General features: G+C 57.8%; 1 protein-coding gene and 1 long non-coding RNA gene across 3 annotated transcripts; one reads left to right on the top strand and one right to left on the bottom strand.

Annotated features, from left to right (window-relative positions):
- Positions 1-9,116: 9,116 nt before the first annotated feature.
- On the bottom strand, positions 9,117-37,716 carry WNT4 (Wnt family member 4). 2 transcript variants are annotated; one of them, XM_084875065.1, is made up of 5 exons: positions 37,413-37,716; positions 22,748-22,983; positions 13,138-13,227; positions 12,911-13,053; positions 9,117-12,089 (listed from the first exon to the last, which is right to left on the bottom strand). In XM_084875065.1, exons 1-5 carry the CDS (start codon positions 37,487-37,489, stop codon positions 11,622-11,624), a joined length of 1,014 nt encoding a protein of 337 aa, XP_084731191.1. In that variant the 5' UTR covers positions 37,490-37,716; the 3' UTR covers positions 9,117-11,621. The 2 variants fall into 2 exon arrangements, with proteins under 2 accessions (XP_084731191.1, XP_084731190.1); XM_084875064.1 differs by having other exon boundaries at positions 13,138-13,269; positions 37,413-37,714.
- Positions 37,717-38,656: 940 nt separating this feature from the next.
- On the top strand, positions 38,657-40,474 carry LOC311618281. The gene is made up of 3 exons (XR_014794285.1): positions 38,657-38,742; positions 39,246-39,590; positions 39,864-40,474. It is a non-coding gene; the product is annotated as an uncharacterized lncRNA (long non-coding RNA).
- Positions 40,475-61,136: the final 20,662 nt, after the last annotated feature.

Genomic DNA, 61,136 nt, shown 5'->3' with positions numbered 1-61,136 from the left:
TTTTGTTGCAGTGGTAAATGGGATTGTTTGTCCAGTTTCTCTTTCTAATAATTCATTATTAGTGTATAAAAAGGCCATAGAGCCCTGGCAGGTTTGGCTCAGTGCATAGAGCGTTGGCCTGCAGACCTAGAGGATCCCGGGTTTGATTTAGGTTAAGGGCATGTACTTTGGTTGCAGGTTCCTCCCCGGCCCAGGCCCGGGGCTGCATACAGGAGGCAACCAATCATGTGTTTCTCTCACATCGATATTTCTGTCTTTCCCTTTTTCTTCCACTCTCTCTAAGAATCAAAGGAAAAATATCCCCAAGTAAGGATTAAAAAAAAAAAAGCCATAGATTTTTGGATGTTGATTTTGTATCCTGCTACATTGCCAAGTTCATTTATTAAAGCAAGTGGTTTTTTTTAGTGGAGTCTTTAATGTTTTCTATGTACAATATCATGTCATCTGCAAATAATGAGAGTTTTAATTCCTCCTTTTCAATTTGGATGCCTTTTATTGCTTCTTGTCGGATTGCTGTGACTAGGACTTCCAGTACTATCTATAATAATAAAAGCATAATATGCTAATTAGGCAGGACAGCCGAACGACCTTCTGGACATCATTCTGGATGTCCTTCTGGACAAAGCCCCTGCAGTGGGGGCTGAGGCAGAGGCGGTTAAGGGTGATCAGGTAGTCAGGCGAGCAATGAGGCAGGCAGGCAGAATGGTTAGGGGTGATCAGACAGGCAGGCAGAGTAGTTAGGGGTGATCAGACAGGCAGGCAGTGTGGTTAGGGGCAATCAGGCAGGCAGGTGAGCAGTTAGGGGTAATCAGGCAGGCAGGTAGAGTGGTTAGGGGTAGTGAGGCAGGCAGGCGAGTTGTTAGGGGTGATAAGGCAGACAGGCAGGCAAGTGGTTAGGAGCCAGCTGTCCCAGATTTCGAGAGGGATGTCTGACTGCCGGTTTAGGCTCAATCCCACAGGGGGCCTGGATTGCAAGAGGGTGCAAGCACGAATTTTGTGCACCAGGTCTCTAGTATTGAATAGAATGGTGAAAGTGGACATCCCTGTCTTATTCCTGTTCTTAAGGGAGATGGTTTTAGTTTTTGCCCATTGAGTATAATGTTTGATGTAGGATTGCCATGTATGGCCTTTATAATGTTGAGATATGCTCCCTCTATTCCCACTTTGCTAAGAGTTTTTATAAAAAATGGGTGTTGGGGCCGAAACCGGTTTGGCTCAGTGGATAGAGCGTTGGCCTACGGACTGAAGGGTCCCAGGTTCGATTCTGGTCAAGGGCATGTGCTTTGGTTGCAGGCACATTCCCGGTGGGGAGTGTGCAGGAGGCGGCTGATCGATGATTCTCTCTCATTGATGTTTCTAACTCTCTATCCCTCTCTTCCTCTCTGTAAAAAAAAAATCAATAAAATATATTTTAAAAAAAATGGGTGCTGGGGCCCGGCAGGCATGATTCAGTGATTGAGCATCCACTTATGAACCAAGAGGTCACGGTTTGATTCCTTGTGTGTGCACATGATTGGGTTGCGGGCTTGATCCCCAATGTGGAGGCAGCTGATCACTGATTCTCTCTCATCATTGATCTCTCTCTCTCTCTCTCTCTCTCTCTCTCTCTCTCTCTCTCTCTCGATCACCCTCTCTGAAATAAATAAAAACTATATATTTTAAAAGAGAGATGGTAGAGTTTGTTAGAATTACTGTGGAAGTTGCAGGCTTTGGAGTAAAACATCTAGGCTTCAGACCATCCCTGCCATCGAGTATCCGTGACTTTGGACAAGTTCGTTAACTTCCCTCAGCTCCAGTTTAATTCCTAAAATTATAGTTCCCATGTTAGAGGGTTGGTGAGAATTAGAGAGGCGTGCCCAGAGGGGAGGGCATGTGCCCGAGTGAGTGCTCCACATCTGGTTGCTCGCAGTCTCTCCTGTATGCTGCCTGGGGATGGACCCCTGACTGCCTCTGCTCTGGTGAGCCAGCGCAGGAATCCCAGGCCTGGTCTTGGGAAGCTCACCCCAGGGGCTATAGAATCTGATGCATCTGTACTTTCCCAGGAGAAGGGGGAGGATCTCTTTAAACTTCTTGCTGGCTGCTGGGCCCTGGGACAAAGGGGAGACAAGCCCCAGGGCTGAGACAATCATGTCTTTATTATCTCAGATGTCTCAGGCCTGTCCCCCGCCTGGAGATATATGGCCGGGAAGACTAGCTCCATGGCCTCGGCGGGATTCCAGGTCCTAGGAATGTCTGGCTGTTTTATAGCAAACAGAATCACGCACAACAGCCCAGCATCCAGGCATCTCCACCCCAGCAAGCTCTCTCTCTCTCTGCCAACTTGTAAAACAGTGGGACCTACAGCAGTGTGACACAGGCCCCATGCCTCTTGGGGTCTCAGCAGCTGGCATAGAGCAGCAATCCTGGGCAACGGCGAATCCATCCAAGGCTCTGGGCACAGGGCCAGCAGTGCAGACCTGGCCACACCCAGGGACCATCTTTCAGACCAGGCTTTGCCTGGCTCAGTTCTCCAAGCCATGGGCTGCCCGGATTCTAGTCTGTTTCTCTCCCTTTGGCCCCTTGGGAACCACCGAGAAGGCTTGTTTACAGATGCACTTGGCACGGGATGGGGAGACCAGCAGCGATGAGTCCTTGAGTTCCAACTTCCAGCTGCTCCCAGGTGCTGGGGAGCCTTCCGCTCTGGGCCCCGAAGAAATGAGGCCACACTGTTGTCTTTGGCTGAGCCTCCAGGAACTTGAGGATGAGACCGGGAGACAGTGGGTCAGATGGCTGTCCAGGGCATCATTTATAACAAAGCCGTGTGGGCTGGCCCTCCAGGGGCCCTGCACAGGGACCAGGGGTTGCAGACCCAGGCTGAGGCTTTTCTCTGGGGCCCTAAAGGGGGAATGGGGTCCTGCAATCCAGGATACTAGTGGGTGGAAGTCATTTTACCTCTTCCCCTGACTCCTTCATTCTGAAGGAGTTCAGAAAGCCAGCCTGGTGCTGTAGCCTTTTAGAGCTTCCAGGGACGTGAGCCCATCCTGTGCTGCCCTCACCAGGCTGGCCGTCCACCTGGCCTCCAGTGCCAGCAGATGACTGCACCGCCTCCCTTTCTAGAGTGCATGCCTCAGTTCATTTGGCATTTGTTCACTGCTTCCTGACGCCCTCCCCTCATAAAGCAGTAGGTCCAGATCGCACCCTGAAAGAGCCCTCGGTTCGAGGAGGGAGGGTGGAATGTGTAAAAAATAGTGTGTATGGCACAAGGTCTGTGTAAGGGCACCCGCCCATTTTTCTCTGAAGTGTCCTCTGCTCAGCTGAAGTCCCGGGAGCCCACACTGGCACGTCTGGCTCTGTGAGTCTCAGGATCACATTCTCCAATGTGAACGGCAGCAGTAACAATAGCTGGTGGCTGAGCAGCGGCTGGGTGACAGGCAGTGTGCGAAGTGCTTTACCTTCTCTATCTTCGCCGTAGTTCTCTTTATAACTGAGGAAACGGGTTAAAGACTTACCGAAGGCACATAGCTAGGACTCAGTGGAGCTGGAGTTATTTGACTGCAGAGTGTTTAACTACTAGGCTTCTCTTGTTGAGGGGGGAGAATATTAGAATAGCCAGTTGACAAATGGTGTATGTAATTTGAAATGCATATTTTAATCACAAGATTTATTTTGAAATGTCAGAACTAACAGAGCAAGAGCTTTTGTCTCTCAGAGGCAGGGGCCATAGGTTAAAGGTTGAGAACTTCATTTAAAAAAAAACCAAAAACATTTTATTGATTTTTTTACAGAGAGGAAGAGAGAGGGATAAAGAGTTAGAAACATCAATGAGAGAGAAACAACGATCAACTGCCTCTTGCACACCCTCTACTGGGGATGTGCCCGCAACCAAGGTACATGTCCTTGACTGGAATTGAACCCGGGACCTTTCAGTCTGCAGGCTGACGCTCTATCCCCTAAGCCAAACCGGTTAGGATGAGAACTTCATTTTTGCTAATGAGGTGATGCCTCTGCTGGGTGAGCTGGACTGAGCTCTGACCCTTGAGGGCAAGTCTCTTCTCACCATACTGGGGTCTTCCTGTCAAACTGAAGCTTGCTGGCTTCTGGGCTGCCTGGCAACCAGGAATCATGCCATTTTTGAAAGTACCCTAGGTGCTGAGAGGAGACATTTGGGGTAGAGTGTATGCAGTGCCATCACCAAACATGGCAATGGCAACTAGCCAGGTGGGAAGGGGAGAGTGCGTGTCCTAGGCCAGAAGTGAGTGGCATGGCACAGGGAATTATTTATGGTCACCTATCTACATTATGGCTCAGTTCCTGTAGTAGCCTTTGAGATGATTCAGATGGGGAAGCTGAGTCTCATAGGGGTTAACTTATCTGAGGTCACCCAGCTAGTGAGAGGCACAGAAGAGGTTCAGTCCCAGATCTGTGCGATTTCAGCCCTCAGACTTCTTCCCCCACACCATGCCTGTCCTTTTGAGGAATGAGTCTCAAGTCCCCTCTCCTCATTCCTCTCTGATTTGAATGATTGAACTGCCCTCTCTCAGCCTCTTTCCTGACTGAAACAGTCTGAATTCATAGCAGCAGCCCTGCATCCTCTGGGTCAGTTCTCTGGATCCACTCCAGTTCTGTGATGAATCAGAGGGGCAGCAACTCGCCCTGTCCTGGCTCTGATAACCATCAGCCATTCCTGAAGCTTCACAGGTGGCTCCAGCCGCTGTCCAAGCAGGGGATGAGGAGGAGGCCCAGGCTGCAGGAGGTGCCGGGGAGGGAGAAGAAGGGGTGGGAAGATCCCAGGAGAAGAGAGACCCAGCACATTCAAGTGTCATCTCAACCTGATGGGACCAGAGGATCTCCACTTCTCCCACACACGCTTTCCCTCCCACTTAAAGGAAGAGCCAGGGTGCTGGCTGAGAACGACCATCAATATCCCTCACAGCCCTTCCCGGTCCACGAAGCACTTCCTGGTTCAGGGTTTCCCTCGGTCCTCCAACAGCCATAATGTCATGGGCGGGAGGCTTTCCAATTAGGACCGGATCTGGTCCTGGCTCTACCATTATCAGCATCTCTTTAACAGCTGAGCTTTAGAGTTGACTGACTTGCTTCAGATTTCACAGGCTGGCGGTCGGGGAGCTAGAATATGCCCCTGTCTAGAAGGAGGTAGGCAGATGCAGTGTCTGCAGGGTTCCGGTTAGGCACTGGTTAAAGGCCTGCCCAGGAATCTGCTTGTTTCTGTGTACTTAGGGTCTGTTTGTTTTTCTTCAGTTTCCTAGTAAAAGACTTTTTCGAAAAATACCTCCTTTTTTGGCTGCACTGAAGGGGAACAAGACTCATCTACTCATCTATACCTTGGTCCAGGCTAGATATTCTAGGGCCAGGTGTGGGAGCAGCCCAACGAGGGTTCAGACTGGATTGTCAGCTCCTTCCTGCTTTGGGCAGGGACCTGACAGCCTATCTGGCGGGCTTGGAAGTGGACTTGAAGTCTCCAGCCAGCAGGGGGTGGTGGGCAGAGCTGCTGTTTCCAGCTGTGGTGTTGTCAGCTCTAGCAGTGTGATTCCAGCCTTTCTCACCCTCTCCCCTACAGAAAGCTGCCTACAATGTATAGGTCCCCAGCAGAGCAACAGAGTGGAGCTTAGCTCAGCCAGAGACAATCAATGCTGTTTTGTGGGGAAAGGGTGGGCTCAAGGCACCGAGGCCTGTTGGCCCAGGAAGCATTGGGTCTAGGCCAGCATGGGGTGAGGGAAATGGAGAGGTGTGTGCGACTGGCGGAGGGGCCTAGTGACACATACACACACACACACACACACACACACACACACACACACACTGGCCACCATAGGCAAGTCTCTGCCGTGAGCCTTGGTCTCCTTATCTGTAAAGTGGGGATAAACCGTACACCTGCCTCTCAGTTGGCTTATCCAACAGCATATATTCATGCCCCATTATTTGCTTGTGTCTCTGACATGGGATAAAGCTAGTGGTGGTATTCAGTGTGGGCCTGGCCTTCTGGTGATAGGTGCTCAGTAAACGGTAGCTGTGCTGCATATCAATGATCAGCGCAGTTTCCCTGAGGGGCCTGGTCCATTCAAGGAGGCCATATCCCTTTCCCCAGTAGAAGCTCCCAGGAGGCTGCAGTTTCTGATGCTGCAGCAAAGTCCAGGCACCTATGTAGGTGAGGAACCATGTTGCAGGTAGAGGGTTAACCTCAGAGGAGATCTCCCTAGTCAAGAGCTGAGGAAAGTGGAATTGGGCTGGCATGAAGAAGTGGAGGCGCAGGAGTAGGGCCTTGCCTGCTCTCCCAGTGGTTGCTGGGTTGTGTGAAGGAGTTACTGGTCCAGGACCAGTCTGTGCCAAAGTTGGTTCTGATCCCCTCCTGTCCTCTTGGCACCATCTCCCCATTTAGCTATCTGTGGGCCTCTGTTTCTTCTCCTGGACCCCTTTGCCTTCTCGGTTGTGGGGGTCCCACCTGGGGGGACAGGTAGTTGCTGATGGGAGTGGAGTCTGGCCCTGCTCCAGGGTTGTACATGGCCTGTTCCCTTGCTGGACCGTGAACCTTGGAGGGCAGGGTCCAGGTCTGAATTGCCTCTGGGCTCCCGTGTCCAACATGGAGCCTGTAATCCTTGGGTTCTAACCAGAGGGCTCAGGCCCTTCTGGCCTCAATTCCTGGGCTGGTCAAGGCAACACAAGCCTGAGTTGGCCCTTCTCCCTCACAGGTGGCATGGGTGGGGGTAGGGGTGGGTACTGAATTAGAGTATATGGCTCCTTGTGTCCAGCTTCCTCTTCCTGGCTGGCCCAAGGCTTGGGAACAGTGGCTGCCTTTCTGGGGCAGTCAGGGCGCCTGGCCAGAGTATGCCTGTCGGGCATGGTCAGCTCTTCAGCAAGCCTCGGTCCTCCTCTTAACCCAGAGAAGGCCCCGGGTTATTGGTGTTGTTCTTGGCGGACCACCGGGCCCCTCAGCAAACAGGCAGGCGAGTGTGCACCCGGCCTGGGCCTGTTTGTGTTGGCCTCGCCAGGCGGGGGATTAGCTCAGCTGGGCTGCTAATTGCCTCCGAAGTGCCGGCCGGGATACTGACAAGGGCTGGGCCTCTAGGCCCCTCCTTCCCAGCAGGCACTATGCCAGGCTAGGGGGCCTGGCCCAGGAGGGCCCCTTTTCTCCCCTGTCAGCGCCTGCTTGGCCTAGACCCTTGAGATGCGGGCAGGGGGTCACTAGGGCTGGCGGCTCAGGAAGGAGTGGGGGGAGATGCTTATGAAGTCATCGCCTGGGCCAGGCCACACTCCTTCCCCCCACATCCCTTAGACATCCCCTCATGCCCCCCTTCTTGAGTCAGACGCCTTCTCCTGAAGCTCAGCACTTTCTCCTCTTACTAGGAAGCTGCTGGGCTCTTCTGCCCAGATGCCCTCCGGCTCCTCAGTGCCTTCCTCCCTTCTCATGCCTTTCTCTCCCTCTGTTCCTGTGTCTGTGCTCCCACCCTCTCTGCTTCCTCACTCCATTTCTCAGCCTGTCTTACTTAGCTCCTCTCAATTGCCTAGACCCTATACTTCCTTTTATACCTTGCTGCGATCTCTGGCCCTTCCTTGGCCCAAGATCTGCCTTGAACCTGGTCTTGGGTCTTCCCAGACTTCCCTTGGACCACTGGCTGCCAAGAAGGGGCTGAGAAGGAGGTCTGCTTTATCACCCAGACCTCGGCCCTGAGCTCTGAGGGCAGCTGTCAAAGATGGATCTGCACGTAGTCTCTGAGCTGACCCACCCCACTTGGCAGTTCTGAAAGCCATTGTCTTTACAGGCGGAGCCTGGCCCCACTGCATATGCTTCCTACAGCTCTGGCTCCCACTCCACTTCTGACTGGGCCCTCCTTGTCCCCTGCTCCCTATCCTAGCCCTGCTTCTTGCCCATTGGACCTCGGTCCAGCTTTTCTTCTTGGTGCCAGGGGCAGCTTTGCCTTGCTTTCTGCTGCCTGGGTATCCCACCCTGGGATTCTCTGTCCCTGTTTCCAGCCTAGGATCTCTGCCCCGAGATATCTGTCTGCTTCTGATTTCTATGATGAGGCCAAAGGAGGACCATAGCCTTGAGGTACCTGCCTTCAACTCTTACCCAATTCCCCACTGTCTCTGCCTTCCTCGTTCTGGCCCTTCCATCTTAGAGCTATTTTAACCGCCTCCTGCACTCCTGGAAAGAGGATAATACTAATACTTCCAATAATAGCTGCCATTTGTTAAGCTTTATAAGTGTTATTTTATTTAACATCCCCAATGAATAGGTTCTGTTATTATTTAGCCCCATTTGGAACTGGGGCAAAGGGGTAGCACTATATTATTAATGAAGAAAGTGAGTCCCAGCTAGGGACAGTGAGTTGTCCAAGATTCCATATGTGAAGGGATGGCAGCCCCCGTCCATCTGATTGCAAGGCTTGGCTCCTTTTCACAGTTCTAAACAGTGGTTGGATGGACACCTTCATTTCCTCGCTCTGCCATCGTGGACTCAATTACTGGTCTCTCCTGCCCCCGCCCACCCCCCCCCTCCCCCCCGCCCAACCTGGACCCTGATTTGAGGAAAGAGTGTTCTTTTCTATCCATCTGTCGTCTAAATCCCACCCCTTCCCTCCGTACATTATTCCCCAGCTTCCTGAAAGTACTTTGCATCAGCCCTCTGCTATCTCACTAAACCGTCGGAAAGCCGATCAGTTCCCAGCCGGGGGTGAATTGGCTGCAGTGGGGTGGTGTGTGGGGCGACAGGCCTGCCCGCCCTGCTGAGGATGGGGATTTCACTGGAGTGAGGTGTCCCCATCAGCAGTGACTTGAGTTATAGGGCATTTTCTATCCAGACGCCTCATTTTGGCTCGGCTCCAATCATGGCGTTTACTTCGAGCCACAGGCTTTGAACCCCTGTTGTCCTTGACAGGAACTAAGTTCTTGTCCATTTGTCCCCTGTCTCCATTGGCACCCACTTCACTAGAACCTTCTCTGGCATTGTGTTAGTCCTTCTCCTCATCACACTCAAGAAGCTGACCCTGGCTCAGTGAGATGCAGATATGGCTTCTGTGTTAAAAGCGACGTGCAGAGAGCCTGCCGGTGGGTGCCACCAACCCAGTTATTCAGGAGGAAAGAGGGCAAACCCTCTTTCCTCCTGAATAACTGAAAAAGGGGTGCCCATTTCTAGAGATTGCTACCCTTTGCTTTTCTCTTTCCTTTCCCAAGTCCCTCTTCTACAAAAAAGTCACTACCACAATTGCAGGATAAAGAAATAATCATTTTATCGTGCATCAGACTATTTCATGGGGATGTCACAACGGCACGGAGCCTCGTATAAAAATCGGAGGATGGGACAGGGCAGCAGAGGGGCAGCAGCATCCAGAGCCAGGGCCTCTCCAGCCCGGGGCCGAGGAGGACATCCCCTTTGCCTGTGGCAAGATTAGTGGAGAAGGTTTTGGGCAGGACTTGGACCCTCTGGCCAGCTTCCAGAGTGGGTGGGCTGTCAGGCCTGTGCTGGCTCTTCCTCCCTCTGGGACAGTTTGGAGAAGGGTGTGTCTGAGGAAGCTCCATTTGCCTGTGGCTGAGGCTCCCTTTGGCATTTGGGGGCTGGTGGTGGTGGTGGTAGGCCTGGGAAGAGGTTACACCCTTCAGAACCCCAGCTTTGAGGAGCCCCCTGGCAGGCAGGAAGGTGAAGCCCGTGACTGGGCACAGACCCTCTCCCTTCTTCCTGGGGGCAGTGCCCATCACCAGCATTCAACCTGGACCTACTGTTCCCCTGGCTCTGGGGACTGGGGAGAGTGGCTCAGCCCTATCTCTGGAAGGGGAGGGGTCCCTGTGGCTCCCTTTGTCTGGGCCTGCCTCTGCCAGTGAGGGATGGTATTTTGCCTGGCGCTGAGCATCTGGCTGCCCAGAGCCCGCCCGAGGAGCAGCGAGCCCCGCTGGGCAGCTGTGGGCACAACACAGTCGGCTCAGCTTTCATCCACATCAGAGCCTGCCCGCCCCAAGATTATCCCCACATTCGAATGTGGCTCCAGCATCTCACTTGGTTTTGGCCTCCTCAGATGGACACTGAGCAGAGAGCTTGGCTGGAGGCCAGGAGTGTTGACCTCTTCGCGAGGGAGCCGACACCAGGAGGCACAAACCACAGGCCTGGAGAGCTTCTGCAGGCCAGGGCCTGCATTCTGGATCTGGGACTTTGATTTAAGCGTTGAACCCTGGAGCCAAGGGCTTGGGTCTGAGAACCTCCAAAGGGGATCCCAGAGCTCAAGACCTCAGACCAGAAGCCTAGAGCCCCAATGTGGGGGAAGCCTGGAGCTTGGGCTGGCAGCGAGTCCCTTTGGTGGTTGGGAGCCCACCCCAGAGGCAGGTGGGTCAGGCCAGGTCTTGCTGTGTGCTTGTCTTGCTCACAGAAGTTCGGACTGGTCTCCTGACGGTGTGGCGGCTGGTGCTGTCCGGGGTCCCCAGGGGCAGGGTGCCTTCCCGCTGTCTGCCTTGTCCCTCAGAGCTCTGCCCTCAGGAACTGAGGGGGCTCTCGCTCAGCCCGTGGTCTGTGCCTTCAACTGCCTCACGGCCCCCTCTTCCTCCAGCAGAGCCCCCTCCCCAAGGCTCAGACCCAGGAAGACCTGCTGGTTCTGGGCCTTCAGGAGCCCCGAGGAGCCTTGGCTGGAGGGTTCTCGTGGCTCTGCCTCTGCATCTTGCTCGCTCTGGGACCCTCTGGGCATTGCCCCCTCTGCTGCAAAGTGGGCATGAGCATCCCTGTCTTCTCCATCATCCAGTGAGATGGCCCAGCATAGGGCCTAGCACGTAGTATTTACTCAGTAAATTCGGGTGCGTGAGCTGGTTGGGAGTGGGCTTTCTTACATGGCCCTTTCCTCTGTGTGTGGGAGCCATTTCCGTTGTTAGTCTCACAGAAGCGGCTCTGTGAGGAGGAGGCTCCCACGGGGCGTCACCGCAGAGGCCCCGCTGGGATCGCCGGTCCAGGCCGGCCGGCTGCACTCCTGCCTGGAAGGGACCAGGGAGGGGGTTTCCCTCTCTGAGGGGGAGGCCAGGCAGGCTGGGCTCTGGGGTGGGACTGCCCTCGCCTCACCTGCTCCTCCTGCCTGGAAGGTCCCACAGAGGTTGGACCTCCAGCTGCTCATGGAGGGCTGAAATGAACCCTCTGCTCCCGGCCTTGTATCTGCCCGTTCCCTTTCCGGTGGCCTTGAGAGGACAAGGCTGCCAGGGGTCCGCGTGCATGTGTGGGGGCGCAACTTCCAGCAAAATGGCACTGAATCCCCCCACCACAGGGCCACCTCTTTCCTTAGATGGCAGGGTTAGTAGGCACGTGGCTGCAACGCTCCTGCTACCCACTTGGGAGTCTACAAGTAGAAAAACGGACGCAGATAACGGCCGAGCGGCCGGCAGCAGCCACGCGTGGACAGCCGGAAGTGCGAGCAAGGTCCCTTTGGTCAGTGGCAGCCACGGAGGCCCGAGCTTCAGGGAGACCCCGGCTGGTGCCCTTGGGGTCGCCCGCCTGGTTTCGGTAATAAATAACATGAGGACCCAAAAACCAAACCAAAACAAAAAATAGAACCAGTATCTTTTGGGGTGGGTGGTGGGGGACTGTTTAAATTACGGGCCTTCCCCGGGCCGCGCGGCGGTGCTGGGCGCGGGCGGGCGGGCGGGCGGGCGGGCGGCAGTCACCGGCACGTGTGCAGCTCCACCAGCCGCTGGCACTGCCGGCACTTGACGAAGCAGCACCAGTGGAACTTGCAGCTGCAGCGCTCGGCCAGCTCCACCTGTGCCGTGTGGAAGCCGCGGCCGCAGCACAGCAGCTCACAGCCGTCGATGGCCTTGGAGGTCTTGTTGCACGTGCGGCCCCGCGTGCCCAGCACCCCGCTGCGCACGTCCTGCTCGCAGAAGTCCGGGCTGGGCTCCAGGTACACCAGGTCCTCGTCGGTGTGCGGTTTGAACTGCGCGTTGCGCGGCACCAGCGCCCGGGAGGAGCCCACGCGCCGCGGCTCCACCTCGGTGGCGCCATCGAACTTCTCCTTCAGCGCGTGGCCCACCTGGCGGAAGGGCGGCACGGCGCGCCAGCAGGTCTTCACCTCGCAGGAGCCCGACACCCCGTGGCACTTGCACTCCACCCGCATGTGCGTCAGGATGGCCTGCAGGGCGGCAGCAGGGGAGAGAGCAGAGACAGATGTTAGGGGAGGCTGAGGAGGGGTCGGAGGAGGCCTGGCTGCAGAATCGGAGAAAGACGCATTGCCAGGCTCCTTCTGTATTAAGCACCTACTGTGTGTGTGTGTGGTGGGCTGGTAAGCTGTGCTGGGGACAGTTAAATGATATACTGGCCCTGCTCTTGGGGCACTTACAGTTTCAGGGGAGAGACATTTTATTTTTTAAAATATGTTTTCATTGATTTTTAGGGAGAGAGCCCCCTACTGGGGGTTGAGCCTCCTGCATGCCCCCTACTGGGGGTTGAGCCTGAAACCTGGGCATGTGCCCTGACCGTGCCCTGACTGGGAATCTTTATGGGTTGATGCTCACACCGGCCAGGCAAGGGAGAGACATTTTAAAGGGCAGTGTCATATGAAACAGCAAGTGGCAGGTGGCATGATGGGGAAGAACACACTTGCATTGAATCTGCACAGGAACCTTGAGTAGGTATTGGGAAGGCAAGGGTATCCGAGAGAAGCAATGACCTTTGCTATGACACAGGATTCAAATCCTAGCGTGCTCCCTGTTAGGGGTGTGCGTGTGGCAGAGGGATGGGACACACTCCTGTGCACATCCATACGTGGTGGGATGTGTGTGCTGTGCAGGGGGCCACTCTCTGCTCCTGCTCCCCTGCCTTCCCGGGAGGGCCTGGGCTGGTGAGAGCCTGAGCAGATGTTTTCTGGGTGGCATGTGGGGGGGAGAGTGCTTCAGGGACCTTCCTGAGTCCGCCCTGCCCCAGGGTGATGGGGACAGAAGAAGTGCCAGCTACCTTCCTGCCGGCCTCGTTGTTGTGGAGGTTCATGAGGGCCCGGCTGGACGAGGCCCCCTTGCTCCTCTCCCGCACGTCCACGAACGACTGTGAGAAGGCCACGCCGTAGGCGATGTTGTCCGAGCATCCCGACCACTGGAAGCCTGGGGCGTGGGGCAGAAGGGGCCACGTGAGTGCCGGCCGGGCCCCTGCTCTCCCACTCACACCTCCCCACCTCCCGCACTTACCCTGGGGGCTGACCCCATGCACTGTCCGGTCACAGCCGCACTTTTCCAGCTCCCCGCTGCTGCACGCCCGCGTCACCGCGAAGGCCACACCTGCCGAAGAGATGGCGTACACGAAGGCCGCCTCCCGAGTCCCTGTGGGCGGCAGAGGGAGGGCAGGCTGGGTCCCGGGGCTCCTCCCTGCACCCTCCTTTGCAGAGGTGGAGGGTATTTGGGACCTGAACGCCGGAGGCCCCGGAGAGATCCACCTTCCATGGGCCAGGCGGGACACTGCTGGCCACCATTCTCACCACGCAGATGCTGAGGACACTGGCTGCATCCAGCATCCTGACCGGTGCTGAGCATGTCGGCCTCACAGCGCCTGTGAGGTCAGCACTGCCGCCGTCCCCATCCCGCAGAGAGATCAATTTGTCCCTGGTCACGCGGTACCCGGCTGAGCAGGCAGGCAGACCAGCGTCATCGCTGTTAGCGTCTGTGGGGTTACTGCCCTCACAACCCCTGCAGAAGGCTAGCAGTGTTCACATTGTCATCTTCGACAGAGGCTCACAGAGGAGAACTGACTTACCCAGGCGACAGGGCTGTGACGTGGCAGGCTCCCTCTAAGACCAGAGTTCTCCCAGTGCCTATTGCCCAGCTCTGAGGGTCCCCTGTCGCAGGGTACTGCCCCGGCCCTTCCTGCTCAGGCTGTGCTCATCCCTGACTTCCTCTTGCTTCCTTATCTCTAAGGGTAAGTTGTAATCACAGTGGCCGCTGCTCTCCACCAGGGGCCCAGCCCATGAGGACAGGCCCTCCTCCCAATGGGCCCTTTATCTGTGCCCGTTTCACAGAGGGCACAGTGCAGATTTGGGCGGGGAGAGATCTGGTCCTAGCACCCGGCGAGGAAGTGACAGGAGCAGGACTCAGACGCAGTCCGTCTGCCTCTGGGCCCGTCTTTCCCTTCCGCCCAGAACTTCTCAGAGTTCTATTTTGGTGCCTGCCCTCGCCCCCTGCCTGAATGGGTGTTTTTATCCTCCTAGGAACTGTGCCTCGGGGTGTAGCTTCTGTGGAGCCTCTTTCTGGGGTGTGGGTGGTGGGAGGGAGTGTGCCTGTGTGTGTAGCGCAAGTGTGGTGCGTGTGTGCATGGCTGGCCGGGAGTGTGACCAGACAGGCCCCGCTCCTCTCCCGGGCCCTGTGAGGGCCTCTGTGTGCCCGTGACTGTCCTTCTGTCTCTCGCTGGAGCGTCTGTGTCCGCAGGAGTGGAGGGGGCAGGTTTTGGCCCCGTGGTTGGCAATTACCTCTGCGACACCCAGGCCTGCGCGCTCGGCTGCCCTGGGGAGCAGTCGCCGTGGTCAGACGGGAACAATCACCTCCTCTGTGCCCGTGTCTGTGGACGGGCAGCAGAAAAAGCCGAGCTGGGGTGGGGGCAGCTCAGGCCCTGGTGGCTCAGGATGCCCTGTTCCCGGTTCAGCCCCTGAACTGGGGATACGGCCCACCACCCGCTCTCCACTGCCCGCCCTCTGCCCTGCCCTGGCCAATTTGGGCCGGCATCAGGGGCCTTGGCTGGGGCCACCGGGGCCTCGACAGTCCGAGATAGAATCCTCTCCAAGTTAATCGAGGTTAATAGCAGGATCATGTTGGTTGGTTTTGTGCTGTGGCCGCCCAAAGAGAGACGACTTTAGTTTCTGGTATTTCTGGTATTTCCAGGCCTGAACCAGCACAATTCTTTGCCCCACAGACCAGGCGGGGAGGGAGAGCAGGAGATAGGGCCATGGGCCCCAGCTCTGGCCCCATGTGGTCCTCTCTCTCCCTTGCTTCTCCGGGCTCTCAGGCAGCCTGGGCCCACCCAGCTCTGGCCTCACCGCTTCCCTTGAGCGCTGCTGGCCCTGGGGTGCAGGGCGCCCGGAAAGGTTGCTCCGGGAGACCTCTGCCTCATCCCCCAAACCAATACCCATCTGTCAGCCAGGACTCTGGGGCCCCTTGCTCTAGCTTCGGGACAAAGATGCTCTGGTTTTCTCGCTTGGGAGTGGGCCTGACGGAAGAGATTCTGGAAGGAAGATAGATTCTGGAATCCAAAGAGCTGAAGCTTAGAGAACGCGTACTCTGTGCTGGGCACTAAGCACTTGACACAATTTGTATACTCTTCACAACATCTCTATGAAGAAATCCCCAGTTTCCTCATTGTACAGCCAAGGAAACTGAGGCACTGAGTGGTGAAGCAACTTGTCCAACAAGACCCAGCTGGGACGTGGCGGAACCAAAGCCTGCAGTCAGGCAGGGCTCCAGTGCTTTCAACCTTGATGCTATCCTGCCTCCGGGCGGAGCCCCTGGGAATAAACACCAGCCGCTCTCGCCTGGCCTCGTGGCTCAGCGGCTCAGCATCGACCTGTGAACCAGGAGGTCATGGTTCGATTTCCGGTCAGGGCACATGCCCAGGTTGCCAGCTCCATCCCCAGTGGGGGCCCTGCAGGAGGGAGGCAGCCTCTCATCATTGATCTTTCTATCTCCCTCTCCCTTCTTCTCTGAACTCAATAAAAACATATTAAAAACAACAAGAACAACAGAACACCAGCCACGTTCTTACCACCTCTCCGCTTCTCAGCACCTGAAGCCAAGAAGGACTTCCTTAGGTCTACCCTTCAGTCTCACATGCTGTAGGACAAGCCCGGTTCCTTTCGTGGGTTCTTACTGGTGGTGGTGAGCCGCTGGCCCCTGTGCTCAGCCCAGGAGGCCCCAGAGACCTGGAGACCGTGGCCACGCCCCCGTGCCCCTAACGCCGGTGGCAGTGGCTCCTCCAGCTTTTTCTCCCAGCCCATTGCCTCTACTGCTGCGGCCCTCCCGGCTCTGTCTCTTTGTGGGTGCCAGGCTGGAGCCTTGCTGACTAGCGGGCACTTGGTAGTGACTGCTGAGAGAGGAAACTGCTGAGAGGGGAAACGGATTGCAGGGCCTGCGAGCGCAGCAGCAGGGAGCTCCCAGCCACGTGGTAGATAACTGCTGCCTGGGAGGCTGGCCTGTCCCAGCTGCGGAGAGAGACAGGCCTGGCTTTGTCCTCTGGGGACAGCAGCGCCGGCCCAGGGTAAGGCAGGACTCTCCCAGGTGCCAGCAGCTGCCCCGCAACCGCCTGCCTCTCCCATCGAGCCATCTGCCACCCCACACCCAACTCCTTTCTTCCTGCTTTTGCTCCTTCCCAGGGCACCTCCTCTGCCACTGCCACTGGTCTAACTGCCGTGTGCCCTCCGGTCCCGCCTCAGCGCCATCTCCCCAGGTGCTGGGTGCCTGGGGCTGGGAGTTCAGAGCTGCCTTGTGGATCCAGCAGTAGCTCCCCGATTCGGAGGGGCCTTTGCATAGACTGTCTACTGCTCACAACCGCCTTAGCAACCAGCTCTGCTCTCCAGAGGAAAAAGGGAGGCCCAGTGGCCCGTCTGGGGTCCCCCAGCCAGTCCGTGGCCCAGAGGGAACTGGAACAAGACCCGTTTGACCCAAGGCCTGTGTTCTTCTGAGCACATCCCCTGCGATGCCTCTCCCAGGTGTCAGGAGGAAGTGCATCCTGGCGGGAAGGAGGGTCTGGAGGAGAAGCAGACGAGGCTGAGTTGCTCTGAAAGGAAGTCTTGGGCATGGTGACCCCCCGGCACCAGGTGTCCTGGTGGAAGTGCCATTCCCAGCAGAGCTCACATGTGTCCAAAGCAGACTCAGTGGTGGTCCGAGGGAGTGGGCAGGACAGGCACTGGTCTCAGAAAGACAGTACTAGCGTTCTCCACTCTCTCCTTGTCCCTGCTCCAGTCTGCCTTTCCAGTTCCCTGCTCTCTCTTTACTAAAAATATATAAATATTTTAAATTGATTTTAGAGAGGAAGGGAGAGGGAGAGAGAGAGAAACAACAATGATGGGAGAGAATCATTGATTGGCTGCCTTCCCCATACCCCAACCTGGGGAATGAGGCTGTAGACCCGGGCATGTGCCCTGACCAGGAATCAAACCGTGACTTCCTGGTTTATAGGTCAACGTTCAACCACTGAACCACACCGGCCAGGGTCCTTTGCTTTCTTATCTGCAAAAACTCACTTTTTCTTGAAATCAACCTGTGTCTGAATCCTGACTCTATCACCTCCAGGAAGCCTCTTTTGGGGGAAGCGGAGAGGCCTCGGGGCTGGACAAGGCATGTTGAGACTCTTCCTATGGGGTGACCTTCCTCTCTGAGCCTCGTTCCCAATTGGAACCTGGGAAATCCTGCTGCCCGCAGGCAGACCCTGCACGTCTCCCGCACTTCCCTCCCACATTGCCCTCCCTGGCCTGCCTGTGCAATCAGGATGGGGTCGCAGAATGTTTTATCTTCCACGTGTCCCGTGGGTTTGCCTGGCCTCTGCAGCCAGGCTAGAAGCTCCTGGGACCAGGCTGTTCCTCATACTTCTCCTCCAGCCCCCAGCCCCCCGCCCCCAGCACAGGCTGGGCACAGAGCAGGCCCCTCACAGACGGGGTGGGGTGGGAAAGAGCGGGGCGCTCGCCTGCCAGGCAGGCCTGAGATGGAGTCCTGGCGCTGCCACTCCCTGACGTGAGCCGTCGGCTCTCTGCCCATAGCACGGGGCTGCTGACAGCACTGACTCGGCAGCTGGCTCTGGAAATCCAGTCAGGTAAAGTGGGACTGTGCTCAGTCTAGTGGCTGGCTCAGAGTGAGTGCTCAGGGCACAGTAGCTATTGCGAGGCTATTGGTGGGTGATCGGTGCCACTTTACTCCTTTGCAAACAGTGTCGGTGGGGCACCGGGAGGCCAGTCAGCTGACGTGCCTTTGCCTTCGGGCAGAGACCCTTCCTTCCTGCCGCCGCCTCACCCGCCGTCACCGACCACCTGCTGTGAGCTGGGCCCAGGCCAGCCCTGGGGCCCGGAGGTGAGTTCAGCCTCCGGGAACTCCCAGTGGCAAGGACGTCCCAGAGATTTTCCGATGGCACCGAGGGGGGGCCGGAGAGGCCACCAGGGAAGGCACTTCTCACCCTCCAGGGCCAACGTCATGCAAATACTGAGGACAAATATGAGAGAGAATACGGGTTTCAGTGAGTCACCGCCCTGGACTGAAAAGCATTTACTTCCTTCTTTCTTTTTTTAAAAAGCTTTTTTTTTTTTTTTTTTAAATATATTTTTATTGATTTCAGAGAGAAAGGAGAGGGAGACAGAGAGAGAGAGAAAGACAGAGACAGAAACATCAATAGTGAGAGGGAATCATTGATTGGCTGCCTCCTGCACACCCCCTACCGGGGATTGAGCCCACAACCTAGGGAATCGAACCCAGGACCCTTCAGTCCGCAGGCCGACGCTCTATCCACCGAGCCAAACTGGCTAGGGAAGCATTCACTTCCTAAATCCAGCCTGAGGCGACAGCCAGTAAGGTGTCTTAGATCAGTGGTCGGCAAAAGGCGGCTTGAGAGCCACATGCGGCTCTTTGGCCCCCTGAGTGTTCTAACGCCTCTTCTTCAAAACAGACTTGCCCAGGCCGAAAACCGACTTCTGTGCATGGGCCACGAGGTTTCAATCGCCCTGTACGTGCGGGGGAGCACGTGGTATTTTGTGGAAGAGCCACACTCAAGGGGCCAAAGCACGTGGCTTGCGAGCTGCGGCTTGCCGACCCCTGTCCTAGGATGCTAGACGGTGGGGATGGAGAGATGGGCCTGATTTTGAATCTTCTCTTTGCGAGGGCCAGGGCACCACATCCCCTCCCAGCCACGGCAGCCGGAGCCTGAGGGGCCGCAGGGCTCACCGAGTCCCTTTTTCAGGACAGGAACGCGGTGAAGGCCACAGAGAGAGAGAGGCAGAGAGGCAGGGAGGCCGGGCTGTCTGCAGGTGGAGGGGAGCCGGAGAGGAGCAGTCTGTGCGCCTTTCCGCCTGCTCTGCCCTGCTCAGGGCAGCCTCAGCCCTCACAGACTCCCCCCCCCATTCATTCAGCGAGTATCCTCAGTTCCTGCGCTGCAGGCGCTGCTCTGGGCACCGGGAGAAGCAGTGACTAAAACACGAAGGCCATCCCGCACCTGGCCCTTAATGCCTGCTCAGCCAAGAACTGCCAATTCCTGCCCCATTCCTGGCTTCCCCAGACACCAATTTTACCACATTTCCAGCCTAGAACCCACCGTTTGGCCCTAACTTACACACTGTCCTCACCAGGCACCATCTTTCCACCATCTGTCTGTCCTGCCCCAGGAGGACGGAAGCAGGGTGGCCGCTGCTGCTGGGGGTGGGAAGCCCGAAAGCCCTCCAGGGGCGTCATCTCGCCGAGTCCTGGCGGGAGGCCCAGGAGGTTGGTCTGGGATTGTCCCGTCTTACAGGGAGCAGGACCGTGAGGCCTGGGGCTGGAAGGACCTCACCCGAGATGCCACAGGTCCTGGAGCCCCTTTCTCAGCCGTGAAATGGGAACGAGACTGCACACGCTCAGAGTCAGTGCGATGCGATGCAGACAGCATGCAGGAGGCCCTCCGCCCCCGGGGCTCCTGGCCCCGGGGGCCACCTGTCAGCGGTGACCTCTCCTGGACCTGAGGTCACGACCCCAGCCAGGCAGCTCATGAATGCGGTCCTGGCCGAGCCCCCCAGTCCCCAGAGCTGGGGGCTGGGAGGGAGGCCTGCCCAGGCCGGCTGCCGCTGCTGCCACCGCCAAAAACGACAGCAGCTGGTGATGATGGTCGGCTGCTCAGGGTCAGGGTCTCCGCTGAGTGCTGCCATGCATGACGTCACCGAATCTTCGGGACGCCGCGTGAGGTCAGCACACCTGCCGGGCTCGCTGACAGGTGAGGATGCCGGGCCCGGAGGAGTGAGGTCACTGCCCGAGGTCATGCCTGCCCCGCGCTCCCTCAGCTGCCTCACCCGCCCTCACCCTCTGGGAGCAGCACCGAGCCCTCGGGGGGACACGTCCCTCCGCTCTGGAGCCACAGGAAGGCTTTCCCAAGAGGAGGTTTACTCAGGAAGAAAACGAAAGGCACAAAGGTGAGGAGAGGGATGGAAGGCAGACAGACTCCCGCAGACACGGCGGCCCGGGGTGCTGGGCCTGGGGGGCGGGCCCCCTGCCTCAGCCCGGAGGGGACTGGACGCTTAAGGGAGCCCCCCCAGCTGTAACCGGAGCAGGTTCCAGCCACGCCCGGCCGGCTCTCAGGGTCTTCCCCAGCGTGCTGAGCCCGGGCTGGGCCCCCTCCTCAGCTCCTGTCACAGCACAGGAGGAGGAATGGGGTCCCTCCCGGCTGCAGGCCAGCACCGACCCATGCCCCTTCCAGTCCCTGCCCGGACCCGCTTCCTGTCATTGGAAGACCCCCAGGAACCGTCCCCTGCATCCAGGCTGGGCCATGTGCTGGGTACCGCCCTCGCCTTGGAAGAGCTGGAGGTGGGGACCGGGGCGTGGGGCGGGGAGACAGGCTCACGGTGCAGTCTAAATGGTGCCACAGAAGCCGTGTGAACACCGATGGTTTAAACCACATGTGTCAAACACAAGGCCCGCGGGCCAAATCCAGCCCGCCAGGCCTTGCACTGTGGCCCGCACTGCGCTGTCATCACTGCACTCCACTGTCAGTTTATGACATTGTCAGTTTATGACTGTTCAGTAAACCATTTGGCCCGCGATTTAGGCTGGATTTTAGATTTTGGCCCCTTCTCTGATTGAGTTCGACACCCCTAGTTTAAACAAAAGTGTGCGTGTGTGTTGAGAGAGAGAGAAAGAGAGAGAGAAAGAGAGAGAGAGAGAGAGAGAGAGAGAGAGAGGGGGAGGAGAGAGAGAAGCTGATAGAGGCAAATGGGTTAAACATTCTTTCTTTTTTTTTAATATAGTATTTTATTGATTTTCCACAGAGAGGAAGGAAGAGGGATAGAGAGAGAGAAACGTCGATGAGAGAGAAACATCGACCAGCTACCTCCTGCACACCCCCTGCCGGGGATGTGCCCGCAACCAATGTACATGCCCTTGACCTGGGACCCTTCAATCCGCAGGCCGACGCTCTATCCACTGAGCCAAACCGGTTTCGGCTGGATTAAACGTTCTAAAAATTCTTTGTACTATTTCTGCAACTTTTCTGTGAGTTCGACATTATTTCAAAACAAAACATTATGTATAAAAATAAAGGGAAAAACCCGAGCATGAACCGAGAGTTTCAGGGCCAAGAGGAAAAGCAACCACCTGCTTGCAGAGCTGGGAAGACTGGGGGAGGGACCCCTGAGCCGGTGGAGAAAGTGGGTGTGTGCTGGGGTAGAGGACACGGCGTGTGCCAAGGCCTGGGGTCTGGAGGGGCCTGGCACCTGACTTCCCACTAGACCACCCCAAACAGCAGCCCCTCTGGGCCCGAGGGGCTTCCCACGCTCAGGGTCTGTTATCTGAGCCTCGTCTCTGGGCCTCGCCCCACGGGCAGCCCCGCCCTCAGCAGCGCCCCACCGTCCCGGGAAACCCTCCGCAGCCGGCGTCTTCTCCGGGCGGCAGAGTCCAGCCATGCCAAGCATGACCGTGCCCGCCCGGCCTCTGCCAGCTCCCGGGAGAATGGCTTCCAAATTTCTATCGCAGTTGGTTTCCAACAACATCCACACGGTTTGCCACAGCCCAGCAGCCCTCGCTGCCCAGGACCACAGGTGCCAAGACAAAGGTTGGCCCAGGCGACGCCTCCCCGCTGCCCGAGCCCGTCACGGGGCCCCGGGGGCCGCCGGTGGCTCCGGAGTGTCAGGTTCACGCCCAGGAAGTGGAGGGAGAGGCAGCTGCTTCACAGCACTTCCTCGAGGGCAGCGCTGACCCGCTGGCTCGCAGGGCGCCTTCCAGCTAGCTGCAGGCACGCTCCCTCTGCCCGGGCCCCCGTCCTCTGGCTCAGTGCCCGCTCCCATGCCTGGGCCCAGCGGAGGGCTGGCCTTCTGGGGGATGCTTCCTCTGAGCCCAGCCCTGGCCAGAGGACGGGGCCACCCTGTGCTCCCACTCCTATGTCCCCTGCATCCCAGCGTTTTCTCACGAGGGTCAGAATGACACCCGGGAGCAGGATTGGGGGGGCCTGTGTCCCGGCTCTGCCACCGCCCAGGTCTGTGCCTCTGCGTGCCTCCATGTCTTCTGCAACATGGAGGCCTGTTTTGTCACCCAGGGCCAGGCGAGTGAAAACACTTCCCACAGGGCCTGGTCCCCCCTGAGCGCACTCAGTGTGAATGCCACCGCCCTACTGGGCTGCGGCGGACCTGACCGAGAGCCGAGGAGGCAGGAGCCGGTGCCGTCTCTCCCTGGTCTCAGGGCTGCACGGCGAGGCTCTCAGGATGGGTGGCCAGAGGTCTGGGTGAAGGAGATGGGCTTGCCTACAAGAGGCTGAGTGCCAAGGGGCTGGGGGTCAGGGGGTCAGGTCTGAATTCTGATTCTGCTGGTCACCCTCCGAGCCTCGATTTCTTCCTTTGTCACACGCGACGGCAGCTCCAGGGCTGTGGGCGAGGAGTGATGCCCACCCAGCACGAAGGGCAGCCACCTCCTCTGACATCCCCCTCCCTGCCCCCATCCCGCCTGGATCACGCACCCTATGCTCTCGCTGGAGCAGGGTGCTGTTTGCGGCCACTAGCGAGTGGATCATTCCCCACCCAAGGAAATGGCGATCTTTCCCGGGGTCCCCCGGCGGAGGCCCACCCCCCGCGGCCCCCAGCACCCCCGCGAGCCGCGCCCTCACCTTGCGTCACCACCTTGCCGAAGACGGGCAGGGAGTCGAGCGTGGAGCAGTTCCAGCGCCGGTTCCGGAACTGGTACTGGCACTCCTCGATGGCGAGCTGGGCGCCGCGGCGCACCGAGTCCATCACCTCCAGGTTCCGCTTGCACATCTGCACCTGCCTCTGGATCAGGCCCTTGAGCTTCTCGCACGTCTCCTCCTCCGAGATGCTCCCCACCGAGGACAGCTTGGCCAGGTACCTGGAGGGAGGGCGGCGGGGGTGGGATGCGATGCAGAGCCCCCGCCCCCGCCCACGCCCAGGTCCCTGGGAACCGACGTGTCCCAGCCCGGGGCCCGGCTGCCAGCTTCTGTCTGGATCCAGCGACAGGCGCTCTGGCCCAGCGCTCGGGGCCGGAGGCGGGAAGTGCGGTCTCTCACAACAAGGCCTCCGCCTCGCGCTGGGCAAAGCAGGCAGAGTCCCGGGGGACGGGGGTGGTCCCAGCCCCGGGCTCCCCCGCCTTCCTGCCGAGATGCCCACTCGCCGGGAGTCACTGTCTGTCTGGCGTCTCTCTTTCCCGTCCCCATGGAGCCCACCTTCTGGCTGCAAACCCAAGCCCCTCACTGCCAGCCACATCCCAGGGCCACCAGCTGGGGACCAGCATCAGCGCTGCAGCACTTGGGGATGGGACAGCGAGGGCAGGCAGGAGCACAGATGCAAAGAGTGGCCAGAACGCAGGCCACAGGAGGGTGGGGGGGTGGGGGAGGGGGGGATGTGTCCCAGGTGACAGAGCAAGTGGCAGAGCCCAACTCCTTCAGCCTCCAGGCCTTCCTCTTGCCAGTCCTCCTCCCGAGGGGCCTAGGAAGGCTCTCTCATCTCATGACAGACACTTTACGATGTTGCCCAGGAAGCAGGGGGGCCGGGAGTAAGACGCAAACATGCTCATGAGGATGGGAAAAGGCCCCGTGAGAAGAAGCGATCCCTCTCTCAAGGGAAGGAGGAGTGAGGGCATTAACTGAGCCCCTACGAAGTGTCAGCTATGGCTCAGGCAGGCACAGTGACTGGCTCAAGGTCACCGGCTTGTAGGGGGGGATCTCACTGGAGACCAGGGGTGGATGTCTGCATGACTTGTGCTATAACTGCTGCCCTTCAGCCCACCCCCCGCCCCAGGGTCCCTGCCACACAGGAGGTGTACAAGTGGCAGTCTCATGATGGGAGCAGAGCTGATGGTGACCCTGGAAAGCCCCCTCTCCTCCCTGCCTCCCTTCCCCACCTGCTCAGTGAGAGACCCAGCTTCTCACCTCCCAGGCAGGGCGGCCGGGGGTGCCTGATGGGTTCTTAGGGGAGCAGCAGAGCACGGAGAACCACAGGCTTAAGCACATGTGTCAAACACAAGGCCCGCGGGCCAAATCCAGCCCGCCAGGCCTTGCAACGTGGCCCGCACCGCGCTGTCATCACTGCACTCCGCTGTCAGTTTATGACATTGTCAGTTTATGACTGTTCAGTAAACAATTCGGCCCGCAATTTAGGCTGGATTTTAGATTTTTGGCCCCTTCTCTGATTGAGTTCGACACCCCTAGGCTTAAGGAACATGCCCAGACAGGGGGTCTGGTGCAGACCCCGCTTTTTATAGGGGAGCACAGAGAACCTTCCCATGGCCTCCCCGGAGGAAGCTCAGATCCTGCCTGCATCCTCCGCCTCAGCCACACAGACCTGGGCTCAGAGCAATCAGCCAGCCTCCCTCCGCCGCCGCCTCTGCGGGGCCCCTCGGCCCGCAAACCCCTGGGGGGAGCTTGCTGGGATGGGGGTGAAGACGCTGCTGCATCCTACCAGGGAAGCCGCAAACTTCTCGTCCAAAGAAGGTTTAAGAGGGGAAGGTGACCATTTGGGGGATTCCCTTTCCCCAGCTGTAACGCGGGGAAGATTCCACGGATCCTGGCGAAGCCAAGAGCTGTGGTCAGAGGCAAAGGGATCTCGTCTGTGGAAGGTGGTCGGACGCGATTCTGAGGCAACGGGGCAGGAACTCAACAACCCTTCGCTGAACGAAGGAGTGAACTGTTGAACGGTGACCACGCAGAGAAGTACACAGAAAGCCCTGTTAAAATATGGGACATTTTTATGAGGATGATAATAAAAAGAGTGAGTTTTTTTGTTGTGTTAATCCTCACCTGAGGATATTTTTTCCATTGATTTTTAGAGAGAATGGAAGGGGAGATGAGGGGGAGGGAAGGAGAGAGAGAGAGAAAGAGAGACAGAGAGAGAGAACACAACATTGATGTTACAGAGATACATCCATCGGTTGCCTCCATTGGTTGCAAGTCAGGTATGTGTCCTTGACTGGGCATCGAACCCGAGACCCTTTGGTGTGTGGGCCGATGCTCTAACCACTGTGCATGCCGGCCAGGGCAAAAAAATAATAGTGAACTTTTATGGCACTTAGTGAGGGGGCTAAGTACTTTGCTCACATTATTGCATTTAGCCTCTCAGCAAGACAACAAACTCTCATTTTATAGAGAAGGACACCGGGGCACCCACAGGTCAAGCAATCCACCTTGTTTGCAAAAACCACAGGTCGTGAGAGGCGGAGCCAGGATTTGAACCTGGTTTTGCCCGATTTCAAAGCCGTTGAAATTGTGGCTCAGGGGCTGGCACTGACAGCAGCGGGCAGAAGCTGCTGGGAGCTGGGCTCGCTCACCCTGGGGATGACGGCCAAGGTGCAGTGCACCCGTCCCGAGGTGTGCGAGCAGCAGCTGGATTCTGTTTGTCAGGCCTGTGGGCTGGACCAGGGTGATGGCTCCCCACCCTGGCTTACTGACCCACATTGAAACGTTTGTGGGTTTGGTGAAGGCGCAGGTGCCCGGGCCCCCCTCCGGGTGGGCATCGGGGCTTCTAACACGTTCCCAGGAGCAGCTGGGAGGCCGGGCTGGCATGGGCCTGCACAGCACCTTAGGGAAGCTCTGGGGTAACCACTGGGGGTGCTTCCTTCGCAGCCGGAGGGAGAGGTGGTCCTGGGACCCACTGTCCTCCTCTGCAGCCTCAGCCCTGGCTGTGGGGCCTGATGGAGTCTGTCTTTTGTTGTTTGCTTTTAACCCAGAAGTGGAGATAACGGTTCCTGCCCAGAGGGCTGCTGGGAGAAATTAATGTGATTTGACGTGGCTGCTGCATCTGGTTCTGAGCTGGGCGCCTTGTGGGTGCACAGTGACCGCGAGGATCTCTCCTGCCCCTGGCAGCACAGGCGGGAGGGAGGCGGGTGGTCTCGGCTAAGGCAGTCCAACCTCCCCTGCCTCCCCGGGCCTCCCCGTCCTCTCTACCAGGTCCTGCCTCGCGGAGGCACAGACTGGTAGTGTCTGAGGACACAGGGCGGGAAGACGGCTGAGGGGCAGGGAGAAGATGCGCCTGGGAGGCGAGGGGACCACTTGGCTCCCCAGTGGGGCCTGCGTGCCCCCCTGCCTCTGCCAGCTGAGGGAAGGGGTCCCCTAGGCAGTTAGTCCACCTGGCACTCTTGGCCTGCAGGGGGCGCCAAGAGTCCGGCTACTGGCTGTGGGCCAGGAGTGAGGGGTGAGGGGGACAAGAAGTTGGGCCTCCAGTTGGATCCTTTCCTGCTCAGACCCCGGGCTGGCCTCTTGGAGAAGGGTGGGGGCCCCTAGGTCCTCTGTGACAAGGGGGGCCAGAGTTGGCCTCTCGCCATCTCAGCCTGTGCTCCCCCCGTGATGAGCCAGGGGCCAGGTTGGACTGCTGGGTCCTGGCTTCCGGTGAAGGGAGGGTCAAGGCCAGGGACTGTCTGGGCAGGGGCCTGGCTGAGCCACCAACCCCCTGTGTGACCTTGGGAAGGTCCCCGCCCTTCTTGGAGGCTGTCTCCTCGTGGGGTCAGTAAGACGGTGGTCCCGTGTGGCCAGTTCCCTCGGTCAGAGTCGGCAGCTCTGCTTCTGCGGACTGGGATGGGGGGTTCCAAGCCTCGAAAGCCTCCTGAGAGGTGGCGGTTCTGCCATCGAATGAGACGTGAGATGGGCCGGAGAGGCCTCCTCCCCTCGCCCCTAGGCCCAGGGCCCCAGGAGGGGAGAGGGGCTGAAATAACAGGAGTGGGGATTTAGGGGTGAGCTGCTGGGCTGCCAGGGCCGTGAGTCACCGGGACCGCTTCCAGGAAGAAGCTGAGAAACCTCTTCCGTTGAGGAGTGTCCCTGCCCCCGTAGCTGGCACCGATGCCCACCACCCCTGCCTCTATCTGGCCTGGCAGCTGTCCCCTTCCATGCCACAGGAGGCACCGCCCAGCCCCCACCCCCACCTGGGCTCGCCCAGAGCCCAGGGTCTTGCCTGAAAAGCGCTGGGTGCCGGGGCTGGGAATGGAGTCAGAAATGGGGTGGAGAGAGTTAGGGCCCTGTACTTCTTGCTTGTTCTGGCATCCTTAGGGCGTCTGGCTTCATTTTCCAGATGAGCAAACTGAGGCCCGAAGCGGTGAAGTGACTCACTCAGAGGCGCACGGCTAGTGAATGGCACAGAGTGGAATACACACCCAGCTCTGACTGGGACCCCTCTGTTCCCCGTCCCCTGGTTGGGGGTCTGCCCCGTTGACAGCTGCAGGGGGCTGATGCCACCCTCAGTGTCACCTCCGGCCCGGGGTCTCCTCAGCGCCTCGCACAGGGGCAGCACACAGAAGGCTTTAAATAAAAACATGCAGCTAACCGAAACCGGTTTGGCTCAGTGGATAGAGCGTCAGTCTGCGGACTGAGGGGTCCCAGGTTCGATTCCGGTCAAGGGCATGTACATTGGTTGCGGGCACATCCCCAGTAGGGGGTGTGCAAGAGGGAGCTGATCGATGATTCTCTCTCATCGATGTTTCCAACTCTATCCCTCTCTCTTCCTCTCTGTAAAAAAAAAATCATATATATATGTGTGTGTGTGTGTGTGTGTGTGTGTGTGCAGCTGCACAGAGGGCTCTGTCCTGACCAGAGGAATCGAGGGAAGTGAGAATGGAGTGTGGGGGGCTGAGGGGCCGCCATGGAGACAGCTTCTGCCTTCCAGTTTGCCGAGGGCTTGGAGGCCCTTCGGGGCCCACCTGGTCCTGGGGACCTCGGGAAACCCCTCTGTGCACCGTAAGGCGGCTCAACCTTTCCCCCAGAGACACCCACACCACTTGCTGACCCTGGAGCTCGGCTGGGCTCAAATGTCGGCTGCACAAGCCATTTCTCGGGGAGACAGAGCGCCTGGGCATGACCAGTCTTGGCTGCCGCTGGGCTGGGCCGGCCTGCGAGGGCCCTGACCACCCCTGCTTCCTCTCCGGTCCTAGCTGCACTGCCCCAGTTTAGGCTTTCCTGCCTCTGCTGAGCACAGGCTTAGCGATCTGCCACCTGCTGCCCGGCCACCCAGGATCTCGCCACCACCGTGCCATCGATCAGGTTACCCACCACCCCGGGCCGCCCCGGAGGCTGCTGCCAGCCAGCTCGTGCCCCGTCTCCTCAACCAGGGGCTGCAGGTCCTTCAGGCTCCTCCCAGGAGGCCCTCCCCGCGCCCGGCCCGTGCCTGCAGCCTGCAAGGCTGGAGGGCCCTGGCCCTGCCAGGGAGATCAGATCCTCTCGGCCACCTGCTGTTTTCATTAGAAACTAAAATTAGCTGGGCTTGTCCCAAGCTTTCCCAGGTTTGCTTGCTTTTTAAAGAAAATATACAAATTCCTGGAGGAAAACCCGCACCTCTCGGACTCCTCCCCGGCCCTTGCCCTGCGCGTCCGGAGGAGAGGAGACGGGAAATAGCTGGGGCGTTTGGGAGGCCGAGCGGATCGGTGTCATGGGTCCTGGCCCTGCCGGTGTCCAGGTGGGGGCTGGGACGCTGGCCCAGGCCTCTCCGCCCCTCCCTCTGGCCTCCCCGCCTGCTTGGGCCACATTTAGAGCCTCCTCAGGAGCGGTCCTGCCCGCAGCACCAGCACCAGCGAGGAGCAGGGCCGAGAGGGAGGGAGGAGGAGCCCGAGGGAAGCAGCGTGCTTGCTGAACAGCGGGCCGCCTCGGGAGATGTGGGCCGATGAGAGCAGCAGTGACACGGAGCCTGTCCAGAACTGTGATCCCCACTGCACCCCCAGTTCTGTACCCAGGGTCTGAGCATCCTACTGGCCTCTCCCCCCATGGTGCCCCTGTCCCCGCCACCCTCATCCCTCAGCGTGGGAGGCAGTGTGGAGCACTGGGCAAGGGAGCTGGCCAGGCGGGGTCAGACGCCCATCTCCGTGATACTCGAGGCAAGCTCCTGCACACCGCCGAGCCTCCGTGTCTTCACCTACGCAGTGCTTCCCAAACCTTTGACATAGGCGTACCCCTTCTATAATTTTCGTAACACCGAGTACCCCTCGTACTCATGAGAACGTAGAATTAGGCGCAGCTAAGCACGGTGCAGTGCATATCCCCACCAAACTCCGGTGCAACGCGTACCCCCACCGAACTCTTCCCGTCCCCCTGGGGGTACGCGTACCACACTTTGGGAAACACTGAGTCCTACAGGATGGAAAGAACACTAGTTCGTATCTCAGGAGGCTCGAAGGAGTCACGTGTCCACGTGGCAGGCACACTCCCCCTGTTGGCAGCAGGATCATGTTACCGTCATTATTAGAACGCTTACTATCACCGTGATCCTCAGCCCCACCGTCTCAAAGCCTCCTCATCGCGGGACCCCCTGCTGGACCCTCAGACCAGTTCTGTTCATTGGCAGTCTGTGCTGGGCTCCTGACACTTTTTTTTTTTTTCCAGCTGGACATACTTAGGGGAAGACACACTCCCATGGGGCATAGTGGGTCCCTTCAGCCTCGATCCCAACTGCAGACGTTGGACAGAAACGCCAGGCGGAGTGTTTTTCCCATGTTTCTGGACCATCAGATGGGTCTTGCAGGGCCCGGGAGGATGAGCGATGGGGTGGGGGGTAATGGTGCTGTGAGGAGCTGGGGACACTGGGTGAGGCGGGCAGGGCCAGCGGGTGTCCAGGACGAGCTCGGGTGTGCCCGGGCATTTGGAAACAGGTGGGAGGACTAGATGGCGGGAAGAGAGGCACCTTGGGTCTCTGCCACTTGTGCTCTTCAAATAGTCACGTGCTTTCACGTATCGTATTGCATCCCCGTAGGGCTGCCCAGGTGGGTATTATCCCCGCCATTTTACAGATTAGGAAGCTGAGGCTCAGAGACAGGTGTTCATGCAGCCAGCCAGGGGTGGTCAGGACTTGAAAGTAGGTCACTCCGGCTCCTAAGCCTGGGCCAGCTGATCAGGGTCCAGAGGTGGCCCAGGCACAAAGGCATGATGGTTTGGCACCAGTGACCGGAGGACGTGGCTCCATCTCCCACTGATGGGCCTTCCAGAGCCCATGTCTGTTCTGCACCACTGCGGAGGCGCGGGGCTGCTCAGGGGTGAGGGTCCTGGGGAAGGAGCTGTCTCAGGGGGTATGTGGCTGCCTGGACAGCATCTGGGACTGTGGTCTCTGCAGCTTGGGGCTCACGAAAGAAGTTGCTGCCACTAGCCTGAAACCCCTGGAGGGGCAGCTTGTGAGGAGGGCGGGCGGTGGAGACACTCCCAGTGGCCATGGGGTAGTAGATGCTGCCCATCTTAGCAAAACCAGAGTCCTCAGTGCCCAGGCCCATTCTCTTGGCTCCAGGCGCATGTCCTCAGTTTTGGGGAGATGATGGCCTCCCCTGGAGCACAAGGCCCCACTCCTGGACCTCAGGGCCCTGCCCCCCTCTTCCTGTCTCCTGGGATTCCTAGCTCCCCTTTCTCCCGTCCCCAGGAGATTCAGCACCCCCATTTCCTGTCTCTTGGCTTCCCCGTTTCCATTGCTCCCCTTCACCTGCTGTCCCAGCTCCTCACATTCCATTCCGGGGGGCTCTGTGGCCCCCACTTCCTGTGGAGAGATGACCCCACTCCCCCATTTCCCTCTCACAGTATTCCCCCCCCCGCCCCCCCAGGGGAGCTAGTGGCTGACTCAGGGCGGGGAAGTGGCCACTCAGACTTGAGCCTGGACGACCCCGGGCTGTGCCAGAAGGTACGGATTTTCCTTCTCTCCCCGGGGCAGGGTGTTTGTGGGGGTGGGTGGGTGTCACACGAGGGCACTTGCTGACCCTGACTTGTCTCCTCATTTCCCAGCAGAGAGCTTCTCCCTCGCAGAGACCTGCCCAGCCTTTGTCTGAGTGCCTTCCTCGCCCTGGGAGCCACTCCACCGGTGATCTGTCCTCCCTGGTTCCACCGAGGGAGCCCGGGGGTGGGGACGGGGACGGGTGAAACCCCAGCTGACCTGTCCAGCACAGGCCTCCTGGAGTGGGGCGCGTACCCCGGTGGCTCCAGGTTCCTAGTGAGTTCCTGGGCCTTGGTGGGTCCCTTCTGAAGGCCCAATGGGAGACTGTGGGTAAGCCGTACCCCACCCCAATGGGCAGGTGGGAAAACCTTGGTTCCTTTCTTGCTCCAGTTGCTCACCGCCTGCTCCCCCCGGACCACTGTGAGTGGAGGAGGTGACTGGCAGGGGTGGGGGCTGCGGGGAAGGGCCTGGGAAGACAGGAGGCCTGGCATGGAGTTCCGGCGCCACCACTAATGTGCCCCAGTGCCACGCCCAGAGCCTGATGGGAGGATGGAGTGGGTCTTGTTTTGTTTTTGTTTTGGGAGTGGGTCTTGACAAATTAGTGCTTGCCGTGACGGAATGGGGCACAGCAGGCCCTCCCCTGCATAGAGGCTCAGTGTCTGGGGAGGGGGCTGAGAGGACCATCCCCGAGAGCCCCTCTCACTCTGATGGCTGCCATTCTGTCCCTCTGCCTGGGGTGCCAGCACAGCAGGGCACCCTTGATCAGGAGGAATGCCCAGCGGTCTCCAGCCCTCTGGGCAGAGTTCCTGGGACCCAGTCCCGTGTGATGGGACTTGCGAGCAGAGGGAGAAATAGAGGCTGAAAGAACCATTCAGAACCACAGCAGAAAAGAGGCCCCTCTGGTCTCATCAGCAGTTTCCTGCTGCTCCTAATGGGCCTCTGCAACGCTCCCTCCTGAGCCACGAGCTGTCAGGAGGCTAGTCCCTCCCTCTCTCCCCACTCCCCCCCCAGACCAGGTCCCTCCACTGCGGGGGTTCTGACTTGGCCAGGGAACTCTTAAAGATCCATTTCAAGTTTTCCAGGAGATGGGGGGGGGGGGGGAGAGGGGGTTCGGATGGGGAAGGGGAGCTCGTGGGGTCATGGCAGGGAGCGAGCCTTCTCCTGGGCTTGGCTGAAGCACAGAAGAAGCAGTTCAGGACTCAGAGATAAAAACCTGGCAACCCCTGCGGAAATCTGGACAGCAACCACGGGGTCGCTGCATGGCCTTCCAGCGGAGCCCGCGAGCAAAGCAGCAGCGGAGGCTCTCGCGAGCGTGTTTGGAGTGGGGGTGACTGCGGGGGTGGGTGGGGGGGGCGCGGCGGTGTGCAGCTGTCACCCTCCTTGGTGGCTCCCCGGCCAACGCTGTGCCAGGCTGGCTCAGGCCAAGCCTTTCTCCCCAGAGGGAGGAACAAGGAGAGGAGGCTTGGTGCAAACGCTCAGCTTTCCAAACGCACCCACAGGGCCCGAGTTGGGCGAGTTTCAACAGGTTTGGGGAGCACTGTCTTGTCAGATGCTTGCTGAGTTGCTCAATTGCTAATCCAGGGTTGAGGGAAGAAAGTCAAGCCACAGCAGCAGACAGCTGGGCTGTGACTGCTGCCTGAGCAAACCCCAGGGGCAGAGCCTGGTCCCCGGGGGCCTGCAGTGGAGGGTGAGGGGGAGACGGCGCTAGCCTGGCGCGGAGGGGTGTGCCCTAGCGGGGGAGCCGAGGCCAGAGCAGCAGATGTGCGGGGTGACGGCCACACTCCCTGACACCCACTCTGGCACATCTTAGCATCCCAGGCAAGTGGGGCGGAACCCCCCTCCTCCTCGAAGTCTCTGAAGACAGGGCACCATTTGACCACAACCAAAAACGCTCTGGGGGAACAGCCCTTCCCGCCTTTCCCCATCGGATGCCGACCGAGCCCCGACGGCACGTCAGACGCATGTCAGGTGCCCGGAGGTGTTCACAGCCCGGCAGAAGCAGCAGCCACACTGCTGGGCGGCAGCTGCAGATGATACAGAACAGCGGAGGGGGCTAGAGGCAGGGGGTTACAGACACGGAGACCTGAACGTGTGAGAGTCAGTCAAGTTCAAGTCCTGCTTCTGACGTTCAGGATGTCCTTGGGGAAGTCCCCGCACCTCTGGCCTCCGAAGAGGGACGGAAAAGAACACACTCTCCTTCCTCTGACAAGGCCGGGGACGAGGGGATGGGACCCCAGGAGGATAATGGGTGTGAAAGTGCTTTGTAAACCCCTGGTTCTCAACCAGGGCGACCTTGCCCTGCTGGGGACAGTGGGCAGTGTCCGGAGACATTTCTGGTTGTCGTCTGGGGGGTTCCTACTGGCTTCTTAGTGGGCAGAGGCCGAGGATATTGCTGAGTCTCCTACAATGCACAGGGCAGGCCCTAACTATCAGTGGGGTGACCTGAGAAATCCTAGGGTCAGCTGCAAAGGGCTGTGGGCGTGTTAGTGACGGCGACTCAGTGCCCAGAGCCCTTAGGAGGAGCTCCTAGGGGACGGGCTTTTACTATTTAGAAGGGAGAGAGGCGTCCTTTCCTGCAGGAGACTCGGGGAGGCAGGCCACACCTTTACCTGTGGGGCTGGCACTGACATCTGGGCTGGTTCTGTGCAGCCCTGGCCCAGCGAGCCGCACCCGGAATGCCAGGCCTCCCTCTGCCCATGGCCAAGGGAATCACATAGCCCGCCGGGCAAGCAGATGCGCGGAGCTTGGCTGGGAGGTGCGCACCTGTGGGGAGTCAGATCCAGCTGAGCCACGTGACGCCTCCCCCGGCTGCACCCAACGGCTGTCCCAGCCACAGCTCCTCGGGCCAGCAGGACCTGCCTGTGAGCCAGGCTGGGCCACCCTCACTCTCCTAGGCTCTTGCAGGGGCCCTGGTCGGAGAACAGGCAGGTGGCAGCCTAAAATCCCCCCTGCGTGTCCCGTGTAACATCCCAGGACTCGGACAGAACAGTCTGCAGTAAAGAGGGTTTGGGAGCAGTAGCCTGAAGGCCTGTAAACAGGGACATGGCTCCCATCTCACCGGCAGCAGCCCTCAGCTCCCAGCAGCTGCCACGCCATTGCCTTTGCCGCGCCTGGCGCTGTGCTCAGGTGCTGCCTGCGTGGCCTCTCTCTTGCCTCACAAGAGTGGGCGCCGTTTTGCAGATGAGGAACCTGAGGCTCAGAGAGGTGCAGTAAGCTGTCCAAGGTCACTCAGCTGGTCGATGGCAGAACCAGGATGGAACTGTGGGCTACCTGCCGTCCCAGAGACCCGGTTCTGAGCCGCTCTGCTGGACTGACTCTGAGGGCAGAACGGGCTCCCTGCCTGGCCTGCAGGTCTCTGCGAGGACCCCGGCTCAGCGCACCACTGCTTTCCTCCAGTAAATTCCCAACAGCGAGGCCTCAGTGTGTCTGCTCTCTGACTCTTCCCAGGACTTCCACGTGGGGCTGAGGGCTCTGCTGAGGGCTGCAGCCTAGAGGGTGAAAGAGACCCCTCCAAGGCCCCCAATATGCAGGGCAGAGCTGGGACTGGAACCCCAGTCTCCCAACTCCCAGCACCGCCCTGCTGCGTGGGGGGAACATGTAGAGACATTTCTGAGCCCAAGTTCGTGGCAGAGTCCAGGCCATCCACTGATGGACTGTTTTTTTTTTTTTTTTTTAAAAAATATATATTTTATTGATTTTTTACAGAGAGGAAGGGAGAGGGATAGAGAGCTAGAAACATCGATGAGAGAGAAACATCCATCAGCTGCCTCCTGCACACCTATTGGGGATGTGCCCGCAACCAAAGTACATGCCCTGGACCGGAATCGAACCCGGGACCTTTCAGTCCGCAGGCCGGCACTCTATCCACTGAACCAAACCGGCTAGGGCTGATGGGCTGTTTTCATCTTTCCGCCCATCCCTCCCTCGGCGGTGGGAGCTGCCACAAGCTGTCAGCTCACGCCGGGTGCCAGACACAAGTCTAATCAACAGCTTCCAGCTTCTCCGGGCTTGCCCAGGCCGCGGGCTGCGGAGCCTCCCGTTCCAGGCTGCCTCCTGCCCAGCAGCTGCACGCAGCGGGACACCTGGCCTCCCTGCCAGGCCTCCGGAGACAACACACACACCGGCTCCTGCACCGGCTGGCCGGCCGGCCGCCCCGGGACTCACGCCCAACGCCAGGTACCAGGAGGGGCGTGGACAGCCAGGCCCTGCCCCTCTGAGAGCCACTCGAAGGACAGTGCCAGCCACCATGCCTGCCTGCCCGGAGCTTTTCCTTCTAGAAGCAGCTTTTGTATCAGCCCCTTCAGCTGCTGACCGGCTAGCTAGGTGACTTTGGGCAATTACCTCCGGGATCCCCGATTTTCTCATCTGTGAAATGGGATTCAGAGGTTTCAGGGTTGAGAGAGTAACAGGGGGCGCTATTACAATTCGATTCTTGTTGTCATGATTCTAACTTCCAGGCCCATTGCCCCACTTCGTGACGGCTCTGGCTCACGCTTGACCCTTTCCTCTGCCAGCAACAGCTGTGCCTGCCCCGCCCACTCGAGGTGTAGCCTGTATCTTGTCTTTTTCCCTAGACCCCAAGCTCCTAGAAGTCCAGCGATGGAGGCTGATACCTTCAAGGCAGAGGACCCCGTCTCGAATGAACCCAGAAATCTCTCTCCTCTCTCACAGCCTCTCTGGTTGGTTCGGGGCCTGGGGAGCCCCCGCTCCTTCCGCCTTGGGCTGAGCAGAGACCCTTGGCTCGAGGCCCAGCGCCCAGGGTGGCACAGGCGTGAGCGGGGTCATCCAGAGACCGCTCCGTGGCAACCCAAACCATCGCCGTCGCAGAGAACAGGTTTGCCAACCTTGCTTCTCCCTCTAGGCCGCCCTCCTCACCCCACCCCCCAGCACCAGCGCTGAGCTGTTGGAATTCCCCACGGTCTGCGTGACCCAAAGCTGGGGCCGGGATTCGGGGCTTCGATGCCCAGGTGTGACTCCACCTGGGACACCCTGGTTGGACCCTGGAATGGCTTCAGCGAAGGGGGAATGTCCCTGCCTGGGAACCAAAGCACCTGGGTTCAGCTCCTAGCTCCTGGGGCCTCAGTTTTCTCATCTGTAAACTGAGCCCAAACACTAGATGCTCTTCAAGGACTTTCCTCAGTGGAAGTTATTCTCCTTCCCCCTCCCCCCCCCCGCCCGAAGGCCTGGGTCAGACCCTGGAATCATCAGCACTTCTCTCTCTGCCCTTTCGTGACTGTGCTGGGCGGTCAGACCCCGTCCTCACTGTGGAGACCCAGCTCTGAACCAACGCTTTCAAGAGTCAGCTCCAGGGGACCCCAGGCTCCCCCAAGTCCAAGCCAGCTCCCGCCTGGGCTCTGTGACTCATGCCCACGCAGGGGGCTGGTCTGCAGGGGGCAGTGGGAGGACGCGCGGGTGCCCCGGTTTCCGTACGCTGTGCCACTGCCCCTGAAGTGTTAATCAAATTAAAGCTCCAAGAAAAACAAAAGCTCCGCAGCCACTTCAGGCGGCCTCGGCGGCGTCCCCGCTCCCAACAGCTGGGAGAATTCCTCATCACCTCCGTCCCCCAGGCCCCGGGGGGCTCGGACCCCAGCGAACACTCTCTTCCCGCCCGCGGGGCCGCGCTGGACGCAATGACCTCATAGCAACAGCCCCACTGCACACGGGGGGCAATTTCACGGGAGATATTTGTTCTTTGGTCTTGATGCAGAGAGGATTTTTTTCCTCTCCCGCGGTCTCCATGGAAACCCCAGCGACACTGTTGGCCAACCCCCTTCCCACCTCATGCTTTTCAGATCAATATTGGAGGCCGGCTCCCCACTGGCTGCCCACAGGAGATGCGGGCAGCGCTCGGGGCGGGTCGGGCGAAGCCAGGAGCCTGGGGAGTAGTCGCTGAGGGGGATGGAGGAGTCGGGGTCCTCTTGCTTCCCTGGGGACTCTCACTGGGCCAGGCTCATCCCTTTAGACACCCCGCACCTCCCAGTCCACCTCTGTGCCTTCACAGGGAGTCCCTGGGTCAGGCCTCCGAAAGAGAGCCACAGACACCAGCAGTCACCAGCCCTCCCTCCCAGGAGCGACACGGAGAAGGGTGTGTGTGTGTGTGGTCGTTCCCAAGAGCTCCCCGTTGTTTCTTGCTGCCCCAGGGAGAGCCCAGGCCTGAGGCCCTGGGTCCCGGTCCCTCTCCCGGCTCCCGCCCCCCAGCAAACAGGTCTCTGCACGCCTCCCGCCAGCCCGCAGCGCGGCGCGGAGCTCAGTCCCGGACGGGCGTCTCGGGATTAACCTGCTGCCGGGCCCGGGTCCCTCCCGGCGGTGGGCTTCCCCGGGACCTGTCAGCCCGGCCCGGGCTGCACCCCGCGCCCCACAATGCCACCCCGGGGTCCGCCCCGCGCCCGCACCCCTCGCGCTCCCCGGCGCCCCACGCGCCCATGGGTGCGGACGCCACTGCCGTGGCCACCCCTGCCGCCTGTGGGCTGGGAGCTGAGCGGGCAGCAGGGGTGCCCGGAGGGGTGCCCGGAGGGGTACCCGAGGGCGGCCGGGACCGACCCGGGAGAGCGCGAGCGAGCCCTGCGCCCTGCGGCCGAGACACCTGCCGGCGCCCCCGCGCCGCCGCCCGCCCCGCCCCGCGGCCCCCGCCGCCCGCCGCCCGGTCCCGGCCGGACTCACAGCCAGTTGCTCGCGGCGGCCGAGAAGACGGCGAAGACGAGGAGGCGCAGCGAGCGCAGGCAGGAGCGCGGACTCATGGTGCCGCCGCGGGCGCCCGGCCCCGGGCAGCGGCTGCGGCCGCGGGGGGCCTCCCGTCGGGGCGGCAGGTGGGCACCCACGGGGGCCGGGGTGCGGCGCCGGGCGCGGCCGGGGCGCGGCGCGGCTCTGCTCCGTGCTGCCCGCAGCCCTGCCCGCTGCTCGCCCGCCGCCCGGCGCGGACCAGACTGTCAGCGCCGCCCCGGAGCCGGGATGCGGCGGCGGCGGCGGCGGAGGCGGGCGGGCGGCCGGGGGGGCGGGCCGGGGGCGGGCCGAGGATGGGGTTACCTGGGCGGGCCCAGCGGCCCGGGACACCCCCCGGGGGCGGGCCGCAGCGGCGGCAGCAGCGGCCGCCCTGGCCCGCGGGACCGGGCTTCTCCGGGGTCCTCCCCGGGAGGACGGGGGTCCGAGCCGGCTCCGGGCTCCCTGGCCGCGCGCCGCCTCGCCCGCCCGGTTGGAGGCGCGGCGACCCGGCGGCCGTCCCCGCCCGGGCCTCGGGGACAGCGGGCACAGCTCCCCCAGCCCGCCGCGGCGGGCACTGCAGGCCGCCCTCGCCGCCCCGCCGGGGCCCCCCCAGCCCGCTCCCCTCCCCGGTGGCGCCTCGGAGCCCGACCCCGGCCCGGCCGGAGCGGACCGAGCGGAGCGCTGCTGCCATTCGCACGCACCCAGCTGCGTGCGCTCGGGCCGCAGCCCCCGAAGTCCGGGTCCCCGGCCCCCGCCCGCCAGGCCCTCCTGCCTCCGGCCGGCGCGTCCTCTGGCCCGGCCCCGCCCCGCCGCTCGCTCACCTCCCTCAGCCTTCCCGGACTGGACGGGCCTCCCCGGCTCCGGGCAGCAGCTCGGGACAGGGGCCCGGGACTGCGGGAACCTGAGACCTGGACTCGGGCTTAGCCTGAGATCAGGGCGCTCCCGGAGCCACGGGGTCTGGAGCAAGTGCCTTAGCTCCCTGGGCCTCCGTTTTCTCATCCGAGAGATAAACACAAGCCCCAGGGGTGGTGAGGGTGGAAGGAGCAGAAGGAAGGTCTTGTTAAAGTTTATTATTATGACTTTTAGCACTCATCAAGTCGTGCTTTGCTTTTTTTCCCTTTTTTTTTTCTTTAGGCACGCTTGTATGTACCCTTCCCAGTCTCACAGATTCTGCCGGTGCTCAGGAGCTCAGCGCCTGGCACACAGTCTGTGGAATGAATGATTGAGATGGAATGGGCTGCAGCGTGTGCCTTGATAGTGTGGAGCGATCAGTTCCACACCATAATAACCGGTGAGTGGTATTTGCCCATCCTCAGGTGACCAGTGGCCAGGTCCCTGATCTGATTCTGGATGCTCCTCACCTTGCCTCCGGCTGAATCCTACAGCTGCTCAGACTGGCAGGGACCTCTTGTCCAGATGGAGAAACTGAGGCCCAGAGAGGGGCATGGAGGTGCCCCACTTCCCTAGGGCTTGGGGACAGAGCCTTAAGCCAGGCCTGCGCCCTCCCCCCTCGCCAGGCCCCTCACTGCTTTAGGAGCAGCGGTTTGATCCCACGTGGACGGTTATGTTGGGTGCTGGAAAGGTGCTCTCCCCTCCGGCAGTCCCTGGGCTCAGCACAGAGGAAGGGCTCCGTAAACACTGGTGTCGAGAGTGGGCAGAAGGTGGCAGGGATTTGTGGGGCTGAGCAAGAGTACAGATGGAGGCTCACATACCATATGTCTAAATATTTGCAAGTTATAAATCAAGCTAACAAAATGTGAAATAAAATATGTTCTCTTCTCCTCCCTTGACAAGCACACTTTCATAACAACCTGGAAGACCAGCTCTGAGTGAGGCATTCCCAGACTCCTCGGACCCTGCACTGGAGTGGGGAGAAGAACCGCCCCCACTCCCAGCCCGCCTTCGGCCTGCTCTGCAGGGGCCTGTGCACGCACAAGTGGACAACTCAGCCTGCACATGCCAGCTCTGTCTACACCGCACCTGCCCCCGAGAACTGCCCGGGGCTGAGCGTCCTGGGGGTGCAGTCTGCCCTCCAGGTCTCTGTGGAAAAGACCCATCCAGGTCCTGGCCATCTGGGCAGCCAATCCCAGGGTCCTGGGTACCCAGAGTGTGGTCTGCAGGAGGGGGCATAGGCTTCAGGTGGGCACGTCCCTTCGGCCGCATGGGCTTTTCCTGTGACGAGAGCTTAGCTGGGGCGGGGGCGGGGGTGGGGAGCAGAGTGTGGGGTCCCACGGCAGGGCCCACTCTCACGTAAGGGTGGTTCTAAATTACTGAACTGTTTTGAGCCAATGAATTTGCTTCCTGGCACCTCTCTGTGGTCTGGTGGATAATAATAATAATAATATACTGATAATAACTTAAATGGCACAGGCAGCTATTTTAGGGTGGCCATGTAATTTTCTCCCAAACCAGGACATTTCTAAGTGCAATGGGGACTCTACCGGGAGATGTGCTGGGCTGCCAGGCACGAGCGGGGACGGTGCCTGGCACACGGGGACGCCAGGCGGTGTTCTAAGAGCCTTACGTGCTGCCGCTCATCCTGGAAGCGGGTATGGCCATTCCCCCCATGGACGGACGAGACCGACTTGTCCAAGGAAAGCGGTGGACCCCAGACTCCAGAGCCATGGCTGCCCTGTGCCTGGGGCTCAGGTGTTTGGGCTCTCGCCTCTCTCCCACAGCGTGTGCCCCCTGACCATTGGGGAGCTGCCGGACATCCGGTGTCTGTATCCATCCGCTGAGGACGACGTTACCTGCCTCACCTTCTGCAGGGGCGGCTGGGAGACACACATGACGCCCTGGGTGGGAGCCCTGGGAGCTGGAGTGAGCGGAGCCAGCGAGGGAGGGCGGGAACGGGGCGCAGGGCCAGCGAGGCCCACCCTGCCGGCGATAAGGAGGGGGAGGAGCCCTGCGGTCTGAGTCAGTGGAAAGTCTTAATGGGAAAGTCTCTTTGAGGAAATGTCCTCCTAGCTTTCCGGGACAGTTCAATTGTGAAGATTCAAATGCCAATTCATTAAAGAGTTCAATTGTCAACAACTCCTTCCTGTGTCATCGCGTGGCGTAATGACAAACGACATGTGCTCCCCCGTGCCAGCCACGGTGCCGGACTCTCTGCTTCTATGAACTCACTCAATCCTGGCCACAGCCCCGGGAGGTAGATTCTGCCGAGACTTAAGGGTGCTGAAGCCCAGGCTGCCCTAAAGTGCCTGAAGACCTATCAACAACCCTACACACAGCACAGGCACTGCTATCAGTCTCCATTTTCCTTGCGGAGAGACTGAGGCACAGGGAGGTATAACGGTTTGCCCATAGTCACACAGCTCGTCGGCGGCACAGCCAGGGCTGGGAGGGGGAGGTCTGGGTGGTGACGCACACCCCACTCTACTGCTCAGTGGACAAGATGTCTGGGTCCAAAGGGGAAGGTCCCGGGGTGTCTCTAGGCTCCTCCCGGAAGTGACTGGAAGTCCCCGAGGCCTGAGGTGGGCACTGTCTTCTCTGTACCCCTCTCTGTCGCCGGAGCGCTGAGTGCCCATCTGAACACATCCTGCTCGTTCCTCGTCCTTGGCTGAAGGAAACAATTTCTTAATTTTCTGAGTGGGCTCACTTTTAAAGTGAGACCTTTCTGCCGAGACCGGTTTGGCTCAGTGGATAGAGCGCCAGTCTGCGGACTGAAAGGTCCCAGGTTTGATTCCGGTTAAGGGCATGTACCTTGGTTGCGGGCACATCCCCAGTAGGGGGTGTGCAAGAGGCAGCTGGCCGATGTTTCTCTCTCATCAATGTTTCTAGCTCTCTATCTCTCTCCCTTCCTCTCTGTAAAAAGTCAATAAAATATATTAAAAAAAAAAATAAAGTGAGACCTTTCTTATTCGTAATACTGAAAATCCATCAAGGCAGGGAAACCTGGCCACATTTAGGAAAATTTTTTTTTAAAAAATTATTTCAGAGAGGGAGGGAGAGGGAGAGAGATAGAAACATCAATGATGAGAGAATCATTGGTCAGCTGCCTCCTGCATGTCCCACATTGGGGATCGAGCCCGCAACTGGGGCATGTGCCCTTACCAGGAATCAACGGTGTGGGATCTCCTGGTTCATAGGTCGACGTCCAACCACTGAGCCACACCATTTTCAATCAGAAAGAATCACAGGCAGGGGGTCTAAATGATCACAAGCTCTCGGCGAGTAGGTCTAGAGCAGTGGTCGGCAAACTGCGGCTCTCGAGCCACATGTGGCTTGCGAGTCTCTGCTGCTCTCTTGACTAATGAGTTTGCCGACCACTGGCCTAGACTAAAGGTTACTGTGTAGTTGGAAGCTGTGAGGATTAGGCAGTTGTGGCATATTGTGTGCAAAGAGGTAAAGGGTAGAATATGACAGTGGTCGGCAACCTCATTAGTCATCAGAGCGGCAAATCACGGCTCGAGAGCCGCAGTTTGCTGACCACCGGTCTAGAGCCATGTGTGGATGTGTCTCCAGCCCAGTCTCAGAAGCGCCCAGGAATGGACTGTCTGGGCAGCTGGTGACTGGGATTTCCAGTCCAACTTCCCCGACTTTCGAGGTAGAGAAGTGAGGGCTTGGGGTCTAGGACATTCTTAAGCCTGTACACGCATTGTTCAAGAAACTAAAAAGTAGAAGGTTCCTCCCACCCTCATGGCCCACGCACCATCCCGGCTCAACTGGATGGGTCTGTCCACCTTGGGGCCCCGGACAAGAAGCAGACAGAACCCCGATCAACCTCAGCCAGCCGTGCCTGTGTGTGCAGCCCTGGGCAGCGTCCTGCTCTCTCTGGGCCGGGCACCTGCTCCCTAGAGACCCTTCTAGGAATTTAGAGCGGGGATACAGTGGAACATCACATTCTCGGGAAGACCTCTGCTCCCAGCCCTGCCAGATCCCTTCTCTTCTCTGAGCCTCAGTTTGCTCATCTGTGCAATGGGGATTGTCAGAGATATTGCGAGGAACCGATGTGGTGATGTGTGTAAAGGCTTCGAAGCACGGGCCCAGCTTCATGGACGTCAGCGCGTCCTCTTGGTTAAGGGTTTACACCAGACGTTTAAACCGCGCTCCGGTAGTCTGCAGGTGTGTTTTGCTTGGCGCGCCCAGTGTTTTTAGAAATATGAATTTGTTGACAACATTTCGAGACTGGGAGATTCGCAGAAGAAGCCGGATCCCCGGCTCCTCTTAAAAAAAATGGGGAGATTTGGCAACAGAGCACCCACATTCTTGGGGGAAGAGGAGCGACCTCTGTACATCTTTAACGGCTCACTCATGGCCCTGCACCCCCAGCAGAGCCAATATTCCCTGAGCATCCTGTGTGCCAGGGACCGAGTCAGCCACACAGACGCACCGGCTTATTGACCGCACAGGAGACAGCTGCTATGCCCACATATCGAATTTTACCATCACCATAAATTATTAATACCTAATTTTGCCAACGAGGAAGCAGAGGCTCAGAGGTTTGTGATGAGTTGCCCGTAAGCTCACAATGCTAGCAGACGGTGCAGCCAGCACTTCTAGTCAGGACCCTGCCACTTGTCACCTTTGGGACTCTTTCCACCCTAAGCCTAGCCCCGGGTCCATGGCGAAACCCTGGTTACGACCTGCTGATGGGTTGACAGATGGGTTTAGGCAGGTGATGTCAATGCCTGTGGTCCCCATCCTTTATGTTCAGCCCCCCAGGGGCTTGTGGAGTTAGGGTAGAGGTCCAGAATCAATGTGTACACCTGGAATTCTTGAAATAAAGCTCTCCCACTGCATTCAGATAAATTGATCATAGCTTTAAAATTTTATTATTAAAATGTTCAGCCAAAACCGGTTTGGCTCAGTGGATAGAGCGTCGGCCTTTGGACTCAAGGGTCCTGGGTTTGATTCCGGTCAAGGGCATGTACCTTGGTTGTCAGCACATCCCCAGTGGGGGGTGTGCAGAAGGCAGCTGAATGATGTTTCTCTCTCATCAATGTTTCTAACTCTCTCTCTCTCCCTTCCTCTCTGTAAAAAAATCAATAAAATATATTTAAAAAACACCAAAAAAACCCTCCAAAATGTTCAAATATATACAACAGAATAAAGTAGTGGTATAATAAGCCCCCCCTCCCCCTACACATCACCCAGACTCCACAATTATCAATATTCTGTCCCATTTGCTTCACCTACGCTTTTTCTGTTTCTCTTTTTAAATGTACTTTTAATAATTTCAGATTGGAAGGGAAAGGAAAAGAGAGATGGAAACATTAATAATGAGAGAGAATCATTGGTTGGCTGCCTCCTGCACGCCCCCCTAATGGGGATTAAGCCAGCAACTCAGGCACATGCCCTTGACTGGAATCGAACCCAGGACCCTTCAGTCCGCAGGCTGCTGCTCTGTTCACTGAGCCAAACCAGCTAGGGCAGTTTCTCTTTTTCTTTACTGATTTATTTCAAAACACATTCCCGGTATCTCATGTCACCCCTATATACTTCAGTGCAGGTCTCTGAAACCAGGGGTGTGCGGGAGCCTGCTGGTTCCGGCTGCTGAGAGCGGACCGTGCTCACTTCTTTTTAATTCTGAGGCTAGTGACGTCATGTTGGTAGCTTGAAACCGGCCACGGTGGGAGCATTTACACCACGGAAATCAGCAAACGCGACAAACCAAATTCCATCCCAGAGAACAAGTTGTTAAACCTTTCCACCGCTGTCTGAAAGACAGACATTTTCCTACATAATCATCATGCTGTTACCTTATCTAATGAAATGAATGCTAACATTCTGATCAAATGTCCCCAACGGTTTAAAAAAAAGTGTGTTTACAGGTTGTTTGTCTCACCAGGACTCAAACAAGGTCCACCTGTAGCTTGGGTTGTTATATGTCTGTTAATATCTCTTACCGTAGGGCCGTGGTCAGCAAACCACGGCTTGAGAGCCACATGCGGCTCTTTAGTCCCTTGAGTGTGGCTCTCCCACAAATACCATGTGCAGGAGCACACGTACAATGTGATTGAAACTTCGTGGCCCATGCGCAGAAGTCGGTTTTCGGCTCTCAAAAGAAACTTCAATCATCGTCCTGTTGATATTTGGCTCTGTTGACTAATGAGTTTGCCGACCACCGCCCTAGGGCATGCCCTCTGTCCCTCACCTGCGGCTTTCTTATGCCCTTGACCGTTGCAGACACCAGGGGGGTTGATCTGTGGAGGATCCCTGGGCTGCGTTGGCTGTTTGTGTTCCTCTGTTTCCGTATTTCCTGTCTCTAAAGTCTGAATCTATTCGGGTTCAATTTTTATTTTGTTGTTTCTTGGGAGGGGCCAGAAGGCTTCTGAGACCGGGCTGGGTTGGACCGTTCACTTCCCCGTGTGTAGAAGATGACCTGTGATGAATGAAATGCAGACTTATTGAAAAGCACTCTTAGATTTACGGCCGTTTTGGTTACTTTATCATCAACATGTGCCACAAGCACAGCCACTAGAGAATCTTCTGCTGGGAAGGAGGGGTTTCGGAGTCTGGAAGGCCCGGTCCTCCTGATTGGGCCTCGCCCGTCTGGGCAGGTTTGTCTACATTCCGGTCTCAGGGTTGAAGAATTGCCTTCGGGAGTTCATTCCAGGGTACTCTCACTTGGATGGTCAGGCAGTTCCACCTCATGTCTAACTGCAGGCTTCCCTGCTTTAGGTGGCAGCTTGTTTTTCTCTACCCGGAACCCTGGAATCTCTCACCTTCCCTCCTCTCAAGTTTCTCCTAGTGCCGAGGAGAAAAGCAATCACGAATGTCCTGTGATTCTAGGATGGTCATCACTCACCCAGAACTGGTTCTCACCTCAGGCCCCAGCCCCAGAAGGAGTTGTGCAAACCTTCTCCACGCACCTGAAGGATGGGGGTCCTCACCGGCCAGGGAGAGAACATTTACCTTTGCCCACTGTCCTGGTTTCCCCTGGGGCACCCTGGCTGGCAGGTCTGTGGTCTGTCCCCCCACCCAACGTTATGTCTTGGTTCTGGTCCCCCACAGGACCCCTGTCCTTTCCCGCTTTTCCCCTCCGGACCAAACCCTGGAAGCTGATTCCTCTGCACCTTCCTCCTCTTGTCTGCTCCTCTGAGGCCCGACCCCAACTCCCTGACTCCGTGGGGAGCTTGCTCTCTCCTTCCAGAAACAGGGAGCTGTGGTGAAAACACTTCTTGTGGGGAGCGTTCTGCCTGAACCTCGAAATTGGCTTGATCTAGAAGCGATGCTGGTTCCTCCGGGAAGCCAAGAGGCGCCTGGGGACCGTGACCTGGCGCCAGAAGTTTGAATCTGAGCCTGCTACGAAGTTGCTCTTAGGTCTCAATCTGGGTAACCAGCTCCCCAGGTGGGGATGGGCCCCTGGCAGCACGCTACAGCAGCTCATGGGCCTGAAGGGAACTTGGGGATGGACAGCGTGAACTTGACTTTTTCTCCAAGGTAATGCACATTACCCACAAGGCCTCGAACACTTGTAAATCCTGGAGTCTCAGAAAAAAAAAAAGGTCTGACCTGTAAAGAAATATTCAAGATAAATTAGAAGAGGCATTCTGTTAAGTTCATGGTGACAGGGAATTTAATGGACAGCTAAGGCTTATTGCATAGGCGCTAAATAGCCCTTGAATATGTATTTTCTTGACGCGTTTTTATTAGAAACTTTACAAAAATGGGTTGCTAAGATATTTTAAAAGAGGAGTTAACTTTCTTGAACATTCCCAAGTAGATGGAGTGAGGTTAACCTGTTTGTATTGCTTATGTCTGAAAACCAGCTTCCTGGACACGAGACAATAATGGAGGCAGCTACCGGCGCTGTTTTCATTCAGCAGTCACTGCCCTCCTATTGGAGAGGCACCGCAAAGGCCCTGAGGCCAGCTAGGCTGAAATCTGACCCCACAAGCCCTTCATGGGCTGTATGGCTTTCAGAAAACCATCCGCTGTGTCCCCCCCTCTCCCTTCCATCTCCCTTTCCACCTCCCCTTCATCTTCCTCTATCTGTTTTCCTTCTCTCATCCATCTCCCCTCCAGGCCTTTGCACGTGCTGTTTACGGGCCCGGGGATGCCCCTCAACCCGCCCTTCTCGGGGCGAATTCCCGTCAGATGCAACTTCCCTGCCACGCCCCAGAAGGCTTCCCTGGGCTTCAGTTCCATATCCTCTCTCAGCCCCTGGACTTCTCCCTGGAAGCACTGTCAGCCGAATCAACGTGTGTATTAAGTAGTTATTGGCAAAGTTATCTGTAATGTGCTTCTTCCCCTGGGTTACGATCTCCAGGAGTGGGGGGCGGGGGGAGGCGGGGAAGAAGAAAGGAAATTATTCCCGTCTTGTTCACAGCATGGTGCTACCGTGTGCCTGACACATACTCGGCGCTGGATGAATACATGATGTACAGTTCTCCAAGCCTCAGTTTCTTCATCCAAAAAATGGGCCTACGAGCCCCTTTCTTTTAACTGGGAGCATATATGCTTGACAAACATTAGTTTCTTTTCTATTCTCACTTCTTGCAAAAAAACTCAAAAGAAATCAATGGTCTTTTGAGCAGTGAGCCTGGGAAACCCACAGCTCCAGGAAGCAAGCACAGAGTTGGGATTGTGAGCCCGGCATGGCCGGGATGTCCCTGGTTTCTGCCACAGGGAGGTGAATAGACGGCTCTCTCAGATCCCGGGGTGAAGGCGTGCTTTCTTGGCGGGAGGAGGGAGCTGGTTTGCTGGGTGTGCGGGGCCCAGGGCTGGGCTGCGGAATCCACGGGGAATTGTGGGGACTCCATCCTGCCCTGGGAGTGGCCTTGGAGGTGGAAAATGATGGCAAGGCTTCCTGGCGAGTCAGGGGAGACTTCCTGGCAGAAGTGATAGCGAAGTTCAGGCCTGCAGGGTTGGGCAGGTTAGCTTGGCGAATGAGAGACTACGTGGGTATTCCAGGCCTGGAGGCGAGATGACACGGCCTGTCTGAGGAAGGAAGAAGTTCAGAGTGGCAGGCGGGGGTAGAGGTGGGGAGGGGGGTCCTCTGATGAAGGTGGAAGGAGGCAGCAGGGACCAGGGCAAGAGCAGGAGGAGGAGGCCACTTAACATGTCAGGAATGCCCCGGAAGAGATGAAGCTTGTGGGATGCTGTGTGTGTGTGTGTGTGTGTGTGTGTGTGTGTGTCTGCATATATATACATGTATGTGTGAGGGAGCAGTTGGGGGGGCAGCCCTCTCGGCCTCCAGCCGGGAACCGTGCACACAGATGCCCCGCCGGCATCCCCGCAGATACAGACATCCCGGCACTGGAGTGTCAGGAGCCCGCCGGGGCAGGAGCAGCTGCTTCTAAATCAAGGCCAAGGGCAGCCGAGGGGCGGGGTCGGGCTTGGTGGCTCTGCCCTCTGGGCTCACGTGGGGGCTGGGGCCGGGGCTGCAGGGGGCTCTCCGTGAAGGATCCTGGGCCAGAAGGAGCCCGGCTGGTTTGGAGAAGTTTATTTTGGAAGCTGGAATGATGCAAAATTAAGTGGGGAGGAAAAAATAGACGAGGCGGCGGTGAGGGTCTGTCTGTGGCTGGCGGGGCCGAGCGTGTCCAGCGAGAGGCGCGTTGTTGGGTAAACAGATGGGGGTGGCAGTTTTCTGCGTGTCCGCTATAAATACCCCTCGGCGCGGCCGCCCTGCTGGGGTTTCCTGGCATCGTGGGCGTGGAGATCAAGGTGCAGACACGGGGCACTTTCGGGAGCAGCCGAGGGTGGCCGGGGCACTGCTCAGATCCCAGCCTCCCGGGGGGTGGAGTGGGGACTGAGGTCTGAGGCTGAGGCCCTGGTCGGGGGGCGGGAGGTGCTCCTTCACTCACTGGCTGGAGACCTCAGTCCAGTCTCATGACCCCTGTGAGCCTCAGCTCCTCACCTGTAAGGTGGGGAGGACAAGAGGTGAGGTTAGCGTCGCTCCTGGCACAGGAAATACTCTCTCCCAGGTCAAATGTCTTAGGTTCTGGGCGAGCTGGGGAGTTCTCTCTTTTCTCTGAGTCTCGATGTCCTCACAGAAAACCTGGGCACAAGCCTGGATCCCCCAGGGACCTCTGAGCGCTTTCCCTCGTCTCTACAATATTAGAGCACTTAGCAACGAGGATAACAGCCATGCCCGCTGCTGGCCTGTGACGACCCAGGGATTCTGCAAACAAGGTTATCCAAGTTCATTGTTAGCTCAGTTTATTTACCCAATCTCCCCATTTTACAGGTAGACAAACTGAGGCTCAGCGAGAAGGAGCTGCCTGAAGGAACAGATCTGGGATCCAGAAGATCCTTCCTTCAGTCAGTATGTAGTCAGTGGAGATGGGCCATGGGCCAGGTCCTGAGTTGCTGGAAATTTAGCGAGTGCCTACATCGAGGGAGCTCACAGCCTGGTGGGGGAAATGGGCTGTCAGTCAGTGCAGGAGGGACACACAGACGGACATCTCCCATGGAGTGTGGCTTGGGGCCTTCTGTTCTTCTGCACTTTTAGTGGACATATTTGTGTCCCTTCCTGACTGAGGGATTTTGTCACCCATATACAGTGCTGGCCCCTGGTTGGCAGGTTCCTGCTGAAATGATTCAAAAATAAGGCAATCCAGTTCATCAAAACATCGCCTAAGCACTATCCTGGGCAGGACTCGTGCTGGCCGCTGGGGATCCAGGGCTGACTGGGATGGCTGGGGAAAAGGGGGTGAAAGCACCTCCTTAGACACATCTCTCTGTCAGGTCATGATGGAAGAAACAGTCCCAGCGAACTACACAGGGTAACTATCATTGCCCCCATTTCACAGGTTAGGGAACTGAGGTTCAGTGAGGTGAAGTGACTTGCCCAAGGACACTCACTGGGACCTATGTGGTGGGGCAAGGCCTGGAACATGCCTGACTCAAAACCCAGTGCTACCCCGAAAGGCCCCCAGCAACCCCTGAGGCCCATAGTTGTGTATCAAGCTTGGCAGTCAAGCTGAGGCCAGGGGAAAGAGAAGCAGTGTCCCATTATCCCCAGGTCCCATTCTGAAGGTGCCTGCCTGCAGTGTGAGGGCCAAAGGGACTCACACAGACCCTCTGCAGACTCAGCTCTGCCTTTTACAAACACTGGGCCACGGGACCCGCTCCCTCTCTCGGAGCCTCAGAGTCTCTCTGTAAATGACAACCTCCAGGAAGCATTTCAGCGTGGACGCCCCGCCCGAATTTCTCCTGAGGGTGGCCAGTCCTTGGGCCTCGGGGGGCACAGCTGGAAGCAAGGGAGACTTAGGCTCATGGTTGATCCTGAAGTCAACACCCACAGCACAGGGCCCGGAGCTAAGGATCCTGGGAGCTAAGAATCCTGGGTTAGGAGATGGGCCAGGGCCCTTATTCTCTGTTTTCCCTTCCCACCCAATCCTGGTCTCAGTGGCTCAGGGGACAGAGCTCCCAGGCAGCTGGAGTGGGGGCCCGTGGCAGCATCAGGACTGTTTACAAATGTTGAGATTCTCCTCGTTCCAGATCTGTGGTAGGAGCGCCCTGCCCACTCCTTGAATTTAGGGTTGAGTGGCTTTGGCCGATGACATGTGACAGCAGCCAGTGACTAGCAGGATGGTGGTGGCCTGGATCCTGAGTGAGGACACTGGAGCAGAGTCCCTGCTGACTCACAAGCATGTGCTGTGAACAAGAACAAGAACTAATCCTTTACAAATACGTGATACCTTAATCAATAAAGAAATTTAAACAAACAAACAGAGAAAGAACTAACCCTTTGCTGCTGAGGACACTGAGGTGTGGGGTTGTCTGGTACTTTGACATAATCCCGGGTATCCCGACTGATAGGTTTGGGGATGGGGTGGTGGGGAAATGGGCCAGCACCAGACTGCAGCCTGAGGATTAACAAATAATTCTTCCTCCCTTCTTTTATCTCTTCATAGATTTATCCATCCATCCACCCATCCACCCATCCATCCATCCATCCATCCACCCATCCATCCACCCATCCATCCACCTATCCACCCACCCATCCATCTGTCTATCCAAGGATCCAAACCCAGGTCACCTGACCATGAAGACCACCCTCCTCTGTGGTGCCAGGATGCCTCTTTGGAAAAGACACGCCCTTCTCTCTGCCTGCCTGAATCCTCTCTGTCCACAGGTCCTGCCCAGCCCTCCCTCCTCCAGGAAGCCTTCCCTGACCAGCTCCCAGCCCCACCAGGGTGTCCAGGGGGCCAGAGCGGCTCACAGAGCCCTGAGCACCACCGCTGGCCCAAAAATGTGTTGACGGAGTCGCAGTCAAAAGGCACAAAAGGCCCAGCTGGTGTGACTCAATGGTTGAGGGTTGACTTATGATCCAGGAGGTCACGGTTTGATTCCTGGTCAGGGTACATGCCCGGGTTGCGGACTTGATCCCCAATAGGGGGTGTGCAGGAGGCAGCCGATCAATGATGCTCTCTCATCATTGATGTTTCTATCTCTCTCTCCGTCTTCCTTCCTCTCTGAAATCAATAATATATATATAAAATAAAGGCACAGTGCAATTTTCCAGAGAGCTCTGAAGTATCACGGAAATTTGCCAGCAGTGACCCCAAGACACTGACTTCTCCAAATGGCTCCACGTTCACACAACTGGGGACCCTTGTCTTGGAAGGCTGCCTGAGTCCGTTTCGGGCTTGGCAAAAGTGATCACCCTAGAAATGTGCTTCCAGCATCCCAGCCCCCCTCTTGGCTCCTCCAGAGTTCGGAGCGGCTGTAGGGTCTACCTTGAAACCCGGTTCTTATTTTGAAAAAAAAGGAGGAGGAGTCTTACTGTAGGGTACATTCCATTTTAGTGAAATTGTTAAGTGTTGGTTGGTTAGGGGAGCCATTTAGGCCTCTGCTATTTCCTCTGGAGTCTCCCCAGCAGCTGTTGTTGAAATACTGACAGAGCTGAGGCTCCCCTCAGTTTTGGGAGGCAAGGTAGCCTAGTGGTGAATCCTTTCCATCTCTGGGTGGTCCTTGGGCCTCAGTTTTACATCTGTAGAGTGGGAGTTTCCTCAGCTTTTGGGCTGGTGTGAGAATGTGATGGGATAGTGAACGTGTGTCAAGTACCATGCATGTAGTAGGTGTGCAATAAGCTGTAGTTACTACCAGCGGTGGTAGTACCATGCACTGGACAGTCCCTCTCTCACAAAGGTGCAGACATTTGGTGGCAGGAGTCAGGGTGATGTGGGCGATTGTAATCCTGAGCTAAGTGCAGTTTCTCTTGTGGAGGAAGCTTAGACTCTGAGTTCAATGCTGGGACTAGGATCAAAAGCACAACTCAGCGAACACTTATTAGGAGAAGGGAAGCATTCTTTTCTAAAACTCCCACTGTGCGCCAGGCGCTGAAGTGGGCAGAGTAGGTCCATGATTTCCTGGGAGTCTCACAGAGGCCCATTCCGCCCATCCTGCAGATGGTGCGAAGGAGGCTCAGGGGGCCTCGGTCACACAGTGCATGAGAGGTGGAGATTCCACCCCGGTCCCTGTCCACCCCAACTCCTGTGCTCGTTCTTGCTCAGACAGCACCCAGGCCTCTGTGCCGCTCGCTTTCCCGGGCTGAGGTCCACTGTGACACCAAGCAGCCCTGGCAAAGTCTCCCCTCCATCCCACAGGAGACTAGCCTTGCCCTGGGGCGTGGCTTAGCCTGACACCCTGTGGAGTGTGGGCTCAGGTCTGCCCTGGGGCAACTGGGTCAAGGTCCCGGGGGCCCAAGGACCAAAGGAAGCAGCAGGAAGGTGGGCTAGGGGGCAGCAGGTGGTGGCAGCATCGGGGAGTCAGCAGGTCACTTCCCAACACCTCATCCTTCCTCCCTCGGCCCTTCCCTCCCCCCCCCAGCTCCTCACCAGCACTGCCACCACCACCTTCACGCTGGAGCCCACCCCTCTCCCTCTGGTCAGAGAAGAGAATGAGCCCGAGGGCCCCTGCCCTTGATGTAGGCCGCAGCCTCCTCTGCTAAGTGTCCCTTCCAGGGACAGGAAGAGAGATTTGCCGAGTGGCAGAGCCAGAACCAAGAACCGGGGCTCCAGACTCCCTGCCCGGGGCCACTTCCTCTGAATAACCACGGGGCTGAACCTCTTTCCCAACAAGACGCTCGCTGGTTCCGTGGGAAACGGGGACAGATGACCTGCATCAGGACTGTCCAGGAAAACCCGGGACAGAGTCAGCACAACCAAACCACAGAGTCCCTCCTCCCCACGCCCCAGGCCAGGGCCCACACGAAGGGTTTCTCCCAGGAGTGAGACACGGGGCGGTGCTCACCCCACAGCCCCCATCCCCATAGTGGAGCTCCGGGCACCATGGCCCCTGGGCAGGGTGGAGACTGGGGAGCGAGGGGACGGTCCTGGCTCCCCCTCTTCCTCCTCCGTGACGGCCTCCGGGAGGGCTGCCCGGAGCCCCGCGCCCGGCCCTGGGAGGACTCTCGGTGCCTTCCTGTTGCGGTCTGGACTCGGGAGAAGTGCTCCGGCCTTGAACTCATCGAGGGCCGGCCCCAGGCGAAGCTCGGAGTTTGTTCAGCCGTTTTGGGCTCCCAGAGGCAGGGAGCTCGGCCCTAAGCAAAGTCCAAGCTGACCGCAGGTTTCCAGGGCGACCCCGGGGCGGCAGGCCTGTTTACATGTGGCGGGCTTTCCGTCCCCACTTCCCTCCAGGCTTGGTTTGTGAAGGTTTTGCTCCAGCGGGAGGAGGCCTGGCCTTCTCTCCACCATCGTGTTCGCTTTTCCTGGCCCCCCAGAGTCAGGAGACGGCGGTCGGTCGGGGTGTGGAAGCAGTCAGACCAGCCTTGGAATCCTTTAGGTCTCAGCTCGGATGCTGCCTCCTCTGAGAAGCCCTCCCTGACAACCCCTTCCCTGTTTTAGTCTCCTAGCAGTGTTGACCACCGTCGGAGCTGTTTTGTCATGGATTTGTTTGTCTCACTGTCTCCCCATGTCAGCTCTGAGGTCAGGGGTTGCATCTGTTCACGGATGCATCCTCAGTGCCTGGAACGGTGTCGGGCTCACAGTAGGTGCTCAACAAAAGCTTGCTGACAGTGGGACTCAAACGTCAAGGCTCATCAGAGCCCCGGGGCGCTTGTTAACCGTGTTGACTTGGGGGCCCCAACCCGGGGATGGATCTGATTTGGTGGGTGTGGGGTGGGCAGGAATCTGAGCTGGTCAGGAACTACGGGGAAGCACCCAGGGGGCCCGGAGTGTGGTGGAACTGGTGCTCAGCCATGGGCGCGGCTCCCTGAACACCCTTCCGTGAAGTCCTGGGGAGGGGGCGGTGCAGCAGGAGACGGTGCAGGGGCTCAGTTGAGGGTACCGCAAGGTGAACCCCCAGGAGAAGCCAGGCTGATCCCCGCTCAGGCATTTGTGCCACAGATCCTCCTTTCTTAGCATTCTTTGATTAAATTCTTCTGTTCTCTCTGTCCCCAGAGCAGGGATTCAGTCATTTTCTAATTGCCCTTAGACCTAGGCCCCGACCTTGACCCTGGTTGCTGTCTGGTCCTCTTTTGCCTGCACTCTGTCTCCCTGGGTGATGTGCCCACCCATATCCCCTCAGAGACCACCCTGCAGATGCTGGAACGCCCAGAGGCCCGAGCCTGCTTCCAGGGTCCCCTCGGGTTCTTCTCCGGCCATTCTGCACGCCAGGTGTGAGCACCGCGGGGCCGAGGTGGCCGTGGGCAGAGTTTGCACATGTGGGCTGGGGTATCCAACACCGAGCCCAGGGGGGAAAGGGCGGGGGACTGGTTTAGCCTGCAGCCGTCAGATGCACCCTGGCTGAGGGGCAACAAAACCCAGTCTTGTTCACCGTCGTGTTCTTAGGGCCGCTCGGGTCTGTGCCTGGCTCACCCTCTCCCTGATTCTCCCTGGTTCCTCCACCTCAAGCCTGCGCCCTCCTCAGAAAGCAAGCGAGGGAAGGGGTGGGAAGAAGAATGTAAATGTGTCATTTCCTTGCCACGTATGTTCATCATTTATTTAGGGCCGGCTGGCCCGTCCAGAACTTCCTTAGTTTCTGTGTTTAATCCCCACACCGTGTCCAGGGGGTTAGGTCATGTTTTCCCCGTCCGAGGGCACTCAGAGAGGTGAGGTGACTCGCCCGAGGCCACACAGCCAGCAGAGCTTCCTCCATCACCGACTTCAAGAACCAGTGCTCGCGGGCTGGGGGAGCCCATGCTTAGGAAACAGCGGGACTCCGGGACTGGGGTGGGTGTGGGTGCTGACGGAGGCCTGTGTCCGGAGTGGTGATGGGGCGATGGGGCTCCAGAGGGTCCGGAAGAGGTGGGGACAGGCCCCAGTCACACGGCAGGACGAGGGCCACCAGGGTGTCCGCAGTGCTGAGGGACAGCTTGGGAGCTCTTCAGACCCCAAAGCCGCCATCAGACCTCCCAGAGCCTCGCTACATAACCACCAGTCCCGTTAATACCGGGTTTTGGTTACCTAAATGCAGCATCAGCTCAGACCCTGCGGCTCCCTTCCAGCCGGGCGACTAAGGGAAAGTGGCCCCCAAAGGCAGGAGCTCTCCCAGGCCCGTGGCCCCCCAGGAAAGGGCTGAGTCCTCTTGGGCCCTCAGGTAAGGAGCGAAGCCCCCAGGGTCCCCTCACCACGCCCGAGCCCCTGGCCAGGGCTCCTCAGCCGCTCAGTGCTGAGTCACGTGCCCAGGGCACCATGCTGATTTCATGGTCTTACCGCCCACGGGGTGGTCACGGTAACCGCCCCGTTCTCTCAGTTGCACATGGAGAAACTGAGGCTCAGAGAGGCAAAGTGCTCTGCGAGAGGTCACGGAGCTGCAAGTGGAGAGGGGGAGCTGGACCCAGGTCTCTCCGGCTCCAGAGCCCAAGGGTGGGCCTCCCCCATCGGCCTGGTGCGGGCTGAAGCCGTGGGCAGTGGGTCAGAGGAGCAGACGGAGGTGAGTGCTCCTTCTCTCCCCTGGGCCCCCAGGCAGACCAGCGGCCAGTGTGTGGCATGCTGGGGCTGTGAGCAGCTGGGGTGGACGGGGAGCAGTGGAGGGGGGTGATGGCATGGAGGGGTAGGAAACCCAGCCTGGCCATGCCAACCCCTAGCAGGAAACACGCTTGCTTATTCGGCCAGGCTGTGGGCAGAGGACAGCTGTGTGGGGTGCCCACTGCCACAAACCGGAGGTGGTTTCTAAGGGCAGAGGGTAAACAGTTGCCTTGGCTGCTTGGGTATGCACCTGGGTGATGGGTCAGCTCTGGAATATTCCAGAAAGTGAGGGAGGGGCCCCAGAGGAGCCTGCTGGCACAGAGGCCAGCCCCTCTTGCCCAGGGTGGGGTCCTGGAGTTGGGGCATCAGGGAGGCTCTGCCCTGGCCAAGCTGGCAGCCCTCACGTGACGGGCCAGAAAGAGGACATGGCATTTCTGAAGAATCTTGACTCCTTTATGATCCCATACTGGGCTGCCCACTTTCCATTCCATGTGCTCATCCAGCAGGAGGTCATGGAGCAGGCTCTGAGCTAGGCCTGGGCTGCAGCACTGAAGAAGTCAAACTCAGAGTCACCTCCACGGAGTTGCAGATAAGAAGGGTTGTACTGGTCTCCTCTCTGTAGTTTGCAAAACAAAGTGAAACATGGTGGTGGGGGTGGGTATCGCCATTGGGAAAATGTTGAGACACCACTGACTCCAGGCAGAGGCATATGTTCAGACTCTGCTGCTCTCTCTCTGTCTTTTGGTTCTACGTTCTCTGTCCCAGGGCTCCATTCTCATTTCTGCATTCTCCATGGAGCACAGAGGGTGCCTGCCCCATCCCATGTCCCTGCAGCTCCCCCTCCTCCATTAGCATCTTCATCTGGACCCACCTCTGAGGCCATTAGAGGTGTGTGTGTGTGTGTGTGTGTGTGTGTGTGTGTGTGTGTAGTTGCAGGGGGAGGGGAGGAGAACAGGCAAAAATAGTGTGTCCATGACTGAGAAGACAGATATCCAAGGACCGATTCAACCAATACTTACGTAATTGTAACTGTGATTGGTGCAACGAAGGAGAAGTACAAGGTGAGATCAATAAGTGAAAGAATCTGATCTAGTCTGAGAGATCAAAAAAGGCTTCTCCAAAGTGGCCTTTGAAGAGAGACGTGAGGGAAAAGCAGGAGTTAACGGGCTTAGGATGGGGAAGAGTGATAACGGCGGAGGGAACAGAGTAGCCATGAATTTGGGTGCAGAGAGCCGGAGGCAGAGGGCCAGAGGTCAATAGGAAGGGTGACAGGGTCAGCTCCCATGGGCCTCTCTGTGGGTAACAGGAAGGAATTTTGGAGTCTCCTTGAGAGCAAAAGGAGGCCATTGGAGAGTTGTAAGTGGGGGTGGCGTCATTGAATATATATTCTATAAAGATCTTTCTGGCGACACTATGGAGAATGATGGCAGAGGCCAGTAGGCATTGAGAGATCAGTTGGTTGGCTACAGTGGTGGTCTGGGCAGGAGATGATAGTGGTTTGGATGAGGGAAATTACATAGGTGAGAGAGAGAGAGAGAGAGAGAGAGAGAGAGAGAGAGAGAGAGAGAGAGAGAGAAATTGAGAGAGAGATATGGATATATTTAAATATATTTTGGAGATAAAATGGATGAATTTGGTACCCGATTGGATGGGGAAGGGGTGGGAAGAGATAAACGCTCAGCAGCCTACATAGTGGGATTATTGGCTCTCAGTTAACAGCTTGGGAAACTGAGGCTCAGAGACAGGAACGGTCCAAGGCCACACAGCATGTGAGTGGCCAAGCCTGGATTCAAACTCGGGTCTACGCATCTTGGTAACCCAAGCCCTTTTCTGGCGCAGTTTCCTCTCTGCCTTTATCTCCTCCACGAAGACTTTGAGAAATGAGCGGCAGGTTGAGAGAGGCTTTGGGAACCCAGCTCCCTGCTGAGGAGACACCCACAGTGTGCGTGAGGGTCCTGGAAAGTCCCCCGCTCGGAGCCCTGGTCAGAGGGCTGGTCAGAGAGAAGCAGAGGGAGGGTGACACGGGAAGGACACCAGCCTTTTCTACCCCTAACGGCCAGGACGTGGAAAGCACTGGGGGTCAGCGTCTCAGGACGAGCACGGGCTCTGGAGTCAGGCCTGGAGGTTGAGGACTGGCCCTGTGACCTCTGAACTCTGTCTCTAAGCCTCCGTTTCCTTGTTTGTAAAACGTCTACAATTCCTAACTTGCAGGGTGACGAAGTGTTGGCACCAAGAAGGGGCAGAAATGGCCGCTATTAAAATTCTCTTAACACTAACGTGGGGTTTTGAGTGATGCCGAGAGCGTGGAGCAGGTTTCCCTGCTTGGGATTCTGGGATGGGAATTCTGAGAGGTGGGAATCCTGCAAACACCAATCCCCAGAGCACACGGGGGTAGTGCTTGGCACCGGAGCCAGTCAGGACACCTTGACTTTGAACCTGAGTCTCCACGGCTCAGCAAAGCTTCTTTCCCCAGGAAATCTTCTTGGCCCTCCCATCCGCAGTGCCCCTCCCTGCCTCCAGGCCTCAAATTCCCCGTGGACCTGTGCTTCTCACGGCTCTCTGCTCCATGATCTGACCTTCACAGCTCCCGGACAGCTGAGTGACTTGCGGTGACTTCACCTCCCTGTCCCTCTGTTAACTGGGGGATCCAGAACACATTTAAGAATTCAACGAGGCCCAGCCAGTGTGCTCAGTGGTTGAGCTTCAACATATAAACCAGGAGGTCACCATTCGATTCCCGGTCAGGGCATATGCCCAGGTTTCGAGCTCAGTCCCCAGTGTGGGGCGTGCAGGAGGCAGCCAATCGATGATTCTCTCTCATCATTGATGTTTTTTTATCTCTCCCTCTCCCTTCCTCTCTCTCTCTCTCTCTCTCTCTCTCTCTCTCTCTCTCTCTCTCTATATATATATATATATATATATATATATATATATATATAATTGATTTTAGAGAGGAAGGGAGAGGGAGAGAAAGATAGAAACATTAATAATGAGAGAGAATCATTGGTTGGCTGCCTCCTGCATGCCCTTCCACTGGGGATCGAGCCCACAACCCAGGCATGTGCTATTGGCCGGAATCGAGCTGGGACCCTTCAGTCCTCAGGTTGACGCTCTATCCATGGAACCAAACCAGCTAGGGCATAAAAAATACATTTAAAAAATATACTTTAAAAAGAATTCAATGAAATAATGTATGTGAAGTGCCCAATATAGGAGTAAATAGTCTTTCCCGCTAGGCTGTCATTATGGGTGTGTGGCTGTCTTCCTTCTAGGCCATGAGCCTCACCGAAGGGAGAAATTTTACCTCAGTGACCTCCGAGTACTCAGAGCCTGATAGGATGCCTGACACATAGTAGGCACTCAGTTAAAGCCTGCTGAATCACTGGGCTGTCTTTCTTGGTGTCCCCAGCAGTGCTTTGCACACGATTGAGACGCAGGTGAGGCAGAGGTTAGGAGAACGGATTTTGGAATCAGCTAGATTTTAGGTTCATGTCTTGCCTCTGACTCATGACAACTTTGATGCTTCAAGCCACTTCATTTCACCTGTTTGCTTCTCCGCAAAATAAGATTAAAAGGCCACCTCCCAGGGTTCTGTGATTTGTTAAATCACATGAACTCATGCATGCGAATGCTTACTGCAGCTCATCATGGGAGCTGCAACATAATTCATCAACTGACTGCAGTGTAAGCGGCTGCCCAACCAGTGGGCCTGTGTGGGTGGCTTTCTCAGTACCACCTGCCCCCCCAGATAGCCTTGGTTTTGGTTTGGGGTGTCATATAGTTCCAGGGGCTGACCGATTCTGATGCCAGGCAGGAGTGGAGCTCAGTCTACACATACATTCAAACCCCTTGCTCAGTGATTGGCTGAGGGTTGGGCATGTGACCCAGACCAGTCACATCAGAGTGAATCTCAGGACCTTTGCTAGGAATTCTGGAACAAAGATGGTTCCCTGATACTCTGCTGAGCTCAGTGAGGTGGTCTTTGGTTTCAGAGCTGCTGGCAGGTGTCTTGGAGTTGTAAGGGAAGCCAGTCTTGAAAAAGGTAAGGCAAGGGGAAGAAAGAAACAGGGTCCTGGTTGGCACGGGTAAGCTGCTGGATCAAGCCTTTCCTGAAGGACTTTTAAAAAAATTTATTATTTATTTATTTTTTTAAGTGAGCCAATACATTGGCTTTCTTATTTACAGCTGTTTGAATTGGGGTTTCTGTTCCTAGTAACCAAAATCATTCTTACGGACACAAGCCATACATTTCCCCACCTTGTGTAGCTGTCACTTCCTTTCTGTGGGTGGGGTGACATCGGCCCCGGCCACATTTCCTCCATGAGCACATGGACTCTGTGAGAACCAGCTGACGCTGCTGCCTGTCGGAAACCAGACCACCCAGGAGTCGAAAGATTATGGAAACATAAAGAAAACCAGAGCCGGGGAAAATCCAAGTGAATGCATCCAGAATAACTGAAAAGGGAGGGAAGAAAAAAAAAAAGTGGTGGCAATTCTCACAGCAAAATAACTGACCGCCACGCTCCTGGTTGGAGAGGGTGCACCTTGACCCGAAGGGTGTGTCACCTCTGTAGGGGATATTCGCTGCTTCGGACCACCAGCACCCACTCCCTCGAAGGCCAGCACTCTGCTTTCCTGCCCTGGGCAGACCTCAGGGGTCCCACCTTCCCTAGCCAGAGGTAGGCAAACATCCCTCCACCCCGGAGGCGGGATCTTACCATACTATTCTGGCTGTGAACCCAATATTGTATCTTCCGCTCTCTAACCTTGTCATGCCCTTGGTTCCCCGGCCTGGTGCTCCAGCCCCCTGGGGCCCCTGTGAGCTCCCAGGGGCTAGCAAAGGCCATTTTAAAAAAATATATTTTATTGATTTTTTACAGAGAGGAATGGAAAGAGATAGAGAGCTAGAAACGTCGATGAGAGAGAAACATCGACCAGCTGCCTCTTGCACCGCCCCCACCGGGGATGTGCCCGCAACCAATGTACATGCCCCTGACCGGAATCGAACCTGGGACCTTTCAGTCCGCAGACCGACGCTCTATCCACTGAGCCAAACCGGTGAGGACGACTATTTCCCACTTTGAAAAGGGCAGGGACTGAGAGTGTTCTCTAATTAAACCGCAGCGAAACGATAGAGAGCTGACATTACCACGGCCAACTGGCAAGTCCACAGTCTGGCTAAAGCAGCCGCCCGCTAGAGTCCCCGGGCCACGTCTACAGCAGGGAGTCCCTGCCCCGCTCTGGGAACCTGAGTTAATGGCCTAGCGTGGGGCCCGGCCAGCAACACACTGCAGTAGCTGCCCCGGGAATCCTCATCCGATGCTAAGGCACAGCCGAGGCCGGGAACCGCTGGTCCAAAAGGAATGCCACTTGGGACCTTGCAGGAATGTCTTCCCAAATCTTTTGATATTTTTAAGGAAAGACAGAAACCTGGATTTTTTTTTTTTTTTTTTTTTTTTTTTTTTTTTTTTTAGGAAACCCCCTTCTTTTGAGACGTCGGCTCAACTTTTTAAAAAAGGCAAAGTTGGGGAGTACTTACTTTGGGCTGGTAAGGTCCCTATCCTCACAACGCTAGGAGGTATTTATGTCTATTTCGCAGGTGAGGAAACGGAGGCTGTGTAACTCACCTGTAGCTGGAAAGTGCCAGAACCAGAAGCATAACCCACAGAGTCTGGCTCCAGAGCACCTGTCTGCAGCCGGGGTCTGGCCCAGGGCCCGGAGTTGGTGACCCCTGGCAGGTGAGTAAGAGGAGGAGGGGCCCGGGGCTGGGGCCTGGCCCTGATGAAAGAGAAGGAGGGAGTGGGCAGGGGTGGGCAAGCTGCGTCAGACACTCATCGGATGAATGGGAGAACGGAGCCCTTTGCCATCTGTCATGGCC

This window comes from Pipistrellus hanaki (genome assembly GCF_964339955.1).
Source record: "Pipistrellus hanaki genome assembly, chromosome: 2".
Classification (NCBI taxonomy): Eukaryota; Metazoa; Chordata; class Mammalia; order Chiroptera; family Vespertilionidae; genus Pipistrellus; species Pipistrellus hanaki.
The sequence above is the reverse complement of the archived record's forward strand: the minus strand, read 5'-3'. Positions and strand labels throughout refer to the sequence as shown.

Bases quoted from the DNA above. Each gene is read 5' to 3' on its own strand.
- WNT4 (XM_084875064.1), bottom strand. From the start codon at position 37,489: ATGAGTCCGCGCTCCTGCCTGCGCTCGCTGCGCCTCCTCGTCTTCGCC. The intron at 22,984-37,412 runs GTGAGTCCGGCC...CCCTCCCTCCAG, and splicing joins GCCGCCGCGAGCAACTGGCT to GTACCTGGCCAAGCTGTCCT. The intron at 12,090-12,910 runs GTAGCTGGCACT...GCCGCCCTGCAG, and splicing joins ACAACGAGGCCGGCAGGAAG to GCCATCCTGACGCACATGCG.